Source organism: Chroicocephalus ridibundus, chromosome 13 (genome assembly GCF_963924245.1).
Source record: "Chroicocephalus ridibundus chromosome 13, bChrRid1.1, whole genome shotgun sequence".
Taxonomy (NCBI): domain Eukaryota; kingdom Metazoa; phylum Chordata; class Aves; order Charadriiformes; family Laridae; genus Chroicocephalus; species Chroicocephalus ridibundus.
In genome coordinates, this window is record NC_086296.1 from 15,039,750 (window position 1) to 15,108,387 (window position 68,638).

At 56.0% G+C, this 68,638-nt stretch overlaps 2 protein-coding genes across 9 annotated transcripts in view; both read left to right on the top strand.

Moving 5' to 3' along the window:
* The first annotated feature begins 2,122 nt into the window (after nt 1–2,122).
* NF2 (NF2, moesin-ezrin-radixin like (MERLIN) tumor suppressor) lies at nt 2,123–55,207 on the top strand. Of its 8 annotated transcripts, none has more exons than XM_063351250.1 (17): nt 2,123–2,336; nt 14,386–14,511; nt 15,547–15,669; nt 17,976–18,059; nt 23,313–23,381; nt 24,188–24,270; nt 24,958–25,033; nt 25,313–25,447; nt 27,727–27,801; nt 29,712–29,825; nt 32,230–32,352; nt 32,729–32,946; nt 34,302–34,407; nt 39,809–39,939; nt 41,762–41,921; nt 43,712–43,756; nt 53,746–53,884. In XM_063351250.1, exons 1-16 carry the CDS (start codon nt 2,223–2,225, stop codon nt 43,745–43,747), a joined length of 1,773 nt encoding a protein of 590 aa, XP_063207320.1. In that variant the 5' UTR covers nt 2,123–2,222; the 3' UTR covers nt 43,748–43,756; nt 53,746–53,884. The 8 variants fall into 8 exon arrangements, with proteins under 8 accessions (XP_063207320.1, XP_063207322.1, XP_063207321.1 ...); XM_063351252.1 differs by having other exon boundaries at nt 39,812–39,939; XM_063351251.1 differs by having other exon boundaries at nt 43,712–43,771; nt 53,746–53,874.
* Nucleotides 55,208–66,791: 11,584 nt separating this feature from the next.
* CABP7 (calcium binding protein 7) overlaps nt 66,792–68,638 on the top strand; it is an 8,819-nt gene continuing 6,972 nt past the window's right edge. The window contains exon 1 of the mRNA XM_063351020.1: nt 66,792–67,564. Within this exon, the coding sequence (XP_063207090.1) occupies nt 67,456–67,564 (109 nt within the window). The 5' untranslated portion in view covers nt 66,792–67,455. The remainder of the gene's footprint in view (nt 67,565–68,638) is intronic.

Genomic DNA, 68,638 nt, shown 5'->3' on the forward strand with positions numbered 1-68,638 from the left:
TCCTCACCTGGGTGCCGGCGGGGGCGGAGGCCCGGCGGGGGGGCTCGTTGCCGTCTGCCATGGGGGTCCTGCGGGGAGCGGGGGGGGGCTGTCAATGTCGCCATTGTCCCCGCGGGGACAGAGGCCCCGTTCTTCCCGCTGCGGGGGCGCCCGGGCTCCTGGGGCCGGCGGGGGCGGGGGCTGCTCCCCGGGCGCCTGGGTCCCCCCTGGCGGGGGACAAGGGGCCCACTGGGGGGGGTCCGGGGGGGCTTCTCGCCTCCCACTGGTCCTGCGGGGGGTCAAGTCTGTCCCCTCAGCCCGTGCTGGTCCCAGTTCCCGTCCCAGTAACCCTGAGCTGGTCCCAGCTCCTGTCCCGTTATTCCAATGCGGGTCTCAGTTCCCATCCCGTTATCCCAGTGTTGGTCCCAGTCCCACCATGTTATCCCTGTGCTGGTCCCAGTACGCATCCCATTCTCCCAGTGCTGGTCCTAGTCCCTCTCCCGTTATCGCAGCGTGGGTCTCAGTTCCCATCCCGTTATCCCTGTCCTGGTCCCAGTCCCATCCTGCTACCCCTGTGCTTGTCCTAGTCCCTGTCCTATTATCCCTGTGCCTGTCCCCATTCCCTAGTCCCAGTTCCCCTATGGCAGCGCTGGTTCTGCTCCCAGTCCCATCCCATCATCCCAGTGCTAGTCCCAGTTCCAATCCCAGTCCCATACCGCTATCCCAGTGCTGGTCCTGCCCGGCCTGGTCCCAGTCCTGTTATCCCGGTACTGGTCCCGGTCCCGTTATCCCAGTCCTGGTCCTGTCCCGTTATCCCGGTACTGGTCCTGTCCTGTTATCCTGGTACTGGTCCCCGTCCCGTTATCCCAGTGCCAGTCCCAGTGCCATTATCCCAGTAAGGGTCCCAGTCCCGTTATCCCAGTACTGTTCCTGTCCCGTTGTCCCGGTCCCGGTCCCGTTATCCCAGTGCTGTTCCTGTCCCGTTGTCCCGGTACTGTCCCAGTCCCGTTATCCCAGCGCTGGTCCCAGTCTCTTCCCCGCCCGCGCCCGGGGCCGAACTGGGCAGCGCCCGTCGGGGGCGGGAGGAGCCCGGATGCCTGGCCCCCCCCCGGGAACGCCTGGGTCCCCCCGCCCGGGCACCCCCCTCCCCCGGCACGGCCACGCGGGACCCGGGGCGGGCACCCACCGCGGTCCCCGCGTCACCCAGGACAGCCCGTCCTGCGGGGTGGCTCACGGCAGCGGGGACACCCCACGGGAGGGGGGACATCCCACGGGAGGGGGACACCCCACGGCAGCGGGGACACCCCACGGGAAGGGGGACATCCCACGGGAGGGGGGACATCCCACGGGAGGGGGGATACCCCACGGGAGGGGGACACCGACGGCAGGGGGGACACTATCGGCACCGGGGACACCTACGGGAGGGGGACACCCCACGGGAGGGGGGATACCTCCCGGCAGCGGGGGGCACCCCACGGGAGGGGGGACACCCCCCGGCAGGTTGCGTGTCCCCAAGCCACGGGGACGCTCTCGGGCAGCACGGCCACCGGCAGCATCACGGGGAGGTCCCGCAGTGTCACAGCCATCCCCCGGGTCACAGACACCCCTCGGGTCACGGCCGCGTCCCCAGGGATCATGGCCACCGCCGGGTCACGGCCACCCCCGGGCCATGGCCACCCCCCCGGTCACGGACACTCCCGGATCACGGGCACCCCCCTGGATCACGGATACGTCCCCACGGCTCAGGACAACCCCCCGGGCCACGGCCATCCCCCGGGTCACAGACCCCCACCGGGTCACGACCACCCCCGGGTCACGGTCCCCGCGGCACCGTGGGGCAGCCCGGGGCGCTCGGCCGCCGCCGGGTCCTAGTGCCCATCCCCGCCCCGCCCGCCCCTCTCACGCATGCGCCTGGCAGGAGCCCGCTCCGCCCGCCGCCAGGGGGCGCCACCACCCCTGCCCCGCTCCTCGCCCCCTCCCTCTGAGAGGCGTTCCCGCCCCGCCCCTTCTGTTGAGCGACGTCTACTTTCCCCAGTCACAGACGCCTTCCCTCCCTTTCCTCCCTCGCGGCCCTCACGGTTGGCTGCGGCGCATGGTGGGGGCGGGCTGCAGCCCGCGGCGGGACCAATGGGGAGGCGGCGGGGGCGGGCGCAGCTCGGCGCGGCCCGCAGCGGCGGGGGCCCGGGCCCTCCCCGCCGCCATGGCGCTGCCGCCGCGCTGAGCCGCCTGTGTCCCCCCCCGCCATGGCCGGGGCCATCGCGTCCCGCATGAGCTTCAGCTCGCTGAAGAGGAAGCAGCCCAAGACCTTCACCGTGCGCATCGCCACCATGGACGCCGAGATGGAGTTCAGCTGCGAGGTGAGGAGGGCCGGGCCGGGGTCCCCCCCTGAGGTGGGCCGCGCCCCCACCGGCTTCCGCGGCTTCTCCCGCCCGGACAGCGGCTTCCCCGCGGTCGGCAGCGGGCCCGAGGCCCGGTGTGGGATCGGGCCGCCGGCGGGAGCAGGGGGGGTGCGGCCCGGAGCCGGCGGGGAAGGCGGGAGAGGGCCGTGGGGGGGAGTCGGGCCTGCGCTCGGGGGGGTCCCCGCTGCCCCGGGGGGTCACGGAGCGGGCCTGGGGGGTGCACGGGAGGGACAGCGGGGCGTCTGCTATCCCACTTTGCCCTGGGCTGAAATCCCGCTTTACTCTCGGCTTAAGATCCCGCTTTACTCTCGGCTTAAGATCCCGTTTTAGCCTGGGCTAAAGATCCCACTTTACCCTGAGTTAAAATCGCGCTTTATTTTCTATAAAATCCCACTTTATTTTCTTTATAATTCCGCTTTATCCTTCCGCCACAGCTATTGCGCCCGTCGCGCAGCAGCTCTCAGGAGGCCGGGGGTATCCCCAGCTCGAATCCACCAGCGTCCGACTGGAAGTGCTTGGCAAACGCACGTGGATGAAATTTTCCCGTTTTCGTGGTTTATCGGCTCAGTCCTGCGGACGAGGGGTGCTCCTGGGGGGCTGCGTCCCAGTGCCCGCTCCCGCCGTGCCTGGTTTTCCACTGATGTTTTCCTTTTTTGGGCCCGTGGTAATTCTTAACCGTTCTCCCCCGGGCGGTTGCTGTCAGGCCTCAGGGGTCTGGTTTGTTGTTGCTGCGTTTTCAGCCAATCTGGAGGGGTTGGACACGCAAACATGGAAAACTATCTCTACCCAGTTTAACTTCTTTATTTAATAGCTTATATTTCATTATTCTGATCCAAATCTTGATGGAATTCCAGGGCGCGTAAGCCGAGGGGTGTTTGTCGTCGTAAATTTTCTTGCTCTTGAAATCTGCTGTCAGCTCTGCAGAACTTTCCGCCTTTCCCAGGGATTAAGGATTTATTTTAGACAGTAGTCGTGCGAGCTTCCCACCGGTACGCTGCCAGGAGAGTTTAAGTGTCCTGGCTCCGTTCTTGCATGCTTTTCCGAGGCTGCCAGTAATAACCTATGATGAAAAGTAAATAATTTTCTTTTTTTTTTTTTTTTAATGGTGCAGCCGCTTGTTGTTTCATGTTGGGATTAGGCTGTTTGTGCAGCGGTAAGGCAACGCTCTCAGGTGGGATTTGACTGTGCAACTTGTGCATCTCCAGATGACTTTTTGGGGAGGTTCCTGCCAAAAGAGCTTGTCGCTGCAGATAGACTTGTCCAGCCCTTCTGGAAGCACAGGAAGAAGCTCACGAGCTGCGTGTATGGTCCTGCTCGGGTCTCCTGGGTCTTGACAGAGCCGGTGCGCGAGGGAATTCAGGTGGCGTCCTTCAGCACAGAGCGCTTAAGCAGAGGGAAGGGAAATAGTTGGGTGCAGGTGGATGATGGGGCTGTTTCACACCATGCCTAGCTGTTATGGTTTGAGGAACCCACAACAGTTCATTGTCGTTTAGACAATTATTCTCTCACCCGATGACCCCTCCCCACCCAGGAAGAGGAATCGGGGAAAAAATAAGGAACCCCAAGGGTTGAAATATAAACAGATTTAACAGAATAAGACTAGGCAATTAACAGTAACAACACTAAAGAACCAGTATGGATCCCGATACCAGTATAAAATACACAAGGACTCTGCCCAGCCCGTTCCATCAGCAGAAGCCGTGCGCTCCCCGCAGGGACAGCCAATGTGGGACCCTGCGAGCGCTGCGGCTTCGGGAGGAAGGGAAGGGCTCAGGGCTCCGGCACCGGGGCAAGGAGTTCTTGGGATCGCAGCCATCAAAGGAGAGAGAGAGAAAGAGAGAGAGAACTCCTCAGCAAACTTCCTAATTTCTACTGAATGTGACATTCCTGGTATGAAATAACCCTGTTGGCAGCTTGGGTCAAGTGTCCGGGTCTCGCTCCTCCTCGTCCCTGCACCTGGAAAGGCTTGAAAACACTGAGACCTTGAATCCCACGTACCGCAGTTGGCTATAAAGTACATATTTTCATGAATTCAGACACTAGAGTCTTCTAAAAGTGCAGTTTTCCCAAGCATTAGAAGAGAAATTAGCCCTGTGTTGCTCAAACCAGGACGCCAGAGCAGGTGAGGTGTGAATTTTCTTCAAGCTTTATTCAAGGAGTCCAGCTCCGGGTCTCTGCCCCCGTCTTTGTCGCGTGGTTGTAGGGCTCTGGGGAAGGCTCCTTGGCTTGCTGACTCCGCAGAAACGCGCCAAGCCCAACTCCTGACGCTGCAGACGGATCGGGCACACCCTGCGGCTTCAAGTCGCTGGGGCTGAGCAGAGGGAGGGGATGGGACAGTGGCCCAAAGACCTGGAGCCAGGAGCAGAGCTTGCGCCTGTGGTGGTCTTGGTTACCCCGTCTGAAAGTCAAAGGGATGGGAGAATTGAAGGTCTGGGGAGGACCACGCTCCTCCCTGAAGGGATCCAGCCCCTCTCCGAAGGTTTGCTGGGCTGGGCAAGATGGGAGAGGAGGGAGCAGCGCTGTTTTTGCCCGAGTATCTCTGCGTGCATCGATGCGGTGGGCTTCTTCAGGCGGACTGCTGACCTGCGCAGGAGGGTGCGGAGGGTGAAACCTCTGCTGCCACACACTCTTTAGAGGATCAGTGGAAGGAGGTGCAGCGGGAGTCTTGCTGTCGTGCTCTTTTGGGGGGGCTCTTGAGATGTGTTTTTGCGGCCCATGAATGGTACCTCGTGCGGTGGGAGACGGAGAGCTGATGGCATGTTGGAGGTCTCTTTGGTAGCCTGTTCCCGGTGGCACGCTGCTCCCTGCCGAGCCTGGCAGGGGCAACTGCCGCTGCCTCTTGGCTTCTTCTGCCTGGGCTCATCCCTTCCATTTCTGCCGTTGCTGCTCTCCTGGCTCCAACAAGGGAATGAGCTGGGGGCTCAGCAATTCCTCTCCGAGGCTGGTAGTCCTGGGATTGTACCTTTGGTTGGGTTTTGTTGCGTACCAGGTGTGCTGGACCCTGCTCCCTGCCTTGGGCTTCAAACCCCACGATAAATAGCAGCCGAGAAGGCGGAGGAAGGACTGCAGGAGTGTTTTCCTGCCTAATCCATGCTGACACCTCAGAAGGTCCAAACTGCCTTCCTAGGGAGCCCATCCTGCTCGGCGGGCGTCCCGGGGAGCGTCGTTTGCTTGAGCCTCGGGAGCTGTTGGGGTGGGTGTTCAGGGCAGGATGGGGCAGTGCTCCCCAGAAGGGAGCAATTCCTGCTCCCTTCTGCTCTTCCCTGTGTCGGGGCTGGAGGTCCCTGGGGAGGAGAGGCTGCGGTTCGGGCAGAGCAGGCTGATTTCTGCCATCCTGCCGTGCCATCTTGTCACACCCTCAGTCCCGTCCATTCCAGAAGCCCCTCTTCTCCCTCCACCCTGTTGCAAATCACCACCCCTCGTCTCTATGCCCTTCCTCTGTGCTCCCAGCCTTGCTCCGAGCACTGCGGTGTTGTTTTTTTCCCCGCTTTTCCTTCTCCAGGAGCTGGATGCCTGGCCGGTGAGTGGTCGGGGTTGTGCATTGCTGTTCTGGGGAGGCTGATGCTACGTGTGCTGGTCTTTAATGTGGCTTAACCGGTGGCTTTGCTGGCGAACACGTTTGAACGATCAGTGCTTTGCTGTAGCAGCTTTTCTGTGTGGGATTAATATAACTGATATTTTTTCTTTAAACTCTGTTCCAGAGCTCTTGAGATGTGCTCCCATCCCAGCAGTCCCTCCCCTTCTGACCCCTCCAACACCACCGTAACTGGGGGGAAAACTCAGTTTTCTGCGCTAATTTTTCAAGCTGCCCCGTAGAAATTCCCAGCTGTGTATTTTTAAGAGATTAAACCTGCTTTGCATCTGTTTGCTCTGCAAATGGTGTCTCTAAATTGAGCCTAAATCTAAAATAATTCATAGAAATGAAACCTTAATCTTTCTAACGCATCGATGAAGCTTAATAATGACAGCTGGGGTTTCACTTTAAAGATGTATAATTTGTTTGGGGAAATCTTGAAGGCCCAAAGTAAGTGTCTTCCTTTTTGTTACTTCCATCGCGGCTGTTTGAGCCTGGTACCTAATTAATTGATAGCATCTTGAGGAAGGCTAGATATTTGCATATCTCTTAAAATCCCCGTGTTAAATCAATCCCTCGCTGCCTCACCTTCCTGAGAACGCCCTCCAATAGCCCGTGCGGTCCCTTGGCTTTCTGTGCTTGGAGAGCGGCGCAAGAGAAACCTTGTTGAAAGACATTTAATGTTGATGTTCTCCTGCAATTAAGACCGTGATAGGTGGTACGCTGCTTAAGTAATGATTCGGGAAGCTATTTTAAGCAGCAGTAGCGTAAAGCAGAGCTTGCCAGGGTGTGGGACTTGCAGTAATGGCCTGATGTCAGCGCAGAGCACAGTGCCAGGATGCTGCTGTGGCTGATGGTTTCTTCTGCCATTGCCACCCCTGATGGTGAAACTTGCTGACGGTGGCCCCGAAACAAATTAAAGTAGTCGACGTGGCAAAGGTAATGTGATTTTGGTGGTGCCTCTCCAGATGAGGTAGTCAGTTATCCATTATCTCTGGCATAACATCTTAAAACCCCGTAGTATTTTTGAGTCCATGTCTTCCAAGTCATCGTTCATCCTGTCCCTCCGGCAGGATGGTGGTGCCGTAGTGTGGCTGCTCTCGGGTTGGGCTCACGCACTCCCACGTGCAGGTTTTTTTCCCTCCAGGAACCAAGTTCCCTGGTTGATGGGAGAACCCATCAATCTTTTCGTCTTGTGCGTGGCTTTGCCTGTTTCTTCCTCTTGCAGTGGTCAGTCGGGTTAGCGGCTCTCCATCTCCGGAGCCACAGCACCTTTTCTGAAGGGTGTTTTTTGCTTTAGCCCTTTCCTTTGCGCCCGCGATCTTGGGTCTGACGCTCCTGCAGGGTGGTTACTCCACCGAGGTGCAGCCAGTCACCCAGCTGCTCCCTGGCCTTAATCCTTTGACCGCAGCAGCTTCTGTGGGTCTCCAGTTAAAAATGAAGAGAAAAGCTTTACAACCAACCTAGAAAAGCAGCTTAAACATTCAACGGCAAGAAGAGGAGGCACGTTCGGACTGATGTATTTGCTGGTCTAAACGCGCATCCTGTTACTGCGTCAGTGCTTAAGCTGTTCCTCTCTGTCCAGAGAATAATCTTGGTTGGAAGGGATCCTTTTAGCCCAGTGCCCCTCTCGGTGTGGGGCCAGTTGGATGAGCTTGGTTGTAAAGCTTTTCTGTTCGCTTGTAAGTAGAGGAGACCCAATTTTCAGCAGCATGTGGCCAAGCGTTAGTCTCTTTGTTAATGGAGGTAGGGAGTTAACGTAGCTGAGCTGCGGAAGCTCATCCTCTGAAACAGGGGCAGGGGAGGATTTGGCAGTGAAAACCTGTGTGTGGTCAAGTAAGTTTTAGAGTAAGAGCTGGCACAGTAAATCGGGGTTGAGGTTTGAGTTCTGTCTGGTCACCGCACCAAAAGAAAAAGGCAAGAGAAGGAAAGCAGGGAGCAGAGTGCCCACAGCTTCCTTCTGCGGCGCCAAATACTTGGAAAGGGTTTTATAAAGGTCCTTTCATCCCCTGTTAAACGTTTAGCAGCAGCTCGGTGATGCTAGTAGGGGCGGGCGGTGACCTCTCTCGGTGCTGCTAAGCTTCTGCAAGCAGGCAGAAAGTTAACTGGAAAAGACCAATCTGTGGGCAGTAACAGCTATTTTAAAAAGCTGCGAGAAATAATCCTCCTCAGCTACGAAATGATCTTCGGTAAATTGTTGGGATACCAGCTGTCAAGTCAATGTTCTGGTGCCTTAGCGCCCATCTGCCCCGATCCTGCGTCGGCCCTCTGCGAGCGCTCAGAAGTTCGTGCTGTTTGCTCGCTGCTGGTTTCTCTTTGAATGTGAGACTTCGTGTCTTAGAGGGCTTTATGCCGAAAACAGTCAGAAATTCTGCTGATTCGCAACAGTATCATTTGGGAATTCGTTTTTCTGAGATGGCTTGCTTGGTGCGGTTCGATTCTGCCTTCCCTTAAGCTGCGTGCAGGTCACATGAGACTTATTATGAACACGGATCCTCCTTGGCTTCTCGCTGCCTGCACCCAGACCACTCTCTGGATCCCCTGTGTCTTGCTGCAGCCTCTTCTAAGCTGGTGATGAAACTCCGTGTTATCCCATTCCCTCCAAACGTCGTTCAAAACCGCTGTCAGTCCTGTCTCTGTGGTTAATCCAGAGGAGGTGTGTTGATGTGGAGGGGAAAGCAGTTGGGGCAGAAAATCTTGCTCTTTTGGTGTGTGTACTTCCAGTTTGGATGCCGTTTAATACCTCTTTTTTTTTTTTCCCTTTGTACAGGCAGCGGCTTTCAAGTAGGTGGTTTTTGAAATGAAAAGTACTTGAACAGGGAAGCAGCCCTGGAAACGATCTACTTGAAGCTGGGAGGCAGCACTTTGTTAGGAAATCGCCCAGCCCTTGAGATTGGAAGAGAGGCATTTCACAGCGTACGTGGTTTAGCCTCGCTTCATTCGGAGGTAAACTCACCGTTGCCGGGGCAAGGCCACCCCTCTCTCCCTAAGGCTGACAACGCTGGCTTGTTAAAGCCTAGCGTGGCTTCCCCTGGGCTAAGCTGTCTGCAGCGTGCCAGAGATCGTCAGAGCAGGTCAGGCTTGTGAAATACCCGGTGTCCATCAGCAAAGCCGGCTCCCGCACAGAGGGAAGGCTGGGCTCCGGAATCGCTGCCCTGCGGGGCCCTTCCCGGGGCGAGGAGGAGTGTGCTGTACTGCAGAGCGTGCGACAGCAGCATGGGGACGGCTTCCTCTGACATTATATGTCTATGCATATGTCCTGGTTTGAGCCACACAGGACTAATTTCTAATGGTTAAGAAAACGGCACTTTTAGAAGACCCTCGTGTCTGAATTGGTGAAAATATTTACTTTACAGCCAGCCCTGGGGTGTGGGTTTCAAGGTCTTGGTGTTTTCCAGCTCGCCAGGTGCAGGGACGAGGAGGAGCGAGACCCGGGCACTCGACCGAAGCTGCCAACGGGGTTATTCCATACCATGAACGGCACATTCAATAGAAATTAGGAAGTTTGCTGAGGAGTTCTCTCTCTCTTTCTCTCTCTCTCCCTTGATGGCTGCGATCCCGAGAACTCCTTGCCCCGGTGCCGGAGCCCTGAGCCCTTCCCTTCCTCCCGAAGCCGCAGCGCTCGCAGGGTCCCACGTTGGCTGTCCCTGCGGGGAGTGCACGGCTTCTGCTGATGAAACGGGCTGAGTATAATCCTTGTCTATTTTATATTGATATCAGGATCAATAGTGGTTCTCCTGGGTGAGGCTGGGTCATCGGGTGAGAGAATAATTGTCTATACGACAATAAGTTGTTGTGGGTTTCTCAAACCACAACAGCATCCTTGGCACGGGAAGGACAGAGGTCCCTGCAGGAACAAGATCCTTCTCTCAGCCTCTTGGAGCTTCTTCCCCTGCATCGGGCTCCTGCTTGACCCTTTAACTCTTAAATTGCGCATCCCCAGCTTATGGGGTGAGGTGAGGCTTAAGGATATCATCGGTTGTTGTCGCCTCCGCCTCTCCCACTCCCGTTGGTGCCGGCTGGCTGGAGCCGCAGCAGCGTGTTCTCTCGTGTACCCGGCTCTGTCTCGGGCTTGGGCAGACACCGCGGAATGTGCTCGGCTGCACCATCTGTGTTGTTACGCCTGGACGCGTTTTTGGCCTCCTTGGTGGTTAACAGAAATAGATTTTAATTAAAAGCTCATTATCGAGTTGTCGTGTAGCATTAGTAAATAAAAATAACTTTTACAGCCCTGTCTTGTGGCTCAGTAAGTGGCAATTGAAAGTATTTGACATCGTTTTATTTTTAAAAAAATGGAAGAATATTGCATATTTGATTCCCCGTTTGCTCCAAATGGGCTTTAAATCCAAATAAATGGTTGTCTGTGGCACTGCTGTTATCATTCAAGTCCAGAAGGAGAAATAAATGCGGCTGATGGTCTCAAAATTCTCTCCGTTTCAGTTGTAAGCTGTTGTGGGTGGGTGGTTTGGGCATCTCCTGGTGGGGTGAGGAACACGTGGAGCCTGCCCAATTATAGTTTCCCCGGTGGTTAGCGGGGGGATGCTCTGCGCAGCCCCTGCCCTCTCCCTTCTGCCAGCTCCCTCCTTTCAGTCCAGAGGTGTCACATCCTCTGGCTGAAGCTTTCTTCTAAATGGAAGTAACATCGCACGGTGGAAGCTGAGCCCCTGAGTCTTTTAGACCTTCTCTGTGTGGTCTTTCAGACTGGCGTGTCATCGCGGCAGGGGCTCTGCGCTCTCTTCTCATCCCTAGCACAGAACTAACGCTTAATAAAATGATCTGCTAAGGTGAAAAGCCATTTTCTGCATTATTTAAGGATAAATGGCTGCAGTGATATATTCTACAGATGTTAGTCGTTTCTTCAAGGCCGTGCGGTTGCGTCGCGTGGGGCGCGGAGGGACCGTTGCGATGGGTTTGTGTGCCAGGGCTGAGCCGGTGAGCGCTGCCTTCATCTCCTCCGCTCCCTTGTTTGTGCCCTTATTCCCCAGCCTGACCCCAGGGATGGCTGAAGCTCCGGTGGCTTGCGTTTGTGACGATAAGAAGGCGAGATCTCCGTCCACCGTCCCCGGACACAGCCGGGTCCCGTGCCCTGGAGTTCGGGCATCTCCCTGTTGTCCAAGGAGAGCTTCTTGCCTGAGGAACCTTAATCTTAACTGGTTAAAAAATTACCCCTTTTTTTTTTTTTCCCCCTTTTTCCACGTAGCTGGCGTAAATTCGATTTGACCTCATTGGAAGAAAAGCGTCACCCGATGCCAGCGGGTTTGGGGAATCGCTTTTCTCGGTAGACCCCCTGCTCAAGCCTCTCCGCGTTGGAAGCTTGCACCCTTTGTGCCCATTTTTCGTAGCGCTTGGCCTCCTTCCTCATCACCCCATGATGAGGGGATCTCATAACCCTTCGGCTCAGTTTGGCGGCCGGTTTATTGACTCGTTAGCTGAGGAGCGGTTGTGAAACTTGACAGGAAGGTTCTGCACCAAAATAAATTGTCCAGTTGCCTGCTAGTTGGAAATGACTCTTGGTGCAGGTTAATAAATAATGCAAACCCTGTTAATAGATGCCAAATGCGATGTCTCCGCTGGAGAAAAAGATGATGCCAATAACCCGTACTGGAAGCGCTCTCTTCTAGCCACTGGCTGCTGAGTTTTAAGTGTTCAGTGCTGTTTGCTTAAAATGCTCTGCTGATAAATCGTAAGCGCTCTGTACTTAGTAAAGAACGTAAATTCCAGCTCCGCAGAATAACAGCCGTGCAGCGCTTCCCCGGTTTGGAAAGCGGCTCGTCTCCACGTCTTCCTTCAGCCCCTCGCCGACGAGGCCTCGCAGCCCGCGTCGCGGTCGCGCTCCTGGGAGAACGCGGAGCCGCAGACGTAAAGAGGATGGAGGGCGCTGAGGTGACGCAGCCCCCTCCGTCGCATTGAGGTTATCGCGATGTAGCTTTTTAGTGGGAGACCGAGCTTTATTACAGCGTCGCGCCAGCTGCTCTGGTGTATGGCTGAGAGGGGATTTTTATTTTTTCCCCCCCCCTGCTCGAAGCCACTTTGTTTTTGTTTTCAGGACCTCGTAACGGCTTGCAGAATGCTCTTTGTGCTTCAGGCGTCGCTTCAGTGCAGAGCAGGGAACGGCATTACGGGCAGAGGACGGGATGGGGAGCTGCCGGCCCCCCTCCGGCTCTCTGCCCAGCCTCGGACGGCAGCTCTCCCCATCTCGCCGTGCATGAGGGGGGCTTTTTTTGTGTTTTATGGCCAGGAAATGTAGCAGTTAATGATATGAGGCCTATCAAGGAAGGATAAGGAGGGCTGAGGTCCTGAACGTCCGTAAAACAGTTGGAGTTCAGCTGTCAAAAGCTGCCACTTGAATGCAGATCGTTATTTTAAGTACCGAGGTGTGGAATGGAATCATGTATGTTGAAATAAAAGCGGCTGCCGTTCCATTTATACGTTTAATGAAGGTAATTCAGCACAGTCAGGGAGGATGTCTGTGCGATGTTATGGTTGGAGACTTTAGCACCGTGCAGGCAGGAATGTTAAATATATATATTACTGCCATGACGTCCGCGTGCAATGAGAGAGCGGCGGTGTAAAATCTAGAGGCAGAAGCAATTGCTTAAAATATTCCCGTCGCCACATTAAAATTGCGGGGGGGGGGGGGGGGTTTATGTGTGGAAAAACCACACAAAGCTCTTGCTTTAGCGCTCGTTGCTGGAGCGGGAGCCTGTCCTGGGAAAGGTTTGGTGCAGGGCTGTGTGCGGGCGGGTGCCCGTCGCTCCTCCGAAGCGATAGGCTGAAATGGGATCTTTGCAGAAAGAAAGAAAAAAAGAAAAAAAAAAAAAAAAAAAGAAGCTGATAATGCTTTACGCAAAGCAGTTTAATTCTAGGTAGGAAATAGCCCTTTGATGGCAGGCTGTTTTTATGTGCCTACAGAAATGGTACAAAATAGCTGTTTAAATGTGTCTCGCTCTGTTTTGTCTGAACCCTCGAATTAACCTCCCTCTTAAAATAATAGTCAGGAAAAAGATCTTCCGCAATCTGAGCCATCCTGCGCCGAGCTGGAGCTCGTCATGGGGACTGGAGGCTAGCTAAATGTGTGAAATTAGGGTTGTATAATTACAACGCTGCAAAACTTGCTCCTCCTGGTGTTTTTGACCTCGAGGTGTTGACGGCGCTTGATATGAATTGCGGAGAGGCTGCGGCGAGCCGTCCGGGGGTGGTGTGTTTTGGAGGCTAGCGTCGGCTTTCTTCTATTCTGGGACTGTCAGCATGTGTGTGCGCGCCCTGGGAGCGGGGAGGGGGGGGTAGAAAATAGCCATATAGTCATTTAATCACAGCCAGCGGAATGGCAATAAGCTTGTCCTCGGCGGCTTTGCCCACAAGGCGGCAGTGGGTGACAGCGGGAGCGGCGCGGCGCCCGCGCCAGCCCTCCCGGCCCTGCCTGAGCATTAATATTGATGCTGTCCAGGTGGCACCAAGATTGAGTTGTAGTGACAAGAGAATGCGCCGAGATCCTTTTGCCCTAGGGCTTTAGAGTAATGGCCATATGTCTCGGTCCAGCAATTGTTTCCACCGTGCAGATGGAAGACCGAAGTGGCTTTGGCATATTAGATTCATCTGCTTTATGTCCCTCTTCACCTTTCTGCCTCCCAACACCTTCTGTTTTTATGAGCAAACTTCGATAACAACATAGATGCAGCTGCGAGATTGCTCAAAAGACACAGTCTTTGAGCGGGACCAATTTTCTCCGCTCCTGAGCTGCTTTTGTCACCAACATTTTCAGCGGAAAATGCAATTTGACTCTATCAAAATGTGCTAGGAGAGAACCGCTGACTTCAGGGATAATTTTTATTTTTTTTTTTTTTTCCCCTGAGCTCTTTTTTCCTCTTTTTCCCGTGCAAGGCCGGTAGCTGTGGACAAACCCACTTCGTACATAGATTGTTTTCCTTTGTGATTTTCGGAAGCGCATTGTGCCCTTGTCTGTGAAACCCTGTGGATGATACCGGAGTTTGTGCAGGGCTTCCTGGGGCTGTAGGTAGAGACATTAAAGCCACTGAGGGGCAGTTAAGAGCGGTTTTTATTTCTTGCTGGAAGCAGGTTGCTCGTAGCAGCGCGTGGCTGAAAAGGAACCTCAAAAGGACCTTCAGGTCCTCCGTTGAACGTCGGTGGGTTGCCAGAGGAAGAAGCAGGGCGGCTTTATTTACATCGCTGTTTGCAGGGGCGGAAAAAAAATCGCATCTCAGTTTCCTAGTGAGGGAAGAGTCGCTGATCGGCAGATGAGATCAAATGGAAGGCTATAATGTATGCTTCGGTAGGATGTTTCCTTCTCTGTACCAGATGCCTTCTCCACACTCTCAAAGGCATCGTGCGTTGAAAAAAAGGAAGGATTCGGTCGAACGGAGATGAAGTTCTGAAATCCATCTTTATAACTGCTTCCTCTTTGCTCTCCTGCAGGTAAAGTGGAAGGGGAAGGACCTGTTCGATCTCGTGTGCAGGACACTAGGACTCCGAGAAACCTGGTTCTTCGGGCTTCAGTACACTATCAAGGATACGGTGGCTTGGCTCAAAATGGACAAGAAGGTTGGAACCAAATTCCCCTTGAGAGGTTGTGTGGGATGACAAAGGAGAACCTGCTTTTTTTTCCCCCTCTTTCTTTGCTTCCCCGAGGTTGCGTTATGTGTGGTATCAAAGTGAATTGGGTGAAGTGTATTTAAATCTCATCCCCACGGCATCTGTAAGTCATACGGGAAGAGTTGGCAGGGATACCCCATCCCAGCTCCTTCTGAGCTGTCAATGCTCAGGCCTTGCACACTGAATCCCCTCTTTTGGAGACAGCCGTACTGGGATGCTGGACATTGGGGTGACTGTAATGTAAATGAAACCTGAAAGTCTCTTTTCTGTGCCCCTGAATGGCAAAATTTAGCGGAAAAGTGAAGTTGCATCTTGGCTTCTGATGCACAAAGAGCTAGGGAGGAGGAAAACCAGAGGAATGAAGGGGAGATGGAGGTAAGGGAGGAAACGCTTCCCGAATATGGGAGCCTGCAGGCTGCTGAGGGGTGGGTTAGAGGAGAGATAGGTGTCATTCTGTTTGCATCCAAAGGATGTTAGGCTAAAACCGGATGGTAATCGAGACTGGGAGGGGAGGGCTGGGTGTCTCGCGTGGCGTGCCAAGGTTTTAAACTAGCATGAATCTGAACTGGACGGTGCCAGCACAACAGAAAGGTAGCACAGAACAACACTGAAATCCGAGAGGAGGTAGTGCAAGGGAAACGACGAGAAAGTCGGATGGTGGCGTAGCAGGATATAGCATCGCTCTGCGAGGTTCGGGAGAGGCAACATGTGTGCAGCAGATCAGGATCAACCTTCGCTGTCTCATTTCGCATGCTGTTTGTTTGGGCCTTGTTTGTTTTCTTGCATCGTTAGGAGTGTCAGAAATGTTTGTTTGTTTTCTTTTTTTAACTACGGTTGCTGAGCTACTTAGGTTGGTTCGTCAGTTCTAGATGTCTGAAGCGCTTGATGTGCTGATCTGAACAGAAGGGAGCTGCGTCTTGGTTCCAAGAGATGGAGCACTGAAGAAGCTGGAAAGGGTAGCTGAATGGCTCTTGTATCCTACAGGTTCTGGATCATGATGTTCCAACAGAGGAGCCCGTCACCTTTCACTTCCTGGCCAAATTTTATCCTGAGAACGCGGAGGAGGAGCTGGTGCAGGAAATCACACAGCACTTGTTCTTCCTGCAGGTAGGAGCCCTGTTTTCCAGGCACTGTTTTTCAGCCCGAGGGAGAAGGAGCCAGGATGAGCAGAAGTGCGAGAAGGTTCCAGGGTCAGAAAGTTGGTCAGCAGAGTGTGCCTCCTCATCGTTATGTTCCCACCTCTCCGAAGGGAGTTGTCTTCAACGACAAAAACTTCTTAAAATAGGTCAAAGCTGGTTTGTCTGGATGAAGCAGTCCCAGATGCCAGACTCGCAGACCTTGTAAGCTGGCTGTCAGGAATGATTAGGTGATTTGTAATATTAGTGTGTGGTGGCTAAGGGAAATGAATCTGTCAGTTGTGGGCTTGAACGACACACGCAGCCTTGGCGTCCACCTGCCTCTCCGCAGGGTGTGGATATCAGTTGTGCTGAGGGATGGCAGTCGCCTTTGTACACGATAGCGTCGTTATGGGGAGCAGGGGAATTTCATCCTCAAGAACAGAACGCAGCCAACCTGTTTCGTGTTCGGGCTGTACAGCAAGGTTCACCTCTTCGCCAAACAGCCTCCAAATAACTGGAGCAGAAGGAAATCCCAGAAGCACAGCTCCATCAGACACTGATGGCAAAAGCAGAGGAGAAAGGGAAACCTAATGGTCTCACCTGCCCCAGTAACTCCTGTCCTTATGTTAAGCATTTGGAAACTGTGGTTGAATGCATCTTCAGGCTTTTTTCTTTTTTTTTTTTTTTTATTTAAAGTACGCTACGCAACTTTGTGTCCTGAGAAATCAGCTCAGCTGATGTTGTAGCAGCGCTGCGTGGCTGGGAAGGAAGAGCTTCTATCGCAGGAGCTCGCTTTCCGACAAGATCGATTTTCTGAAACTATGTCCTGTAAAGGGTTGTGTCGGCTGTGGTTACAGGGAGCGGAATAGTCCCAGTCAGACCCCTAGGTACTTATTGGGATGTTTCAGCTGCTCTGTGGCTGTTAATTTGAAGTTTTTAAAATAAATAAGTTCTAAAAATAAAATAAAAAAACCCAAAACACACTCATTCTTACGTTTGTTACACCAAAGTAGAGGCAACCTGCATTTGGATGCTCGTGGAAATACCGCTGTGGACTGCAGCGTGCCCTGCCCTTTCAGATGGGCATCAAAGCGATCTCACCGGCTTCGCAGCGCTCCGTGCTCTTCCAAAGTTCGTCTTTGGTCTTCAGAGCTAAAGGGCTTCTAAATGCAAAGTGTTGCCGCTAATTTCCAAGGTCTGTCTGTGCACTCGTGTCTCTGTAGGGCTATTTTTAAATGTCCGATTTGCCATGGGCTTTATCCTTGATGAGGAAAAACGCTGTTGGCATCTTTGAAAAGGAAAATCGGAGAGGAAAAGCAGTTAAAGCTGCATTTTATAAATGCAGACGGTGACTTTTCTACTAGGATTTCTGATGATGAGAGGAGCCTGGGCTCCTGTAATACGTTTGGGAAACGGGAGCACACATAAGCTGGCAGACTCTCCTGTTTTTATCTTAATGCAGGAGAATATCTTCTGTGATTATGTTGTAACCAACTTTGAGGACTCAAAGCATGTTCTAAATTCAAATTGATGTTACTGCATCTCTGTGACAATCCATTTAAGTCTCCCGGGAAATAGTATGCTTTTTTTTTTTTTTCCCTATCTTTATTCAGGAAAATTAAGTGTGCAAAAACCAAAAAAAAAAATCGAACATGACAGGTTTAATTTTTTAATGCACAGAAGCCAGCAAACGTGAAGCTGTGGCTTTTGGGAGCTGCAGGTCGGGTCTCCTGGGAGCGTGCCGCGGGGCTTTGCCCGCTGCTAAAAGCACTGCCGGGAAGGGGAACCGCGGCTCTCCCGCTGGGATCGGAGGGAATTAGCCTCCAGCGCGGGTGAGGACTGACTCATAATGAAGCCTGAATATCCCAGAGCAAAACCCTTGTGCGCTCAGAGACTGGGCTGCAAACTTCTGGTTTTAATTTAGTGCTGTGTATAGATGCCGTATCAATCCATAGCTTATGCCTTCACAGGTTTTATCCCCGTGTTTACAGGCAAGACTTTCCCCCCCCGCCTTGCCTTGCCTTTAGCCGTGGGGTACAGGTTCTGTCGTTTTCCACGTATAAATTTAGCTCTTCTCGCAAACCTGCCTGGAAAAGGTGGCCCATGAAAGCCTGAGCCCTTCCCTTCTGAGCCACCAGAGACTTCCTGGGCCTGAATTGTAATTAGTGTCAGGAAAATTGTTAACTCTGTGGTTGACGGCTCGAGTTAAAACAAACTGCAACCATCTGCTGCGGCAGTCGTGCTTTGCGCTGCTCCACTAAATGTGTGTTACGTGTCCTTTACCGCCACGTGCAGGTGAAGAAGCAGATTTTGGATGAGAAGATCTACTGTCCTCCTGAAGCTTCTGTCCTGCTGGCCTCTTACGCCGTCCAAGCCAAGGTAGGCACAGGGGGAGTCTCCAAGGGCCTGCTGACGTTGGTGATGGGTTGGCGTTGCTCCCGGGAAGTGAAGTGCTTTGCAATGGACCCGCATCCCGAGGAAGGGGCAGGCAGGGAAAGTTGTTAAAACTCAGGAAGCGAGGGGACTACACGAGCGCTGTTGCCTTCTCCGCATGGCTGGTTCCTGGCTGCCTTCAGACGTTGGACAGATTTTTCCTTGCTCTTTCCAGGACTCTTTAGCAAGAGCTCAGTTTATGGGCTGTGGTGCCTGCTCAAGTGTGGCTCAGTCCTGGAGCAGGTGAATTCCCCGAGCCTGTGCTTTTTTGGATCTCCTCCTTGCTCTTGCCGTTGTAGCCAGAGGCAAGCCAGCCATGGGACTTGCAGCTCTGCTGCTTCCCCAGAATACTTGTCATCATGATAAGTACTTTATTTTGAGTGCTGCAGCTTGCCACATGAAATGTTATTGCGGTGTTAAAGGGCTCTTCCTGGCTTCTCCTTTGATCTTGGGTGTTTGGTTTTCCTCGACAGAGGAAGAAGTCAACGGTCACCAAGTTCTCCTCATTCCTCGGCTGAATTCTGCTCTGGACCCAGAGTCAGTGTGTTTTGTTGAGGATTTATTTCAGAGAACGCTGTTTTCCAGTCTGGAGCATGCAGCCTTGGACAGCTTGCAGCAGCCCGCAGCAGAGGGACCCCTGGTGTAGAGGGAACAGGCCAAGGTTCAGAAGTGGGGATGTTCTTGCAGGAGGGGAAGTAACTTCTCCCTGTCTATGCACAAAATGTGCTGCTTCTCAATTAAAACGACTAATCTCCAGTTTATGCGTGTAAAGATAATGTCTTCGGAGAAGAAGGGGAGGGACGGGAGTCTGATCACAACCCAGCCACGTTCCTGGCGTAACCTTGTGGTCATACTCGGTTCGGCCTCTCTGGATGTGATTCAGGGAGGCGTTTTGGCTCGCAGGACCGCAGGCAGGTGGCCATGCCCTGGCCCTTGCCTCGAGGAGCACGACTGTGTGATCTGAGAGGAGCTCCCTGGTCTGTGAGACCACCTTAGCTGGCAGGGGAGGGGATCGGGCTGTGTTGCCTGAAGTGAGGGCCTGATCCCAGCTGGTTGGAAACGGAGGCCGGTCCTCGGTGTTTCCCTGTGGCTTTTTCCGTGTTGCCGTATAATCTGCTTCATAACCCTTTAATCCATGCCTGGTTTGTCTGAATGCAGCCCCGGGTGACGTGCGGCGGTGTTCTTTGATGCTGAATGTCTGAATTTACTAGAAAAAGATGTTTTCTCCTCATAGTCAGAATATTGATGAAACCATATTTTGTTCGAGAGACTCATCAGCCAGGGAAAGGCGAGTTGCTTTTAGAAATGTTTCTATTTGTCTGAAACATTCATCACTCTTTATTAGAGTGCATGAGTAAACACTTACTTGGCTTTTTCTTCGTTGACCTGCTGAGCTGAGGATACACAGGGGATGACTTTTCCGGTTGCCAAAGTGAATCAACCGTTGGGTAAATATTGAGCCCTGTTAACTCTTGGCCGTGACGGCTTCTGCTCGCGCCGTCGGGAACAGGCTGTAGTTTGGTACAGGGCTGTTGTGCCGTCGTCCCCTTTCTCTTCTCACAGCGTGGCTGCCGACCTTGCGCTCAGTAGCACGTTTGACGTGCTCCACGCTCACTCGTCGCGAGGAGGTCAGCTGGAGTCAGAGCAGTTTTCCTGACCTTTGCACGTCTTGGTTCTGCACAGAGATTGTGTGAAGGTGGAAGAGGGATGCCTTTTCTGAGCTTTGCTAATGTGCTTTCATGTCTGCGTCACAGAATCACAGGGGTTGGAAGGGCCCTCTGGAGATCACCCAGTCCAACCCCCGGCCAGAGCAGGGTCACCCACAGCAGGTGGCACAGGAACGCATCCAGGCGGGGTTGGAATGTCTCCAGAGACGGAGACTCCCCCACCTCTCTGGGCAGCCTGTGCCAGGGCTCTGCCACCCTCACAGCAAAGAAGTTCCTCCTCATGTTGGGATGGAACTTCCCATGTTCAAGTTTGTGCCCGTTACCCCTTGTCCTGTCCCCGGGCAGCACTGAGAAGAGCCCGGCCCCATCCTCCTGACACCCACCCTGGAAGTATTTATAAGCGTTGATAAGGTCCCCCCTCAGCTGTCTTTTTTCCAGACTAAGAAGACCCAAATCCCTCAGCCTTTCTTCACAAGAGAGGTGTTCCAGTCCCCTCAGCATCTTGGTAGCCCTTTGCTGTCCCCTCTCCAGCAGTTCCCTGTCCTTCTGGAACCGGGGAGCCCAGAGCTGGACCCAGCACTCCAGGTGTGGCCTCCCCAGGGCAGAGCAGAGGGGGAGGATGACCTCCCTCCACCTGCTGGCCACGCTCTTCTTGATTGATGCCCCCCAGGATGCCATTGGCCTCCTTGGCCACCAGGGCCCATTGCTGGCTCATGGGCATCCTGTTGTCCCCCAGGACTGCCAGGTTTCTTCCCACAGAGCTGCTCTCCAGCGGGTCACCCCCAGCCTGTCCTGGTGCGGGGTTATTCCTCCCCGGGTGCAGCACCCTCCACTCGCCCTTGTTGAATTTCATAAGGTTCCTCTCCGCCCAGCTCTCTCAGGCATCGCTTTTCCTTGCTGCCCCTCCAGGCTGGATTTCCACTTCTGCTTATGTTTCTTTTTTTCAGCAAAGGAGAAAGCTGAAAGCACATCTTTGGTACGGAACTGGGAAGAAAGATGTTGCAGGTCATCTCCTTCCAGTTAAATAGGGTAATGATGTCCTCTCTGGACAAGAAAGCAGCCACTGAGCACAGTAATTTCACTAATAACGTGCTGATTTGCTTGATTAGGGGCATAATAGCCTGACATAGCGATGTGTTTGTAGCCATTTGATTGACAGCCAGGTTGGTTTGTGCTGTTGTTGCACACCTACCTGCAATAACAAAGTACGCGGGTGGGTCATAAAAATAAAAGGTTATTTATTTCTAAATGGTTGTGTTCGTTTGGGGAATTACCATGTGTTTTCCCCTCTAGCCCTGCATTCGAACCGCCCACGCTGCTTTCAGACGGTGGAGGCGGTTGAAGTTTTTAAATAGCCGGGAGAGACGTGGAATCTACTGAAAAAAATACGTCCCGGCAGAAAATGGTAACGTCCGGGAGGTTCTGCCATTTCTTGCCCCTTAAATGCAGGTGGCTGCCGTGCTGCAGCCCTCTCGGCGCTTCAAATCTTGTAGCGCTATCAAAGGGCTCTTCTGCTTTTGGGTTTGGTTATTTTTTTTTCCCACCAAACCAAAAATATTTGGTGTAAATAGTTTGAAGCTGAACATCCCTGTCTTCATCCGGGAGGTAAAAGCAACTTCCACGTGCCACCCCGAATATTCATCACATAGTTCAGTTAACAGGAGCTGAAATTCCGTGACAGTTTTGAAGTAATGATTTAATTGAAAAGGTCTTTAAAAGTGTGTTTGCCGAATCATTTGAGCCAACACATACTGCAGTTCTTAAGCCATGTGTTGATTTTTGACTTGTGAATAATTAATGTTCTCATCCAGGCTCCCTCCCGGTACAAATATTCCTTGGGGACGCGGCAATATTTTTCACCACGTGAAAATCACATAATCCATACTTAGTCTTGGATCGCCACGGTAGATCACAACAAAAAATAATCGCGCTAATCCTATTTGCTATTGTTTTCATCACCTAAAAATGATTTATTTTCTGCCTCTCCAAGGTTATTGGAGTTGTTTCCTTTGCCAGTGACACGTTTTTATTGCTGTTCCCTTTTGATGTGGGTTCAAGGGACGTGTACCTGCAATGCGCTGCTTTCTGAGGAGCTCCGAGCATCTCTAGACCTTGGAAGACAGACAATTGCCGCTGCTCAGCACCCTCCTGAATGAAATCCCTGGCGGTTTTGTTGTATTAATTGAGGTCTGAGTCAGTGTTGATTGTTGCACGCTTCCTTCGCATCTGCATTGGCTCCGGATCAATATTTGCGTCTTTAATCCCTGCTTGTCGTCTACATGAAACGTCGCTCGCCGGGCTGCGGAGAGGATGTATGTGTAGGCTTTTGATGCTGCTGAGCTCTGGTTTCAGCGTACGATGTGATGGTTCTGTCGGTAAAAGGAGGCTGAGATGGAAAGCTTCCCGACTTAACTACGTGACCACCCTGTGCGTCTTGGTCTGGCTTTAAAAACCGTCACCGTTTTGTACTTTCTGAGCTGAGGTCCTTCAAAAAGCAGGGAGGGAAGGGCCGTCTCCCTTGCAAAGGGAGTGACTTGAGCAAACGTGTCTCGTGTAATCGGGTAATGTCACTGCAGAGTCCTGTTTGCCAGGTGAATGAAAATCGCAGCATTTCACGTACGTGCCTCACAGCCGTCGGCCTCTTCTCTTGAAGTTGCTGGGTTATTTGAGGTGCCCTTTTCTGCTGGTTTCCTGCCCTCTTGAGCTGTACAGGAGGTAAATTTCATTTTCGCATGCACTGCAGGGGTGCTCGGCTTTTCAATCCGTTAATAAGCAGTTTTATTTCTCAGTCACTTTATATGCCGCTCAAAAAGAAGTAAATCTAAACAAATACTAGTAATTACTGGATGCACTTAACAAATCTGAATTGGATTCCACAGCCCAGTTGAGCAACAGACCCTGCGGCAGAAAAACCGACACCTGCCCAAGAGGAGTCTGTTGAACTCCTGTAATTTTTTTTTTTTATATTTGTTTATTAGGGTGGTGAGCAGCCACGGAGAAACCGCCATCTGCCTCCCCCGAACTACTGGTATCGATCAGTCTTTGGGGACAGGGCTTTGTCCGTATCTTGACTCCTTGTCTCGCTACCGCTGGGAGGGCAAGGGCCTCTCAGCTATAGAGTGAGTCTTTCCTTGCATCGGAGGAAATGCTTTCTGGCTGCGAGAATTAGAGTAGAATAGAATAGTTCAGTTGGAAGGGACTTACAACGATCATCTAGCCCAGCCGGTGGACAGATGGTGGGATGTCAACGGATGGTGGGACGTCAACTGATGGTGGATGTCACCTGATGGTGGGAAGTTTTGTTCTGCTGCGTGTGTAGGAGGAGGTTCTTAGTTTCTATTAGCAATCAAATGACAAAGAAAATACGGTTATTCCATTTACTGAGCAGCATACGTTGCCTGCTCTAACAGGTTGTGACGTGAAGGGTGTAAGCGGTCTGTACGTGCCGCTTCCCCGTGGGATGGATGTCTAAGGCTGAAACTTGCCAGTGTTGTTAACGTGGGGTGGGCACAATATTTGTGTTTCTTTCCAGTACGGCGATTACGATCCCAACGTCCACAAGCGAGGCTTCTTGGCGCAAGAGGAGCTGCTTCCAAAGCGGGTAAGGAGCTCAGCCGAGCACAGGAGAAGATTTCCTTCAAGCCTGGTGGTCTTTTGTGTAACTGAGCCCTTTGCAACGAGGGTCTGCGTGGCAGGGTGCCAGCGGGGTGCACCCTGCCTGGCTTTCCTTGGGCATCCTTACCAAGGCAAACAACCCAAAAAGATGTATTGAGGGAGGAGAATTCAATCTCTTTCTGACATACTTTAATAAAAACAGAAGGAAATGTTTTTTTTCTTTTCATGGTTTCATCCTGCCTGCGTAGAATCATAGAATCTCCCAGGTTGGAAGAGACCTTTAAGATCATCGAGTCCAACCACCAACCTGACACTGACAGACCCACCACTGACCCATGTCCCTCAGCGCCATGTCTGCCCGGCTTTTAAATCCCTCCAGGGATGGCGACTCCACCACTTCCCAGGGCAGCCTGTTCCAATGCTTGATCACCCTTTTGGTGTAGAAATTGTTCCTGTTTTCCTTCCTAAACCTCCCCTGGCGCGACTTGAGGCCGTTGCTTGAGGCCGGTCCTGTCGCTTTTTACTTGGGAGAAGAGACCGGCACCCAGCTGCCTGGGGATGGCCTGGGGACAGCTTGCCTGTGCCGCGTACTTGGGAGGGTTGAGGGAGTGCTGGGCTATCGTAGGGCATGGGGTTGAGCATCCCCTGCTGAGGTTTGCCTGTCTTGATGTGGGACCTGGGACTGGGGAGGAGTGGCTTGGGGGTGGGGGTGTTTCTGGCTTGCTTGCTGGCTAAGGAGACTGTGGCAAGAGCGACAGTGTGACCTGGTCTCTGTCTCCTCACGTATCTCAGGTAATAAACCTGTACCAGATGACTCCGGAGATGTGGGAGGAAAGGATAACGGCCTGGTACGCAGAGCACCGAGGCAGAGCGAGGTGAGCGCGTGCTGGAGTGGTGAGTTGGGGTCAGTCCCCTCGCCTGAAGAGTCACCAGGGTTTGGGGAGCTTGGGCAGGTGACGGATGAGCTGTGCTGACAGCAAGGTTAATCCAGCACGCCTCTGGAGCAGATTCATGAAGGCAGAGGGCTTTCTTTGCTCTAAATAAGCCCTGCTGTCCTCTGGTCACTGGAGAATTTAGGACTGATGCTCAGTATCCTGCAAAGGGGCAGGGAGGCAGGCAGCCCTGCCCGCCCAAGGGAGCCAGGGTGCCTTTGGGGCCAGGAAGAGAAGTGGGGCTTCAGACTGAGGAGGTATATCGCTGCCTCGGGCGGTAAAATGCTCCTTCTGGGGGATAAGCTTAAAGTCAGATGGATGTGAAACAGGGGCCTCCCAGCCAGGGATTTCTTATATATGCTTAAGGGATTGGGAGAGGGACAAAGCAAGGCTTGCAGTGCTGCATCTCACTGGGCAGGCATCAGCGGCCATTAAGATGCCAGCAAGCTGCGGAGTGGGATTTGCTGTTGGACTTTATTGATCCTGCCGGCAAAGAGCAGCTTGACCTGTGCGATAGAGACAGTCCGGGCTTTAAAGCCTTGTGTGTGCTTAGGATTGGAAAGAGCAGCCATCCCCCTCTCTCTGATCCTACCAACCATCGTAACACTGGCCTTTTCTTTTGTCTGACAGAGATGAAGCTGAAATGGAGTATTTGAAGATAGCTCAGGACTTGGAGATGTACGGAGTGAACTATTTTGCGATTAGGGTGAGTGTTACATTGTGGGTCATGGTTTTTCTTGCCGGCGTAGCTCTTGTGTAAGTCTTCATCTTGTGTGTTGGTGTGAGATTGGGTGAGTGGAGCCTTGGAGAGCCGGCAGACGCGGGAGAGGGCTGCGGTGCCTTGGTGGGAGTCCCTGGGAGGCAGAAGCTCTTTTAACTGCTGGTGGGTCGCTGCTCGGGGCTGGTTGATGAAGCTAACAACGGTTCATCTCACACCCTCCGAGGGGAGTAAAAGGGTTTTCTGCTCTTTCCTTTCCTCCTGTAGAATAAAAAAGGCACCGAACTACTCCTCGGAGTTGACGCCTTGGGTCTTCACATTTATGACCCAGACAACAGGTTGACCCCTAAAATCTCTTTCCCGTGGAACGAGATCCGGAATATCTCATACAGCGATAAAGAGGTATGGATATGTCTCCCCTCTTCCCTGAGAGCAGTGAGAACACAATTGCGATTTAAAGTGACTTCCCTTAGCTTCTCTGTCTGCTCTGCTTAGCTAAGGGCAGCTCAGCTTCTCCGATTGAAACCTTAATTCCAAGCCTTCCTGAAACCTTCCAGCAGTGGGCGTAGAAGAGGTCAACTGGGAGCTATTCTCCCATTTGGTTTTAGAGTACGGTCAAACCCTCTATGCGATTTTTTTTCCAAAAAACCAAAATGGCTGGTGATGTGCTCAGCCCAGATATCAAAATTCAGAAGTTGAGGTCTCTCCTGTATATATTAGAGTATATATTACTGTGGATATGTACTGGCTTATGAAATCCAGTGAGATGTATTCCTGGCGAGAAGGGCTCTTGCCATATCATTACATCATCTTGAGTTTTCAGGCTGCTGGGCTTGGCATAACCGCTGGAATCTTTTTAGGAAGTTAAGTAATTTAAGGCCGCTATTGGATAGGTATTGATTAAATCCAGAGCATAAATATGAATCTTCCGAATCGTTGGCCACCAAACCTAGTTGCGAATAGCAGGGAAATTGGCTGCGCAGGGGAAGCTGAGCTGCTCAGTTTTCAGCCTGTGAGAGATGCTCAAAGAAAACCAGCTGCCTCCACCGTAAGGGGGAAAATGAACTTCTTAATTAAAAATTGTTTTCTAATCCAAACGTGATATTGATCAGGCTAAAAGCTAAAGGTTTCTCATCAGCTGCGTTTATTGAGTGTCTTGTGAAGTTTTATAAGTAGTAAGGCCGTGCTGGAATTCCCTTCGCTTATTTTCCTCCTTAAAAATAAAAAGCTTCACAACTCTGCAGAACAGCCCGGCACTTAGTGACTTTTGACGGCGTTCCTGCCCGTGACGATTGAGTGCGGTGGAAGCTGTCTGCTCAGGCTTTGCCTCAGAAATCTGGGGACTGAAGCCTCCCTAACCAGGCCTTGACACAAGACTGTAATAGAGCTTCCTCTTGGGGGAAAGAACTGCCGCCTTCCATCGGGTCAGTCATCTGTGTAATAAGATGACCACGAGTAGACCTGACGTGATAGTAAACAGGCTTAACAGCTGGGTATGACAGCTACGCCCGCATGACAGAGGGGTTTAATGCGTCCTAACAAAGACTGGCTGTTTACGTGGCAATGAAATTCCTCTCCTGGCATATTTCTGCTGTTGCTTTCAAAGACTGGTGTGGATTCTGCTGGAGCCCGAGTCCGGGCATATTCACGCACGTCTGCCTGTGTGAAAGTCTTAAAAGATTGGCTCTTAAACTGACAAAACGAAACACTGCCAGGGCGAGTTCGGCTGAGCCCTTTGCAGGCAGTGCAATGTATTGACAAATGGCCCTGCTTTAATGGACGCAGGCTGCCTGCTTGAGCGCCGACTCTTCAGCTGGTTATTTCTGTAGCCTGTGGGGGAGTGATGGAATATATGCATGCCTTCCAAAAAATGGGGTGTTGTGGAGCACTCCATCTCTTCAAGTACCCTTTTGGTTAGTTCAGAGTCTTCCGTCTGTCTTCTGTGTTACCCAGACCCTCGCGTCTGGCGATGCCACCTAGATCCTCTTGAGAGACCTGCTGTGGGAGAGCTCTTTGAGGAGGGTAAACCCAGGCCATGGTTAGAGCTGTTCGGTGGGCACAGAGAGTCTAAATAAAAGTTAGAGCAAGGGAATAATACTTTGAGTTGCAGAGCAGTCTTGTGACATGGCTGGCTTCTGGAGAAGAAAGTGCCTGGAGAATCCCTTTGGGGACCCCGTGCGAGTGGAGGTGTCAACGGGAAGGACAGCAGCTCCTGTTTCTGTGTTCCTAATGCGACCCTCCTGCCCATCCATGAGCTGAGCTGGTTCTTCCTCCCGTCAGAAGCGTCATGAGTTTCTGCTGTACCTTCTCCCTTCTCTACAGCTGCCAGGAGAGCAGCATCTCGCCTTTCCTCAGGAGGTGCCGAGCTGTCTCTGCCCTCTGCAAGGTGCTCGGCAGAGGACAGGGGCTGTCGGGCGTCGCAGTCTGTAGGTGGATGGCACTCTCATCGCTTCTGCGTGGCACTGGCATTTTTCTCACCGGAGGAACAGTTGTCTCCTTGTTTGCTTTTGATACTAGTTCTCTGGCTTGGCTAAAAGCCATGGGGACAGCTCTCAGCCTTGTTTGTCTGACACTGCTGACCTCCTCTGAGCCAAAGCTTTCAGTAAGACTTTTATAGCTGCGTTTTTATTAAATGCACCGCTCTCTGATAACTCTCCCCCTCTTTATTTTTTCCTTTTCAGTTTACGATTAAGCCATTGGACAAAAAGATTGATGTTTTTAAATTCAATTCATCAAAGCTGCGTGTGAATAAGCTGGTAAGTCTACAGACAGAGTAATTTTTATTGCCTCCAGCAGTAGTTTCTGCCGGCAGTACGAGACAATGTTCTTTTGAGGCTTTTCCTTCGAGCAGTCGGAGGGAGCGTGCTGGCCTGTAGATGTGCTTTGGTGTAGCACTTACTACTCGGTCATAGCCTCTAGAAGAGAAGGTGGGTGATCAAGTCAAGCTCCTTCACAGAACCTCTCCCCCCCCCTCTCCTGTTTTTGTGCTCCCTTTCTGAGCTGGGGTTACATCTGACCTGCATGGTGGAAGCGCTTAGTAAGTAAAACTTTCTTGTCACCCCTGTCTTTGCTCCAGATCTCCTTTCTTCTCCTGCGGACCCATTCTGCCTTGTGACGTAGGTCTCCCTGTTTCGGGACACATTGTTATCAGTCGTAGTCCTGGCTTTTTCCTAGGCTGATCCTCGCTGAGGACAATCTCTCCATACAGGGATGAGAAGAGTTGGGGGTGTTCAACCAGGAGAGAGGGCTCTGGGGAGACCTTCGAGCCCCTTCCAGTCCCTAAAGGGGCTCCAGGAAAGCTGGGGAGGGACTCTGGATCAGAGAGGGGAGCCACAGGACGAGGGGGAAGAACGGTTTTAAACTGGAAGAGGGGAGATTGAGATGAGTTGTGAGGAAGCAATTCTTTGCTGTGAGGGTGGTGAGCCCCTGGCCCAGGTTGCCCAGAGAAGCTGTGGCTGCCCCATCCCTGGAGGGGTTCAAGGCCAGGTTGGCCGGGGCTTGGAGCAACCTGGGCTGGTGGGAGGTGTCCCTGCCCAGGGCAGGGGGCTTGGAATGAGATGACCTTTAAGGTCCCTTCCAACCCAAACCATTCTGTGATTCTATGAAGGGGGCTGTGTTGACCTGTTCAGCATCTGTGTTGGAGACCAGCCTTAGCGAGTGTTCTGGATTTGGTATCCGGAGGAGCTTTGATCCAGATTCTGTAATAGCTGTGCACCGTGTTAAGTCACATGAGAGACTTGCAGAAAGCAGAGGGGGGTATTTTTTCCATCCTTATAAGAGAGGGAGGGGAACTTTGCTGTCCTGGGTACAGGGTGTCCTGTACTTCATGTGCCGCTTCCTAACAAAGGCCTCATTCATGGCACTCATCAGGTTCTTAGTGCTGTAGCTCCTCTGACTCCAGAGAAGTCCTTTATGACTTGTGATATGGAAGACAGGTGTGTGAATCAGTCCTTTGGAAAAGAATACGAGTTTAGAAACCTGCTTTTATTGCTGAAAAGAGCTTTCACTCTCCTGTGTACCCACCCCTTTGCTAACCCTCCTCTAGTATTGCCACCTTCCTTGTCTGCCTCCTTGAGTACCAGAGGAAACCACATTGGTGCTCAAAACCCTTCAGCAAAGGTATCTGAAGGTGTCCAAGGAAGTTTTTGATAAGGCTTCTATTTGTGTGTAGTCTTGTCCAAGATGGAAAGAGGTTTTCCTTCTTTTTGTTTTTTTTTTTTTTTTTTTAATCTCAATGCTTTAAACGTGCAGTTGGGAGAAGGCGCAAGTTCATTTTGAACCTAAAGAAAGGGGACAGTGAGAACCAGGGAACCAGCCGGAGCTGTAGAAGTCTTTGTGTTGTTATATGGCCTAATGCCTTTTGGGGGCTGGTATAAAACTTGCCAGAACCGTGCTGTGCTGGCTGCACAGAAAACAGAAAATTGGTTTGTGGAAAGAGCTGCACCAGCCGGGGAGCTGGCGTTTGGTACGGGACTCGGCTCTGCCTTGGTTCCCTGCCCCTCATATGGGCACGAGAGCTCATAGGCTTTGAGATCAGTGGGTGGAAGTGCTTACAAGCACCAAACCAAAGCTGTTCTAGTGTTTTTGTGTGTCAAGAATACAAACTACCTCATCATCATCATGTGTACAGCTGTTTCTCTCCACTCTTCACCCTTGACTGGAATAGATTCTTCAGCTGTGCATCGGAAACCACGACCTCTTCATGAGGAGGAGAAAGGCAGACTCGTTGGAGGTCCAGCAGATGAAAGCGCAGGCCAGGGAGGAGAAAGCCAGGAAGCAGGTGAGAGACATCTTGTATAACTAGACCGCGAGCCAAAATCAGAAATGCAAATGAACTTGGGAAGGAACAGTCTCCCGAATGACATCAAGCACACGGAGCAGCTTTGAGGGAAGGTCCAGCTGAACATTTCTTTTTAGTAGCCCGCTTCACCTTGCCAGTCATTCTCAACTTGGCGCTGTAGGTTGATGGCAGCTTGGCAGCTGAGTCCAGCCCCCACGCAGGGACAAAATGGGGAGGACAGGAGGGAAGAGCTGATCTGGGTGTCCTGCAGGTGTGCGTGCATCTGCCTTGGTTTATGCCTGGGCTCCGTAGCTGGAAAGACGTAGTACGTTGGGGTAGTTGCTTGTAATTAAAGCAGGGGCTGTGAGGGGGAGCTGCACTTCGCCGTAGTTCTTCGCCTCATTTTCTAATTACATGGTGATGGAATGCACGCCGACATTTCGGGGTGTGCAGCCTGCATGCTAATTCGGTGCTGGCCTCCTTTATCTGCCGCAGGTCAGCCCAGGCAGCGAAAACGGCTCTTTGGAGGCAGCAGCGTGTAGCCGATGAGCATATATCAGCAAATTGGATTGTATGAATCATTGTTTTCTGCTCGTAGACCTTTTCTACTCACTGAAACCCACACAGCTAATCTGAGTACTGATGCTTAGAATATAAACGTCGCTTTCTCAATAAAGCCTCTAGAAGAACCCAAAGCAGTCACCTGCACCCAGGAGGGTCTTACGCTCAAGGGACTGCTGAGTTAATGGATTTGAGCATGTTCACAGGGGTGCCTGCGTGATGCTGGACTTGGCGTTGAGGTGCTCCGCTGACGTGGAGATGTGAGGTGGCTTGTTTTGTAGGCATCTCCTGAAGCAGTTCTCCTTCCTGTAGCTTGTGGGGTGGCAGGAGAGGACAGGACGTGAGTCACTATGAGGGTAACCAGGCCGGCTCCTCTGGGGAAGGGGGGCGTCTTGCTTCCCATGGAAATTCCTCTGGTCAGTAAGGAGTTGGCGTTAGTGGAGCAAAAGGTCCTCCTCGGAAGAGCAGTGTGGTGTCCAAGCGGTGGTGGCTCCAGGGACAGGTTTTACAGTCTTGTGAGTTCTTGATGCATTTGAATAATGCCGGCAAGACCTGAGATCCTGTGCTAGTCGGGCTGCTGGGAGAGGTGAGGGCACTGGGAGCCAGCAGGAGCTTATCGCTCCCGTGAACTCTCCAATCCAGAGCTCTTGTGCTCTGCGGGAAAGGTCAGGCTTTTGCTGGGGTTGGCTGCCCTCTCCCAAGCTGGCCACCGTGCTGCCTCGCCTGCTCTCCCCTCCCTCCCCAAGATCCGCTGTTGTTAACTGGTTCTAGATAATCCTTTTACATCGGGAATTCTTGTTAATGGAAGGCCTGAGTGGGATGCAGATTGTAATGATAATTAATGAGGGGAACCTTTAATAGAAGGAAGCAGAGCCGTTAGAGCAGTGGGCGTCCCGCTTTCACAACACAGTTGGTGTCCAAGGAGCAGAGAGATGTGCCTTGTCGCACTCACTTCCCTTATTAAACCCAGCAGGTGGCCTGTGCGATGCTGCGAGTCCGCGCCGCAGTGTGCAGATTTATAACGCACCCATCTCTGTCATACTGGAATGCTTAAACTAGGTGTGTTAATTAGCCCGATGGCTCCCTTTGGGCGCTTGGCTAGCGGAGAGGCAGTTGTTGGGCACACTCTGTCTGCACAACGCTCTCGGCGTCTTCTGGGAAGAGGTGGCAGATTCTGATGGGGTGTCTCAGCGCGGCTGGGATGTTCCCCTTCTGGAGAAGCGTTGCTGTTTCCTGCAGACCGAGCTGGAGGGAGAGAGTTTATTGTATCTTATCAACCTAGGGATTGATAGAGGTGGTTGAACTCTTTGTGGCCTCCCCTGTAAATGAGTGGAAGTGAAGGTCCCAGCGTGCTGGGTGAGATGTCTGATCAAAAGTAGCAGCTATCGACATCCTTCAAACTCCTGCCTTGCGGTGTGGCTATATTTGATGTTTTGAAGATGCCCTCGGACTGCCCTTAAGCCCGGTCTTGCTGTCTGTTCAACTTGCTGTAAGAACTAGAGTTCTAGGCATAGCTGGAGCTCTTGGGACCCTACCCTGCCCATGAGTCAGCATAAGAGGGTGCTGTCTGGGGACGTAATCACCTGCGAACAGCTTGTGTGTCAGCGCTGTGGGTAGCAGCCTAATCAGGGCATAGGCGATTGTCTCAGGAATGTCACTTTTCAAGGGAGCAGGGTGCCTCAGGTCACCTCTGTTCAGTGAAGTTCCCCATGCTGATAAGCGGAGAGGAGACAGCAGCGCAGTCCTCTGCTCTAACCCCCACGTAGCGACCCTTTCTCATCCTCTGGAAAGCCGTTCTAACGGGTGTTATTTCGCCTCGCTTTCCCCAATACCTTTTTCCTAGATGGAACGGCAGCGTTTGGCCCGAGAGAAGCAGATGAGAGAAGAGGCTGAGAGGACAAGGGACGAGCTGGAGAGAAGGTTGATGCAATTAAAGGAAGAGGCAACGATGGCCAACGAGGCTCTGGTAAGTCTCCGGGAGGTTGTTTCACGAGGCACTGCAGCTGTTCCTCACTGTTTCTATTGCTGAAGCATTTTAGAAGGCACACTGCGACTGTCCTATGGCTATTCTCAAACTGCTGCTGGTGGACGGTGATCAGGAGGCTGGATGGAGCTGATTTCATCCTGCTGTGGGAGGAGCACAAAGGAGGACGATTTGGGACAGAGCCTGGGCACATCCAGGGCTTGGCTGCAGAATGCTGCGGGCTTTCATGGGAGGGAGGGACTCTATGGGCCATGGCGGCCCTGCGGAGCGAGCAGCTCGGGATCCCGCTCCAGGGGTTGTAAGCACATTTGGGGAGACATTCAGTGCGCTTAATGGCTTAATGTGCCTTAATTCTCAGATGAGGTCTGAAGAGACAGCAGACTTGCTGGCTGAGAAGGCTCAGATCACGGAGGAGGAGGCCAAGCTCCTGGCTCAGAAAGCAGCTGAGGCTGAACAGGAGATGCAGCGAATCAAAGCCACGGCCATCCGGACGGAGGAGGAGAAACGGCTGATGGAACAGAAGGTGCTAGAGGCAGAGATGTTGGCACTGAAAATGGCGGAGGAGTCGGAGAGGAGGTCAGAGGGTACAACCTTGCAGCTGCCTCTGCTTTGCTTTCCAACCCCCTTCTGACATAGCTGAAAGAGCAGCTCACGCCTTGAGTTAGTCCATCCGGCGGTTTGCAGTGAGCCTGTGACCTGCCACGCGCGGACAACAGCAAAGGGCCCTAAGGCTCAGCTGGTTTCTCTCTTCATCTCGCTGTTTGCCACAACTGGGCTGTCCTCGGGTAGGAAATGGTGCTGGTAGAGCAGTGGTGGACCCGGTCTTCCCCTGGATTGGAGCTGGAGGCCCTTCTCTGGTCTTCTTTAGGAGAGATACGGTGGTGAGAGCGGCAGGGCAAGCTAGCAGGGGAGAAAGTACCGTGGTCCTTGGCACTCTGCCTTCACGCCTCTCGTGCCCTGACGGCAGCAGCAGAAGCCAGCTCTACTTTTGGGTGATTTCTGTAAACACCCACTGCGTTCCCCAAAGTATTTGACAACATGAATAACACTTTTTTCTTCCGTATGGTAGATCTACATTCCCTATTCTCTCTTTATTCCTCTATTTACCTCGCAGTTGTTGAGCTCTCCTTACCAGTCGTGAGGTCTCTGTTTCAGGTCAGTCTTGAGGTCTCCTTAGTTCCTGGAGTCCTCACTTCTGGTTAAAACTCCCGTTTCCGTTCTCTTGATACCAGAGCCCAGGTCCCATGGTGCATTAGGTAGTGAGCAAGTAAAAGATCCTCCTTGTTTCCTTCCGATTGATTACACCTTTCCATGTGAGAGCTTGCTTGGTGTCAGCCCTTCTGCTTGGATGAAAGCTGCCCTTGTTCATCTCTTCTTGCCTTGGTCTCTGTCTTGTGAAGTCTCCACTCAATTTTCAATCCAGCAGAGAAAGTGTCCTTCCCTCCTTTGGCTTTGTCCTTGTGGGGGGCCCTTGAGCCTCAAGGGTAAATACTAGTTCTAGAATTGCTGGGCCCTGTGAGCCCGCAAAGCTGTGCAATCTTGGGTGCTTTTTCCTTTTTGAATGTAGTAAATAATCACTAGTAGAGGCTTCCTTGTCATAAAACTGCCTCTCCTGCTGTCTGAAGTTTTGAAGTTGTTCTCCCCGTCCTGATGTCTTAGGCATGCTTCTCCAGCCCTTAGCCTTGCTCACCCGTGCTTACGCAGAGCCTGGGGCAGAACTGCCCTTCCATGGCGTGGAATTGTGTGTTAATCAAAACGTCCCACGTGTCCGAGGTTCTGGCATTTCCCTTGCTCAAATGATTTCTTAGTTTAGGTCTTGTTGCGGGACAAATCTCAACCTATTCTGCACCTACACTGTAACCCTGCTTCTCCACCTTCTCGTTCCTCTCAACATCGACCTGATATTTGCCATTTGCTGTTTTAATTTGTAGGGCGAAGGAGGCTGATCAGCTCAAGCAAGACCTTCAGGAGGCTCGCGAGTCGGAGCGGAGAGCAAAGCAGAAGCTTTTGGAGATCACCAGCAAGTCGTCCTACACAGTAAGTGCGATCTGTATGGTAGTCCCCAGTTCCCAGCCCATAAATGCGCCGCCCTCTGTAGCCTGGAGGAGTCTCGTATCTCCATCCCATCAGTGGAGGGGTATGAGCTGGTCGGAAACCCGTAGCAGTGCTTACCGTTTTCATCCCCACACCTCATCCAGCAGACCATCACTTCGCTGTTGGTTTCCCCCACTCCGGCACTTACCCTGCCTCATGCAACGAGAGGAAGGCAGCTGCTGGTGAAATTAAAGGCAGCAAATTTTAAACCAATTTAACAACCGTGTCAGAACCCTGCTTTGCTGGCACCTGTGGAGTGTACCAGCTCAGCAGTAACCTTTAAATAGGGTTAAATACTTCTGAAACGGAGGATGTCCTTATTCTTGTTAGGTGGGATAAACATTGTTCAGAACCTGTCATTTCATTCTTTGGGCATAAACTGGACACTGTGCCTCTGTGTGCTGGAAAAAAACTTCCTTGAAGGGAGATTATTCCATAATTGCCCATTAAGAGGATTTCACACCTTCCTCTGAAGCATCTGGTCCCGGTTGCTGCCGGGGACTGAAATGCCAGACTAAATGACCATCGCTCCCATCCGTCTGGCAGTTCCTTTCCTCCGCATCTCGAATTGTGCTGCGGGGCCTGCAAAACCCATCAAGTGCTCCCTTCCCCGCAGCTCACACCTGCCTCGGCTGGCGGTTCGGCTCCTCGTTGGCCTGAGGGGTGAAGGGGAAAGAGCTCGACAGCTTCGGGAACAGACTCAACAGACGAACTGTACGTGGGAGTTACCAACCCGCCTAGTACTGAGGTTTTAATTTGTACCTGCGGGCTCCTTCCCCGCTCCTCTGCAAACTTTTGAGGAGCAGGTTGAAGTAGGGCTTGAGATGAAGTCGCTTTTCATCCCCATTCTCTGGAGTTCCCTGCAAAAACGTTCAGAAGCTTTTAAAAATGGCAGCGATGGAAAATAGTTAGATGTTCTTAGCGATGGGACACTCAGTCAAGTGCTAGCTACCTCGGTGCTTGATGAAGCTCCTTATTTTACAAGTGCCTGGGATTCTGGGATTCTTTAATCCTGGGTATAACTTGTGCACAGGGTGGAGTGTCCTCATTGAAGCTCTGCCGCATGGCTACATCAGCCCAGCATTGACGTTTGGGCAGCTCTTCCGCATCCGTGTTCCCTCGTGTTGCTGTGTCCATCCCTGGTCAAACAGGCAGAACCCTTCTAGCGAATTTACGCCTTCCTGCGTAAATCCCCATGCCTGCACTGGTGAGCAGGCGCAGGGCTGTGTTCCTGCCTGCCGAGTTAAAGCCTCATTAGCGGGAATGTTGTAGGGTTGCACGCCGCTCGGCTCCACCCCTCCAGCTGCATCTGCCTGGAGGCAATCCACGCAGAACTGCCGCGTCTAGACACATGGCACTGCCTCCTCTCCCTTCCCTAAAGAGCCTTGGTCTTCCTGACACGGCCGCCGGTGCCAGGAGGGAAGGGGACGTGCTTTTTTCCTCCCCAGTTAGGTGGCAGGGTCCCCTCGTGCAGCTGCCGCTCCTCCTGCCCCTCCACGGCTGTTGTTTTCCAGGGTCAGGAGGTAGCAAGTGTGACTGTTGTGCCCTTATCCAGGTGACAACACCTTGCTGGGCTCTTCCATCCCCTGTAACGCCTGCCCCACTTCTCCCTTCCCCTGTGGGCTCCCTCGTGGCTCTGCCACCTGCATGTTTGGGGTGAGATGTGCCGAGATCCCGTTCTTGTGCACCATCCCGAAGAGCTGGACGGGGGCGAGCTTGCCTCCCCTGCCGGCACCGGGGGGGACCCGGTGGCAAGCGCAGCCCCAGGGAGGGAGCCCAGGGCAGCCTGAGGGATGAAGCTGTTCCGAAAGCTGCTGTTGGGAGGCTCATGTCCCTCGGCTGAATGGCAGCTCTGCCAAACGGTGCAGGATCCCAGCTCCTCTCTTCCCTAATGAGGGTGTATCGCTGAGCTTGTTCTTTTCTGTGGTCCCAGGGCTTGCGCTGTGTTGTCTGTCCCCTGGCACTGAGAGCCGGGGAGGACTTCTCTCTAGGGGAACAAGAGCAGGAGAGGAAGGGGGGAGCGGGTGGATATAGAATCATATAATCATTTAGGTTGGAAAAGACCCTTAAGATCATCAAGTCCAACCGTTAACTTAACTCTCTGTTGCAGAAAAGGCAAGAAACGGTTAAATATCTTTATATTTTTTTAAACTTTCCAGTCTCCAGTCCTGGTTCTTTAAAGCTTGTTTTGGTGTCTTTTTAGTCCTTGAAGCCCAGGCTGATTTTGTGATATGACTGGTAGGTGCTACATGAAAAATAAGACGTGGATCTGAGTCTCGGGCCGTCGGGACTGGGAGAGCAATTCATCCTTTACTGACTTGGTGGCGGCTCTTTGCCTCCTTCATTGCCCTTCAGGAACCACTCGTGGCACGACTAAAGGCAGTCAGCTCTTCTCTGATCCTCTTGAAGTAGGAAGTGACTGTCTTGGGCTCGCCCAGAGTCTTGAGCGAAGCAAAGGCAGTGGCAGCAACAGGAGGAGCGATCCCCGCGGGGGAGGCTTGCTCTGTGCTGCCCCTGTATCGCCTGTCTCGCTTGCTCTGTGCTCCAGAGGGATGACCACTGTCAGCCTGGTGCTTGCCTCTGTTAACTCCACGAAATTGCTTGAATGCAGTAACAGGATTATGCAGTTTGTTCCAGGTGAGGAAACACGTGAGGGAGAAGGTCTGTGTCCCCTTTGTCACCCCGTGTCCTGGTGACGCCCCCGTGGCCCCCGGATTAAAAAAATCTCTGCACCTTGTGCAAGACTTGGCCAGGGTTATTGCAAATGGCAGGGAAATGCGTTGCTCCTGTGCCTTTGAAAGCCCTCGGCGTGCTCTTTGCTCTTTCGTTACCCTTCCTCACTGCTGCTGCTCTCTGCCTTCACCAATTTTTCCACTGCTTCATGAAAGAGCGCTGCTGGGGAAAGGCAAAGAGGTGGCCGTAGGAACCCTGACAAATTGGCATCTGGACTTAATGATTGCAGCAGATAAATTCCTGCTCAACTGTTACTGCTGGTTTTTGGGTGGGGTTTTTTTTGTTTTGTTTTGTGTTTTTTTTTTTTAAAACAAAACCCAACAAGCTTGTGCTGAAAAAAATGCTGGAGGTTGTTTGAAGGCCAGCAGGCTGGTTCTGATGATCCCGACTCCCCTGCACAGCAGAGGTGGTAAAACCTCACGTGGGAAGGGCTTTGCGGACACCTGTGTGCCTTACAGGGAAGGGACTTGAATGTCAATGGGATGCAAGTATTTAAATGAGTTAAGTGCTTTGGCAGACTTGTCCCCTTTCCTTCGAGACTGGAATTTAGGTGCTCAGCTGCCCCTCTCAGCGCCTGCTCCGGAATTAATGCGGTTGTGTTGATCACAAAGAGGAGTAAGAAATAGCATTTTCTTGTCCTGTGACGCTCCAGCCAGGCCGAGCAGTGCAGTTTGTTTTGCCGCTTTGTTGATGCTTGTCCTAGGTGTTTGCCCCTGCAGGGTAGCTGAAATGTCGTGCCTCTCGGGTTTGTCCAGCCGAAGAGCGAGCGGGGGACGAGCCCTGGCTGTTTGTGCATTCCAGGCTGGCGGCAAGGAAGGAGGCAGGTTATGGTGCAGAGTAAATCTGTCACCACCCCAGCGCTAGCGGTTCTTGTAGCGGAGCGAGCTGCAAACAATCCCTGGAGTATCACAAATAGAAGAAATGAGGGGAAAGAAAGAACGAGCCAGCCGAAGCTCAAGATCTTGTTTGTTGGGGCAGGTACCTTAGAACCATCCCAGCCTGTCTCTGCAGCACCGTCTCCTGCCATCCCCCGGTCCAGGCTGGTTTGGGCACGTTGTTTTCATTACAGGGATCCCTTAAAGCAAGAAGGAGCGTCTAGCAGAGAGGTGGGTGACCTTTTGGATGCCGGGCATCGTATTTATGCTGGGATTTCGTATTTAAGATGAGGGCTAAGGATGCCGGCAGCAGCTGTGACTCAGATCCACGCGCACAGTCTGCCATCCGAAGCCGCCGTGCCACTGCTGGCGACCTCATCTACCGTATTGCAAGAGCGGAGTGATGATTTGAGTCAGGAGGCTTTTCCTCTACTGCTAGCGAGCCCATTTATTAGAGGTGTGGCAGAATTTTTGAGGGAGAGAAGGGTCATTTTTTTAGGGGAAGATCAGAATCTGAGGGCCCGGCAGTGTGTGACAGCGGAGGATATCACAGCATTTGGCAGGAGGAAGAAAAGTCCCAAATCCTTGCTCAGGTGCGATATGAGTGATTCCCTGTGTTATCTCTGCGTTTCCAGCTGAATCTAGCAGTGGTTCCTAAACACTTAGAGCTGTAAATTACTGTGAAGAGAAAAATGTATCGGTGCATGTCCCTGGACTTTCCCGAACTTGCATCTCAAGGTAACCCTTGAGGTTACGTTGTTCTTTGCTCACGCCTTGGGAAGCAGCGGAGGGCAGGACTCTGCTGTCAGGCAGGGTCTCACATTGCCCCTCTTCGCAGCTTGCACTTTTAAAATTTGATTTAATGTTAAATAGCTGGCAGATGTCTCCCAAGAGGCAGCTGCTGTCCCGCGTTGTTTTAAGTGGCACAGCAGTGATAAACCCTAGGTTTTTACGAAGTTTTGTCAATAGGTTTTGAAGGCAGGTGGTGTTTTGTCTCCTGTTTACTACTGCCAAGAGCAGGGTCCCAGAGAAGCAACAGCTCTGGATTGAAGAGCAAATTGGGAATGGAGCAAGGGGATGCTCAGGCTGATCTGGTGCTTGGGACGCTGGGCTTGTTTGCTGCTCTACCTCTGCAGCGCTTTGGAGTCCTTGCCGTCTTCTGTGTTAAAAGATCACCAGCTGAAAAAAGAACCTCATGTGATCTACTGTCCAGAAAGTTTGAGGCTGGTTCAGAAAACTGAGGTTGTGAGCAGTGTTGCATGAGGAATACGGGTGCCCCTTCTCTTTCCCCGTGCAAATGATGAGATCCTTCTGGTTCAGCGCTGCTGCAAGGTGGAATACACACAGTTCTTTGCTGTGAGGGGGGGTGAGCCCCTGGCGCAGGTTGCCCAGAGAAGCTGTGGCTGCCCCATCCCTGGAGGGGTTCAAGGGCAGGTTGGCCGGGGCTTGGAGCAACCTGGGCTGGTGGGAGGTGTCCCTGCCCAGGGCAGGGGGTGGCGCTGGGTGGGCTTTAAGGTCCCTTCCCACCCAAACCATTCCATGATTCTATGATCTCCATGAAGAGTGTGCTGTTACCTGTGTAAGTAGCAGATCAGGACCTTATTACAGCGTTGGTAATTAGCACCTTGTATTGTGTGCTTTAGGTGGTGCTCTGATTTTACCTCTGCGTTACAGAACATTTGCTCTAGGAACGCTCGTGTTGCCAAAAGTGATTAGTTTGTACTCTCTCTCCTTAGCAGTCCATGAACTCAAGTACGACAGCGCTGCCTACTGACCTGCCAAGCTTCAACCTCATCAGCGAGAGCCTGTCCTTTGACTTCAAGGATACGGACATGAAGAGGCTTTCGATGGAAATCGAGAAAGAGAAGTATGTGGCATACGTCCAGTCCGGGCTAAGGCTGGGGTTTGTGCCTCGCTTGCAGTGGAAGGAATTGCACCAGGGCTGCACGTGAATTTTACCTTCCGGATGAGCGTCGGTGTGACATGAAAGTCTTTTGGGTTCGCGTTTGCCGGGTCGTTAGTAAATGTGGAGGTGTAGCTGCTGGCTGACCATTTCCCTGCGTGGGGACCTGGTGTACAATGTCTACTGCCCGCTTAAAGGCGAGTTGAAGCATGCTGAGCCCAGCACCGTTCAGTTCCTCTCCGTATGGTTGACCCAACTCTTGCTTAGGCTTGAATTGTCCATGTCGGTAGGAAGAGTTAACAGCGGTCTGACCGCTGGCGCGCTGAGCTGCTGCAGGCTGGCGCTTGTGCGTTTGCAGTGTGTCCAGAGAACGTAAAGATAGCTGTGGGGCGGCTCTCCTTAGGTGGAACATAAAGGAGTCTGCGCTAAGGTCCCGCGTTAGGGCTTTAACCCCTTTTTCCTGGAATCTGTGTCATGTTTATATATAAAAAGTGCGCGCAAGCAAGTTTGGATGTGATGATGAGCTTTGATCTTGTGTTTTCCTGAGGGTGTAAGTGTAGCCTTCAAAATTACAAATTTAGCAGCAATCAAAGCAGATCAGATTTTTAATCTCAGTAGTAATAACGTGCTTTGTTCATCGATTGGGTAGCAGATCAAAGCCAGAAGGGCTCTGCCATAGCGCTCCGGCCAAAACTTCCTGGGAGCTGCAATGAAACGCCCCTGGATCCCAGAGGGTGGTTTATTTGGCCTCTGCTGGGAACCCTCTCCCGTGTATGAAAGAACAGACCCCTATGCTAAAGACAGAGATGAAAAACTTTTCCTAAAGCCAGAAGGAAAAAGATAGGAGCTGAAAATACCAGGATCATTCCCGGTTCTGTCCCCAGGTTGCTAACTAGGTCACCCCACTCTCCTAAGCAGGAAGAGCTTGGCTCTGCCGAATGCTGGAAGCAATAGCGTGCTTTTGCTGGCTTCTCCGGCGCTGTTTGCCTTCCTCGGGGGCCGAGATAAACCTCGCTACAAATTTTGGCACTCCGAAAAGGTTCTTGTTAGTCTGCTGGTACTTTGACCCGGGTCTCGGTGTTTTAATCACAAGTACAAGGCTGGCGCGGTGCGATGTTTCTCCAGTCGAGGCTTCAGCGCGGAAGGCAGTTAGGGCCGAGTCCTGAGAATGGCTGCGTTTGGGGTTTTTTGCTTTCATTCTTTTTTGGGGAGACCTTTCTTTCTCCCAGGGATGCCGTGTGTCTAAACGATACCTGATATTTTGGGGGAAATGCTCTGCTCCCACGCGGTTTACAAGCTAAATCCCCCTACAACGCGAGAAATCGGTACATCAGGGTCCTTCCTTCCTGGAACAATTCGTGCCTTTGAGTTTGTGAGCTGGGTTTGAGAGAGGGTGCGGTGGAATAGAGCAGTGCGGCTTAAACCGGTGTCTCGTAGACCGAAACCGTGTCACGTTAACCTATGTCATGGTGCAGCTTCGCTCAGAAATGGGGAGACTTACAAATATCAACCAGCGGCTCTAGTTTGGCTTTATTTTTTTTTTTTTAATAACGTCACTTACAGTTTGGTTCTGGGGCCAGCTGTCCGGGTCGTCTTTTTAATAACAAAACAAATCATTGCTCGAATACTTTACTGTGTGCTGTAAACTAACGGTTTCAGTTCCACACGCTAGAAATGACGAAGATAAGGTTTTTCTGTTATAATTCCGTTACCGGCTGCCACGGTATCGCGTCACCACGTGCAGCTGGCCAGGACTAACCCGGGACTTAAATTTTGTGTGTGCCAGGGTAGAGTACATGGAGAAAAGCAAGCACCTGCAGGAGCAGCTGAACGAGCTGAAGACAGAAATCGAGGCGCTGAAGCTAAAGGAGAGAGAGACAGCTCTGGATATATTGCACAACGAGAACGCCAGCCGAGGCAACAGCAAGCACAACACTATTAAAAAGGTATCGGAGGGCTCCAGTTTGTATCTCGCCTGATGAAATCCTTTAAAAACAACCAGGAGATAACCCTTCCGTTTGGTTTAGCTTTTGCACAACTTGTTATAATAAAATTGTTTGATCTAGGCTTTCTTCCCCGGCTGCTTAGCTTGGAACCGGGGTGCAGGGAATTTCAGCTTCGGTGGTGGCTCCTGGTCGGTGTTTGCCACAACCAAGCCTTGTCTTTTCAGTGCTGTGTGAAGGGATGCGAAGGTCTGGAGGTTGGAATGTCTTGCTGAACCTTAACAAAAAACTGTACGGAGATGCTGTTAGAAGGGATCTGCTACCCTGGTGACCCCAGGAAGAGGAAAAGCCCTACTTGCCTATTGCAGCCATTCCCTACAGGCACTGCAGGGAAGCAGCCTTGAGCTTTCCTGGTGAATAATAAGGGCAAAAATACTCCTGACTTACAGGCTTTTAGTAGAAAAAGCCAAAAAACTCTTCCTCTTTTTTTTTTTTTAATCTGTTCTCGACTAACCTGTAGCGCAGCTTCAAATACTGACAGCAGAATCTTTTGCTAGCAGGGTTTGTGTGAGGTGTCTGCCCCCCGTGCTGCGGCCTGCCTCTAGGGACGCGGTTGAGATGAATGACTTAGCCAAAACGTTAGGGTGGCTGGGTCTGCTAGCCCGGGAGTCACACCTGAAACGTCCCAACAAACCCCGTCCTTTATTTTTACATCCGATCTTTTTTTCCTTTCGCTTAGTAGCTCGGCTGTTGTCCCAGCTGGGCTCAGCGTAACGATGGGCTGGGGGCTCCTCCATCATCAGCGCGGTGGGATGTAGGGGTCAGCCCCGCTCGCCTGCAGAGGCTTTTACCCGGCTGGCTTTCTCTCCCTGTAAAAGAGTGGGAAATCTGTATGGCAGGGGATGCAGGTTGTGGTAACAACGCCAGGTTTTAAACTCTTTACTACTGCCTGCTGAGAGTTAACATCTGCAAGGATTTGAAAATATCGGTTCATGCCGACTTTCATGGCTGGGAGTTTACGACTGCTGAATCGGAGCAGGAAAATGAATCTAGCAGGTCTTGCTTCCCGGTTTCCCCGTGCTAGCCCTGAGCTATTCGGGTTCTGTCCCTCCAGAGCAGAGAATATAAAAAATCTTCACAGACGCTTTTGTCACTGTAGAATCTGAAGACGTTTCTGCTCCCAGTAGGTTTTGTTCGGTTTGGTCTCCGTGCTCAGAGTCCTCGGTTTAAACGGGAAATGCTAAATTTTCACTTCTGACAGCGACGAGTTCATAGAGAGCTGATGGTCCCATTTGTCTCACTTAAAGAAGGTGGCTGGGCCGTCATTTCGATGGCTGTCAGGGCTCATGGCTGTAATTGGGACTGTGCAGTCAGCCCTCCTTCCTCTGAACCTGGAGGCTTGTCCTGTTCCCCCCCCCTCCTTCAGGAGGGGACCGAGGCCACCCGGCTCCCCCGTCTCAGCCGGAGGAGCAAAGGCTTTTAAATAACAGTCTGTTAGTGGAGCACATCAGAATAAAATTACAGCCTGCTTTTGTTCGTGCCACCAGGAAGTCAGGAGGGCTTTTGTCTTTGCAGTTGTGATGGAGAGGAAAATGCAAGACGCTGGGAATGGGATAGCAGTTTAGCAACGTTTAAATAATACCAACCCTCTGCCCCACCTGGAGGCCGCTGATCCCTTCAGCGCTCCGGGCAAACTGTACAGATTGCACAAATGACATTACTCGTATCACAGAGGATTATTTTGTTATTTTTTTTTTTATTATTATTTTGTTCATTTTATTTTGCTGGTTTAGCCTCAAGCCCAGGGCAGAAGACCTATCTGCATTTGAGACTTCAAAGTAGGTTATTCCAAGGTACTCTGGCGTGGGTTGATGGGATCACCGGCTGTAATACTAACCCGTGCATGAGCTTGCCTGCGATCCGCACCGCTCTCGCCATCTCCCATTGCTGCCCTACACCCCTACATCCCTACACCGCTCCTTACGCACCCCGGCGGGCTGCGGTGCCGCTGAGACCGGGCTGGCCGTGGCGCAGCACCCTGACCATCCCCATGTCGCAAGCAGCCACCCTGCCTGGCTCCCTCTCACTCCCCCGGTAGCGTTCGCAGCCTCTCCGCATTCGTTTTTGCACCTGATCCTCCGTGCTGGGAAGCATCTTTCTTGGCAGAAGTTGAGTTGGCAACATCAGTGGGGGAGTGCAGGCGTAGATGCTTAAATAATTAAACGCGCCTGTTTTTGCTCTGCTGCCGGTGGCTGGGAATCTATTGGAGGTGCAGGGTGGCCTTTGAAGATTCCTTTAATGAAGTAAACCAGGACCTTCCCCCTTGTTTGCTGCAGAAAGAAATTCAGGATTTAAAAAGCAACCACCAAACAAACCCCATCAGCTCTTTGCTGCCAAAACTGTCTAACGGGCTAAAAATGCACACCTCCGTCTTGGAGCGGAGCGGCACGTGGACGCGTTACCAGCGTCTGCCTGTTAGAGAAGCGTGGCAGGAACGTGAAGCCGGCGGTGGAGGACACACGGGGCCTGCAGGTGGCTCTTGGGCAAGGCTGCAGCCGGGGGCGATGCAGGGAGACTGTGCTGGAGGTAACGCTGTTGGTCACCGTCGCGCCTGGGGACACCGGCTGTCAGAGCCGCTCTCCGTCCTGCCTGCGATGCCTCCGCCTGTCCCCTGCCTCCTTCAGCGCGCCGGTGACTCCTGCTGCCTTAACGCCACGTCGTTTTTTTCCGGAGCCTGCTTTCCTCCGAGGATTTGCCCTCGCCTGCGCAGGGCATCGACTCCCTCCTTCGGAAGGATGAGTTTGGGGAAGCTTTTTTGCTCTTTCCTCGACCGTGGTTCTCACACACCCCCAGGGTTTAGCGGGTTTTGAGCGGTAGCGCGAAGGGAAGAAACAGCGCGGATGCTGCGTGGCAGCGCTCGGGAAGGCGGGTGGCAAACCTGGTGGTGAGCGCCTCGGGAGAAGCCTTCGTTCAAAGTTCCTCCCAGGGCTTGCAGAGCCCTGCCTGCGTGGTGGGCACGTACAGCCGACTGTGGAGCAATTTCTCAGCACCTCCGGAGCTCTATGGCGGAGGCAGGAGGATGCTTTAGATGCAGACTTCTCCCTGGCCGGTACCCAGACGCCATCAGCACAGGTTTGTGCCGTTCTCGAATGGACCGGCCCTTTCAGGACTGCAGGCAGCGCTGTAAATCACTCAAGTTTAGGGTTTTGTGCTAAACCCTAAACCTGGACGCTCTTGGGGGAGTGTAGGTGTTCCCAAGCCGGACTGCTCTCGTTGTTAAGCATTCCTCGGGGAAGAGGGAGGACACAGGGGAATCAAGGGGTGACCCTGCAGGTCCAGGCCACCTTGGGAGAGGCGTTGGATGTCTCTCTAGGGCCGGCTGGCCGTGGTTGGAACCTCCTGTCCCGTCCCAACTGGCTTGAGAAACTGGCAGGTGAAACTGGGGCAAAATCCACTTGTGACCACAGCACGAGGAGGTGAAATGAAGCCCTGGCAGTTTGCGGAAAGGCTAATCCAGCAGCTGGGAGAGATTTGGTGCCTGGGAGGAGCCCCAATAATTAAACCAGATGCACAGCGAGTGCGGCGGTGTGACCTCTGGGTTTTGTTGCCTGCCTTTGAAGACGCCTGCTAAGTTTTTCATGTTTAATTACGTGGTTAACATGCTAATCCGTTTTTATGAGCTCTGTGGGCACAGCACAAGCACCTCATCTGGAAAGCGATTTCCCTTCTCCGTAGCGCGCTCTGCCGTGGGCTGGCGCTGCTGCCTCCAGCTGGCTCGGCGTCGGGAGGGTTTGCCACTTAGGCTGCGGTAGAAGATGAAAAAAACCCACTTCTTCCTCGCATCCTCTGGTGTAGGAAGGCTCCCAGGACAGGCTGCTGCTCTAAAACACAATCGGCTCTTTCATTCCGGTTGCTTTCTTCTCCCACAGTCACGCTTATTTACTGTGATTTAAGCCCTTTGAAGTATCCAGGCAAGGAGCAAATCTCCATGCCTCTTCCCAGACAAGCGGCTTTGTCCTTGAGCAGAGCTCTGGTTCTTCGCCGGGCTTGGCCTTTCCCCGCCAGGCTCTCAGGCAGCTCTCGGCTTTTTTCCCCGTTTCTCTGGGGCTCGAGCTGGCTCCTTGGGACCAGCACTTTTGGTGCCCGTGGGGATGGTGTGGACGGTGGCGAGCTGAGCTGTTGCTGACGATGCTCTTGCTGGCTCCTCTCCTGGCTCATCCCAGTTGCGGCGTGGCGTTGCCTTCAACTCGGCTAATGTCGGATTTTTTCTCTTATTGAGGCCCTTGGGGTTTGGGTAGGCTGCTGCAAATCTGCTTATTTATCCCCAGTAAACTAGTTGGAGCTTCTTGTATCGTCGGGCCATGAATGGTATGTCCTACCACGTTCCTACAGACGCAGCGTCGTCCCTTTCGGGTTTAGGCAGCTCCTGGCTGCCAAGCACAGAGGGGCGAGCGAGGCAGAGCAAAACAGACCTCTGCGAGTTTGTCTCCTCTCCTCTAACCTTCGAGATCTGCTGTGGTCTGTCCTCTGCAGCGCTGTAAGGACACTGGTGAGTTAGTGATGGGCACTGCCATCCGCGTCTCTCGTGATGCGGGTACGAAGCTGCTGTGCCATCACCAAATGTCACAAGGCTGCTCAATCATCTGGACAGGTTGAAGGTTTTCGGGAGGCTGTCGCTGGGGCAGATGCCTTCTCTGCCTGTTTTCCAGCTGTGCTGGCTAACATCTTGCTAGGGATCATTGAAACGTGTCCCTTGGGGACTTCAACAAATCTTTAGGGGTTTCTTTGTCATCTCCTGGGGACTCCCTTCCTCACCTCTCCCCTTCTGGGACTTGCAGGCTCCCCTGTGTGAAATGGGTCCGCTTTGCTCCAGTGGTTTGCTGGGGAGATGGAGGACCACTGCCATTCTAGGGAAGGAGAACGTTATTGTCCCGCTGGAGCTTCATCCTGCAGAGGGAGGGGACCAGCACAAGAAATACTTCTGCTCTGGGAAGGGCAAAAGGAGGGAGCCTGGCGGGTACAGAGCCGGCTGAGCTGGATGCAGGTGGGTCCATCCTTTCCTGTGGTTCCTGTGACAGCCCGGACACGGATGAGACGCTCTCTAGTCTCCTGCAGAACTGCAGCATTGCCGTGGCATCGCTCTGTAATCTGCTCCCACCAGGAGAGGAGAAGGTTGCGTGCTGCAGAACGGGCACACCACCAGCGAGGGACTTCCCGGGAGAAGCAGCACCGGCGTTTCCCATCCCCTCGGGAGCTGTGAGGGTAGAGAGGAGAGATGCGCGAGGATGCTGGCTTCTCGCCCTGCCTGGCACCCGGCTGGGATGCAGGCGAGAGCCGGGAGATACCCGGTGAGCAGAGCAGCTCTAGACGCCTCCGGGCACACATTTTCCGAGTGCAGGAGGAGACCCACATGGGTCTTGCCCACACATACCCACGTGTGCGAGGCCGTGTCCCTGCTGGGTTCATTTTCTTTTTGCCCTGCTTCTCCTCGGAGCCGGGAAGTGAAACTCCCTGGCAGCTAAACTGGGACACGGCAGCCTCTTTTCCTTGTTTACAAGGAGCGAAAGGAAACTAGGAAACGTCAGGCCTATCAGCTATTTTTGTGGCAGCCTTTGAAAAGCGTTTCCTTCAAATGGAGCGTCATCTTCTCTCTTTTAAACGCGCTCATCAAAGCATCGGAGGCCGGGGGAAAGTTGTGCTTGGGAGACAATAAACGGCAGCGTGGGAGTAAGACAGAAACGGCGAGGGGTGGGGTAGGGGGGGAAATAGGAAGGTTTTGGTTTGAAAAGTAAATGTGGGAATTGAAAGGTCCACCTGGCCAGTGGGGACTGGGGATTGGGCAGGGATGGAGAAGGACATTCAGGGGAATAGGAGGGGAATAAAGAGGATTTACTGTGTGCAGCGCTGGGTGGCGATTTAGCAGGGACCGTAGATCTCCCGCCCAGCAGCAGGAGGATGTCCCCGGCATGGCGTGGGGTGAGGTGATGCCGCTGGGGGTGGCACGGATCGCCCTCATCTCCAGCCTGGCCAGGCTGCAGGATAAACAAGGGAATGGCAAAGAAATGAGAGATTTTGAACCTCTCCCCGTTCCTCGGGAGGGTGGGGGAAGGTTGATGGGATTTGCAGCCCCCTTCTCCTGCCTGTGCCCATCTCCGGTGCGTGGGGAGGGCACCGGCTCCGGTGGGCTCGCTGGGAGCCCGGCCGGCTTCTCTCTATTTGGTTTGCCCGGCCAGCGGAAGTTTTATGTGCCTGCAGTTATTGGGTTAGCCGCTCTAAACCCCGTTCGGCTAGGAGGGACTTATTGGGTTGCTTTTGTTTGTTTTTCTGAAATCAAATCAGTCCAGCAGCCCTGGGTAAAAGCAGAGCCCAGAGGATCCCCAGCGTGGGAATGCAGGGAGCAGGACTCTTCCCTTTCTCCTATCTTGATTCATTTGAGCTCTGGACGCTTAATTGCGCTCCCTCCCTGCCTTTCTCTCTCTCTCTCTCTCTCTCTCTCTAAATTTTCTTTGATGACTCTGGTAGTGCATTGTGGAGCCCACCCTCCCTCCTGCAGGAAGGAGATTATCATAATACTGCTTGTAAATCAATTTTTTTTTTTTTTTCCCCTTTCTCCGCACTGACGAGAATGTAACTCGCTCTTAATCACTCTCCCTCGCTCGCACAATGTTACGGTACGGGCATGTATATTTATTTCTCCTTGCCTGGCCGGGCAAAGGGGAGGCAGAGGGTGTGGAGAGTTTGAGGAGGTGGTAGAGGCTCCTTCGGGTTTTCCCCCCCACAGGTGGTGGAGAGGCGCGAGCGGGGCTGTGCTCACCTCCTCGCCTTCATGGCCCGGTGCAGAAAAGAAAAGGGCAAAACCAGTTGCTCCCTGCGTGAAGGGAGTGGGATTTCCCTGCAAAGAGCTGTTTGGGGCTTGTGCTTTGGGAGCCGAAAGGCGACTGGAGGGGAGCTTGGCTGCGGGGCTCCCTGCACCCACCAGCTTACGCAGCACCTCCGTGTGCCCCCGCAGCGCTGGGTGGGATGAGTCCGGCTGCCCCGAGGAGCATCCCTTGGCTCTGCCCCTCTGCGTCCAGCACATCCCTGGGGTTTTTGTCCCTCGGCTCTGCCTCCAGCACATCCCTGGGGTTTTTGTCCCTCTGCCTCCAGCGCATCCCTGGGGTTTTTGTCCCTCTGCCCCTCTGCCTCCAGCACGTCCCTGGGGTTTTTGTCCCTCGGCTCTGCCTCCAGCACATCCCTGGGGTTTTTGTCCCTCTGCCCCTCTGCCTCCAGCACGTCCCTGGGGTTTTTGTCCCTCGGCTCTGCCTCCAGCACGTCCCTGGGGTTTTTGTCCCTCGGCTCTGCCTCCAGCGCATCCCTGGGGTTTTTGTCCCTCGGCTCTGCCTCCAGCGCATCCCTGGGGTTTTTGTCCCTCGGCTCTGCCTCCAGCACATCCCTGGGGTTTTTGTCCCTTGGCTCTGCCCCTCTGCCTCCAGCGCATCCCTGGGGTTTTTGTCCCTTGGCTCTGCCCCTCTGCCTCCAGCGCATCCCTGGGGTTTTGTCCCTCGTCTCTGCCTCCAGCGCATCCCTGGGGTTTTTGTCCCTTGGCTCTGCCCCTCTGCCTCCAGCGCATCCCTGGGGTTTTTGTCCCTCGGCTCTGCCTCCAGCGCATCCCTGGGGTTTTGTCCCTCGGCTCTGCCTCCAGCGCATCCCTGGGGTTTTGCCGTGCTGCAGCCCTGCGGCGCTCGCTGTCGAGGCCACAGCACCGGCCAGTGGCAGAGCTCTCCTGCCGCGCTTCACCTGCGCTGGGAGCGAGGGTCACCCTGCCTGCAATTGCTCAACAGGAAGAAAAACAAGAACAAAAGAAAGAAAAAAGGAGAGGGAGGGGAGAGTTTTTTCCCTCCAGGCACGGCGGAGCATCGGTGGTGGAGAGCAATCCTGATTTCCTCTCTGTTAATTCCCGTGCGGGGCTGTAATGGGGTGTGAGGAAGCAGCTCCTGAGAGCTGCGGGGCAGTCCCCATTCCCGGCGCTGGAGGTGCCGCCGGGGGCTGCCGGAGGTGCCTTCGCCCCAGGGATGGTGGAGGCAGAGCAGCCTGAAGTTGCTGGCCCCTTCTTCTGCCCGAGCCACCGCTGAGGTCTTAGCTATAACCTGGCTCCTGCTAATGGGGAATGGGGCAACTGTGCCCGTATCCCCCTCGTGTGATGCCCTTCTAACGCCCACCAGGTTCCTGGGGAGAAGGAGAGCCGGAGGCTTCTCCTCGGGGAGACGAAATGGGAAGAAACCCCCCCCTGCCCCGGCGGCAGCTCTGCACAAGCCTCCTGGCTTTCTCAGAAGCAGCCAGAGCCTACCGTGGGGGTGGTGAGAGGTGGGGGGTGCCTCCGCAGGACAGGAGCGGGGGTCCTTGCTCTGTCGCCATTGGAATCCCTCTGCTCTTTGCCATTCAGGTGGCAAAATCTGGCCGGGGTCGAGTGCCACCGAGCAGCAGGGCATGGCCCTCGTGGAAATTCAGTGCTCGCACCGCTCTGCGGGACCTCATCTCATCAAGACCCATCTTTGCTCCCGCTCCCTCTATGCTGGCAGCTGGGCTGCTCTTCCCGTGCCTCAGTTTCCCCATATGGGTAAAAAAAGCAACACTGAGGAGCTCAGGGGAGCCTTTGAAGGTCACGGATGAAAGCCCCTGGTGAAGGAACAGGGCTGCATCTCTTCTTTCTCCTCGTGCCCATGCTGGATGCCCTCGGAGCGCTGCCTCCACGTGCTTCACACGGTGCTGCAGCAACATTTGTTAAGCTTTGGGCACAGAAGCCGTGCTTTGAGGTACCCCAGGACTGCGAAAGCGCGCGGGGGATTAATGGGGAGCTGCGTGTAGCTTAAAGCAGAGAGCAGACTCCAAACAGTCAAACCTCCCTTACAAGCCTGGGGGAAAACATCTTCCCTCTCTGCTTCATCAGCGGTTGTAGCCGGCTCCTTTCATTTCTCTGGCGGAGCACGGAGTTTGCTGGGGGGGACCTGGGGGGCATCTCCCCTTGCTGTGCTTTAATGGAGTGGCACGGCGAGCCGCCGTGGGCTGGGGAGGTGGTGGGATGCTTTGATGCGCCACCGATGATTCAGTGGCAGCGTATTAGCTGGCAGCAGGTAGCTGGCAGGTAAACATTCCTCCTTGGGGGTGTCCACCCTCTCGGGGGTCTCCCCAGGTGAAACGGGAAAGGGGAGCTGCCCCATTTCGGGCTGTGGTGGGCAGACGGGCTCCGGTGTGAGCCCCGGCACTCGTGCAAACATGGGGGTCTGCTCATCCTCACCCACCCCCATGAGGACCCTCCTCTGACGGGCGACCGTAGTCCCCGTCCTTCACGTCACTGCGGCGGGAGGCGGCAGCGGCCCTGCTGGAAGGGGAAGGACCATGCTGCACGCCGCGATGTCCGCTCGGGTTTTATACACCTAATTCCTTCCCACCCAGGCGTCTGCTTTGGGATCGCAGGCGGGATTTCTGCTGGAAGAGCCGAAACGAAGCCATCAGTGGGGCTGGCAGCAGGCTGGGGCTGCCCACTCCTTTTATTCCTCCCTTCTCCAGCCTTGAGAGAGAGAGAAATGAGCTGCCCATAGCACGCAGACCCCCTGTCCCATCGCATCCAGCCTCCATCCAGCTCTGGAGGGGATGCTGAGGAGGAGGAGGAGGAGGAGGAGGAGAGCCAGCCCTGGCCCAGGAGATGCTGCCAGCAAAGGGCATTAAGCCCCTGCAGAAATTTCCTCCGCAGTACAGATATTTTTTTTTTCCGAATGGCATTAGAGCTGTGAAGGAATTACCGAGGAAAGGCCGTGGGGGGGAAGCGGGGAGGGGGAAGCGCTTGGCAGCTCCCTCGCGGGGGCTTAACTCACTGTAACGTGATCCTAGGATCCCTGTTTCAGCAAAACCGGCGGCCCCGGCGGAAGGCTCCGCTGCTTAATCCAGCTGAAAAGAAGCCTTTGCAATTAGCCGGCTGGTTTGGCAAACTCTTGCGGTGATTCAGCAGCTGGTTGGAAGGTGGCACTTCTCCCACCGCGCTCCTTTGGGTGGTTATCTGTAAATACTGTGATTTCTTCCTCGCCGCTGAGGATGTTTCTTTCATCTCTCGTTCGGCCCGTTTGGCTCGCGGCTCCTCTGGCGGGTTTATTTCTTGGATAGCGCCGCGGAAAGCTTTTTTGGGCTGGGTTTCCGAGTCCTGCAGAGCCTTTGCTCCAAGGACACAGTCCTGCAAGCGAGGCCTCTCCAGCTCCATCCTCCTGCGGGATGGAGGGAGCGGGTTCGGGGTGAGGCCCCTGGGCAGGGGAAGGTGACAGCCCCACGCAGGTGCCGGGACGGTGGTGGCGAGCCACGTTGTGGCTGCTTTGGACCACCACGGGGCAAGCTGGGCACGCGTGGTCATCCCACTGCAGGTTGTGGCTTGGGGTTGGACACAACCACGGGACAGAGGATGGTCCCTAACTGAGGGTGACAGAGGGTGACACGTACCTGGCTGGCCCAGAGCCCTTGGAGGAGCTATAGGTTTAGTGATGAGCCTGGTTCTCCCTCTGTCCTCGGCTGGTGGAGGTTGTTTCTCCTCCAGCCTCGCAGGAGCCCCATCAGTTCAGCCTCGCAGTTCCTCCATCAGCAGGGCAAGGAAAGGAGGAGCACGCTGGACCCCAAGGGTTTTATTGTGCCGTGATGAGGCGCAGCGGGACCGGCGCCTTCCGTCAGGGCTTCTCTGCATTTCCCAAATGCAGCCTGAAAGCTGCGGCCACGCTAATCGCGTTGATTGAATCTGTGGCCCCTCAGTGGCCTTTGCTCGGGGGGAAGGTGGTGTCGGCAGCAGAGAGCAGTCGTGGTCCCATGCCCAAACCCAGGCTGGGCGGAGGGTGGCTGGAGAGCAGCCCCGAGGAGAAGGACCTGGGGGTGTTGGTGGATGAGAAGCTCCACACGCCCCGGCAACGTGCGCTGGCAGCCCAGAAACCCCCCGCAGCCCGGGCTGCATCCCCAGCAGCGTGGGCAGCAGGGCGAGGGGGGGATTCTGCCCCTCTGCTCCGCTCGGGGGAGACCCCCCTGCAGTGCTGCCTCCAGCGCTGGGGCACTAACAGCAGAAGGACACGGAGCTGTTGGAGCGGGGCCAGAGGAGGCCCCGGAGCTGCTGGGAGGGCTGGAGCCCCTCTGCTGTGGGGACAGGCTGAGAGAGCTGGGGGGGTTCAGCCTGGAGAAGAGAAGGCTCCGGGGAGACCTTGGAGCCCCTTCCAGTCCCTAAAGGGGCTCCAGGAAAGCTGGGGAGGGACTCTGGAGCAGGGAGGGGAGCCATGGGACCAAGAGGGAATGGTTTTACACTGGAAGAGGGGAGATTGAGATGAGATGTGAGGCAGCAATTCTTTGCTGTGAGGGGGGTGAGCCCCTGGCCCAGGTTGCCCAGAGAAGCTGTGGCTGCCCCATCCCTGGAGGGGTTCAAGGGCAGGTTGGCCGGGGCTTGGAGCAACCTGGGCTGGTGGGAGGTGTCCCTGCCCAGGGCAGGGGGTGGCACTGGGTGGGCTTTAAGGTCCCTTCCAACCCAAACCATTCCATGATTCTGTCCCCCAGCCCAACCTGCCCCCCCCTTGCCCTGCGCTTTGCCTTCGGGCCGTGCTTGTTGGAGCTGGGGATCGGTGGAGGTCCCTGGGCTGGGGCTGCTGAGGCCGTGCACGAACATCCCTGCTTCTGCCTTCCCTGGTGTTTCGGGAGGGACAGGGGCTGGGCCAGGAGGGGATGGATGGAGGCAGCAGCTCCCTCCTGCCCAGCCCGGTGCCCCCCCCGCCGGGGGATGAAGCTGGGGCCGGGTGCCTGTCCCCCTTCAGCCGCCCCCTCTGCTCTCTTGCAGCTCACCCTACAGAGCACCAAGTCCCGCGTGGCCTTCTTCGAGGAGCTCTAGGATGCGACCAGCCGCTCCGCACCACTGCTGCCCGCTGAACGGAGCATCCCCCCCCCACCCCTACAGCATCGGCGTGCCCCAAACGGGGCCGGGGGAGCCGGGCATTGCCCCCCGGTGTCCTGCCCCCCCCGCCGCGGGGTGCTGCCAGCCTCTGCACGCCGACGGACTCGGGTGCCCACGGACTGTGTGACGTTCTCTAGCTTAGCGTCCCTTCACCCTCCTCCCTGGCCCTCTTTTTTTTTTTTTTTTTTGGTTTTCCCAGCCTTTTTCTGTGATTTTTTTCTAGCCTAGTTTTTTTAGCCTTGGCCTTCCCCTTGGTGCCGGGGTGGGGGCTGTGACAGTGCCTCCCCCCCTCAACCCAAGCCTGGCAGCCAACGGGGCAGCGTGCGGAAGGGTGTCCCTCGGCGGGGATGCCGTCCCTCCGGGCTGCCTTCTCCTGCCGGTGCCGGAGCCTTCTCCGGTGATGCCCGGAGCTCCATTAGGAAGGCAGAGCATGTCCTAGTGGAGTGCTGTAAATCAGGGGCCGGCGCGCCGGCGCTCGGCAGAGGTGGGAGGCAGGAGGCAGGCGGGCAGGGAGCGGGATGGCAGCGGGGACCCCGGGCTGCGGGGATTAGGGCAGGAGGTGGGGAGGAAGGCCCCCTCCTCCTCCTCCTCCTCCTCTCCGCAAGGGATAAGGAGCAGGAGAACAGCTAGTGCCAACCAAATGAAACCTTTTTTTATTATTATTATTTTTTAATTTTTTTTCCTGCAAACTGTGACAAACCTGTGCAGCTTGAGGCCAAGGGGGGGCCCTGGGGGCTGAGGGCTGGGCTCCTGCTGGGTGCCCCGGTCTGGCAGCCCCCCCACACGATGTGGCCCCCCCCCCCCCCCCCCCCAGCTCCTCCGAGCCCCTCCCTGGGCTGCCTGCTCCTGCCTGTCCTTAAGCGGGTGCCTTTGCTCACAGCTCTTACCCCCCCGGCGGCGGCCGCGGGGGGGGAACGGGGATGCCTTGACTTTTCCTTCGTGTCTCCATCCCAAATCCCGCCCTCTGCTCGGGACTGGGGGGTGGGGGGGGGGGTGGGTGGTGGAAAACCTCCCTTCCAGCTGCGATTTACCCTTTGAGGGAGCCGGTGCTGCCCTGAGCATCCCCCGCATCCCCTGGGGACCCCCAATTCCTCCCTCCCACAACCTCACCTGACCCACAGCCACTCCGGAGGGTCAGCCCCTGGGGCTCAGCACCTCGTAAATCGCGTCCTGAACCCTTTTTTTATTTAAAACCGCTCTGCCTCGGATCGACTCCCCGCACGTGGCTGCGATTCGGCTGCCCGTGGCCTGGCACAGCCGCTTTCCCGTTCCCCTGGACTCTTGTACTGGGAAGAAATAACCGTTTTCTCATTTGTTTTAATAAAAATTCAAAGCACTAGGAGGGGGAGCTGGGACTTGTTCGGTCTTTTTTCTTGGGGAAAAACCTCCCAAAGCCCTTCGCTGCGGCAGTTAAAAGCAGGGGGGGGAGGTTTTAATGGGGAGGTTTTAATGGGAAGCACGTCTGGGGCCGTGGGATCCCTCCGGGAGCTTTCTGCGGAGCTGGGGTGGCATCCCGCTCCCCGTCGCTCCGGGGGTCCCGCTGTCCCCACTCCCGTGGGCTCCTCTGTCCCTGCTTGCTCCCCGTTTCCCTCCCGGGATTCAGGGTGCCCGGCGGGGGGCTGAGCCCCATGTTTGCCATCCCCAGGGCTCTGCCCGTGGCTGCCTGCACTCAACATGCCTGGAATAAATAACCGATACGCTGCATTGACCTCCATTTTTTAATTAATCACCGATAAAACCCCTTTGGGGACCCGGCTGAGCTGCCAGCCCTGAGCTGGGGCTGCCGGTGGGGCTGCACCGAAGCACCGTCTGTGCCAAACCTCACCACGGCCGGGCAAGACCCAGCGCAGCGGGGGGTAGGGGCTGCTCCCGGTCGTCCCCCCCCCGGCCCCGCTGCGACGGGATGCGCTCAGCGATGGATGGATGCGCTTGTTTATCCGCTCACGGCAGCCAAACCCCGGGAGACGAAACGCAGCTCCTGGCGAGGGCTCGTCCTCGGGTGGGCTGGGGGCGATGAGGGTTGGTGGGTTTATTTTTTTTTCCCCTTTTTTGTTGTTTTAAGCAGGGCTGAGGGAGGCGGGATGGGGTGGGGGGGGGTGGTTTGGCACGGGGATGCTGGTGGGGGAGCAGGGGAGATTTCGGGGCTGCGGGGAGGCAGCGGGCGAGGGAAGCGGAGGGTGACCTGATTTCCCACGCGTGGGGTGGGAGCGCTGCCCGCAGCCGCCCGTGTCGATAATGCAGCTGGTGTGCTGCCTGCCCTGCCTGCCCTGCCTGCCCTGCCTGCATTGCACTGCCTGCGCTGCTTGTTCTGCCTGCGCTGCCTGCATTGCACTGCCTGCCCTGCCTGTCCTGCCTGCGCTGGCTGCCCTGCCTGCATTGCACTGCCTGTGCTGCCTGTGCTGCCTGCCCTGCCTGCATTGCGCTGCCTGCGCTGCCTGCATTGCACTGCCTGTGCTGCCTGCCCTGCCTGTGCTGCCTGCGCTGCCTGCATTGCGCTGCCTGCCCTGCCTGTCCTGCCTGCGCTGGCTGCCCTGCCTGCATTGCACTGCCTGCACTGCCTGCGCTGCCTGCATTGCACTGCCTGTGCTGCCTGTCCCGCCTGCGCTGCCTGCCCTGCCTGCGCTGCCTGCATTGCACTGCCTGCACTGCCTGCACTGCCTGCGCTGCCTGAATTGCACTGCCTGTGCTGCTTGTGCTGCCTGCATTGCCTGCATTGCCCTGCCTGCGCTGCCTGCTGCCTGCCCTGCCTTCCCTGCCTGCACTACCTGCAGGGAGCGGGCAGAGCTGGGGATTTGGCCCCAAAGCGAAGCCGAAAAGGCCTTTCCCAGCCCGGGCCGTGGCAGCGGGGCCGGGGCGGCAGCGCTGGGGGATGCAGCGCCTGCGACGGGGGCCGGGACCAGCGCAGGAGGGTCCCCGATCCCTCAGAGGGGCCGCGCGCAGTGGGACCCCGCACGCTCACAGCACTGCGCGCTTGCGGCACCCTGCAGCCGCAGCACTGCACGCACCCGCAGCATTGCACGCACCCGCAGCATTGCACGCTCACAGCACCCCGCACCCACAGCGTTGCGCACTCACGGCATTGCACGCTCGCAGCCTTGTGTGCGTGTAGAGTTGCGCACTTCCAGCCTTGCGCACTCCCAGCGCTGCGTGCTTACAGCGTTGCACACTCGCAATCCCAGGTGCTCACAGCACCGCACGCTTGCGACCACGCACGCTCACAGCACCGCGCACTCGCAGCACCGTGTGCCTGCACCATTGCACACTGATGGCACTGCACGCTCGCAGCACCCTGCGCCCACAGCGTTGCACGCTCCCGGCACTGCACGCTCGCAGCCTTGTGTGCATACAGGATTGCACACTGGCAGCATTGCACGCTTGCAGCACTGCACGCTCACAGCACCCCGCACGTACAGCGTTGCACGCTCCCGGCACTGCACGCTCGCAGCCTGGTGTGCGTGTGGGGTTGCGCACTTCCAACCTCGCACACTCCCAGCACTGCACACTCGCAGCGTTGTGTGCCTGCACCATTGCACACTGGCAGCGTTGCACACTCACAGCACTACACACTCACGGCACCCTGCACCCACAGCGTTACACGCTCACAGCATTGCACGCTCGCAGCCTTGTGTGCGTGTAGGGTCGCGCACTTCCAACCTCGCACACTCCCGGCACGGCACGCTCACGGCATTGCACACTCACAGCCTTGCGTACGTACAGGATTGCACACTGGCAGCATCGCACGCTCGCAGCACTGCACGCTCACAGCACCCCGCACCCACAGCGTTGCGCGCTCACGGCACTGCACACTTGTGGTCCCATGTGCTCACAGCACCGCTTGCTTGCAACCACGCACCCTCACAGCACCGCACACTCGCAGCACCGTGTGCCCGCACCATTGCACACTCGCAGCACTGCACACTGACAGCACTGCACGCTCGCAGCACCCTGCGCCCACAGCGTTGCACGCTCCCGGCATTGCACGCTCGCAGCCTTGTGTGCGTGTGGGGTTGCGCGTTTCCAGCCCTGCGCGCTCCCAGCGCCGCCATGAGCACTTGCAGTCCCGCATGCTCCCAGCGTCGCACGCTTGCAGCACCCTGCGCCCGCAGCATTGCGTGGCATCGCGCGCTCGCGGCCTTGTGTGTGGGCAGGGTTGCACGCTCGCAGCCTGGCACGCTCACAGCATCCCATGCCTCCCGCCCTGCACGTTTGCAGCCTGGCACACTGGCAGCACCCCCCCCGCCCCCCCGGCTCCCCGTTTGCACACTCACAGCCTGGCACACTCGCAACCTGGCCCAGGTACTGGCTCCCTGCCCACCCTCCCGCGGCACCACCGGGGCCGTTCCTCCGCTTTCAGAGGAAATCTCATTCTCTTTTTTTTTTTTTTTTTCCCCTTTGAGCAGAATTAAACCCACCAGAGCGGCGGCGGCGGCAGCAAGGTGGTGGTGGTGGTGTGGGGGGGGTTGCCTTGCAATGACTTTGCCCAACGAAAAAAAACCCATCCCCAGTACCCCAATCACCCACTTGGGTGATTCCCAAGTACCTCTCCCGACGCCCTCCTCCTGCCACGGATTCTTTAGGAAGGAAATCGTGATTTTTTTTGCTAAGCCCAGGCAGTAACTGAGCGTTTCGGCAGCGGTTCTCCGTGCGCTGGGGGTGGCTTTGTCACTGGCTTGGGGACAGGTTTGTGCCCAGCGCTCGGGTAAGGGCGATTTGTTGGTTCCATGAGTGTCCCTGTTCCCAAAGCCTCCTCGACTCACGGGTTTTTCCCTTTCAAACCATTAAATACTCTCAAAAAATAGAATGAAACGCTGAGAAGCCGGGGATGGCACCCATGGATGTGGGGGCCACTGGGGTGGAGGGGCCGCAGGGTGGCCCGGGGGTGTCCAGGCCAGGACCAGGAGCCTGGGGGGGGGGTCAGGGTGCTGGTTTGGTGCCCACCCAAAATGTGCACGGCTTTGGCTGGCAAAACCTGGCCGGAAAGGGCCTTTTGGGGGGGGAAAGACGGGATGGATGGGGAAACTGAGGCAGGGATGGCTCTAGTGTGGCCTCCCCACACCCAAAACTCCAACTCCACACCCCCGGCCACCCCCCTGCACCACGGGGTGCTGCGCTGGCGCTGGGTGCACCAACAGCAGAAGGACACGGAGCTGTTGGAGCGGGGCCAGAGGAGGCCCCGGAGCTGCTGGGAGGGCTGGAGCCCCTCTGCTGGGAGGACAGGCTGAGAGAGCTGGGGGGGTTCAGCCTGGAGAAGAGAAGGCTCCGGGGAGACCTTGGAGCCCCTTCCAGTCCCTAAAGGGGCTCTGGGAAAGCTGGGGAGGGACTCTGGAGCAGGGAGGGGAGCCACAGGATGAGGGGGGACGGTTTTACACTGAGAAAGGTCAGATTTAGATGAGATCTGAGGAAGAAATTCTTCATTTTGAGAGTGGTGAGCCCCTGGCCCAGGTTGCCCAGAGAAGCTGTGGCTGCCCCATCCCTGGAGGGGTTCAAGGCCAGGTTGGCCGGGGCTTGGAGCAACCTGGGCTGGTGGGAGGTGTCCCTGCCCAGGGCAGGGGGTGGCACTGGGTGGGCTTTAAGGTCCCTTCCAACCCAAACCAGTCTGCGGTTTCCGCAGGGGAAGTGTGTCTGCACGGGGCTGGGGGTGCCTGGGGAGGTGCGTTTGCACGGGGAGGTGAAGCAGGGAAGTGCAGTCCCGCACCCCAGCCATGTCGGGGGGCAGCGGGCGCCCTGGCACGCAGGACGGGTGCTCAGAGCCGGCACATGGGCGTTAGTCAGCACGGGGCCGGCTCTGACTCATGGCTTCATGGATTCAGGCTGACACGCCATGGCACGGCACAGCATGGCACGGCAGGCACCTGGCCACAGGCCACCATGGGCACAGGCTGGAGCTGGGGCGGGGGGCCGGGGCACCCAACAGCTATGGGTGGCTCTTGCGGGGTCGCCCTCTACCCACCAGCAACAGGAGCCAGCACAGGGTGGGAATTAGGGGAGCAGCCCATGGGACACCCCATCGCTGGTCTTGGGCACCCTGGGGAGCTCGGGGCACCCATGGGTGCTCAGCCCCCAGGTGGTTCGGGTCTGGGTTGCAGGATGACAACGTAAAATGCTGCTCCCCAGGGGCAAAGCCAGGCAGGGTCCTGCTCTCCAGGGACAGCGTCTTGGGGACATGGGGACCTTATTGCTCCCTTTGCCAGCAGCTGCCAGCGTCGTGGCATCCCCGCTGTCCTCATCCATCCTCATCCATCCTCATCCATCCTCATCCATCCCCGCCGGCACGGGCTGATGGCCGGCACAGCGCTGCCGTCTGCGTCCCTCCACCTTTGCCTCTTCCCAGCCCTTTGTCTTCCAGGGAGAAAAAAGGGAAAGAAAATGAGATGAGGAGGGAGAGGAGAGGGGAGAGGCAGCCTCGCCGGGGGGGTGGCCCCCAGGGCCGCCCTGCTCTGCGCAGAGACCCGGCCAGCTCAGTGCATCTCCCCCTGCCCCGACACCTCCCCCGGGGCAGCTGCCGCAAAGCTGTAATTAAAAGCCCGACGACGTGTGTCTTGTCGGCTTAATTAGGGGCTTAACAGGCTAAGAGGGAGGATTGACGGTGGGGAAGCTGCAACTCCGGAGCCGAAACCTCCAGCTGGTACCAGCGGTGCCCCCTCAGCCACCGCGGCAGAGCACCGGGGAGGGGATGATATACGGATGCTATAAAATAAAAAGCACATGGAGGTGCTCCAGCCACCGCAATTTCCCCGCGGGCAGAGGATGAATCGCCGGAGGCTGCTGGGGCCGAGCGGGGGGATGCTGGGCGAGGGGTGATGGGGTGCAGGACCATGCCGTGGGGTGCAGGACCATGCCGTGGGGTGCGAGGCCATGCGATGGGGTGCAGGACCGCGCCATGGGGTGTGGGACGGCATGGTGGGATGCAGGACCATGTGCCGGGTTGCAGGATCATGCCACGGGTTGCAAGACGACGTGGTGGGGTGCGGGATCATGCGATGGGGTGCCTGACCTTGTAGTGGGGTGCAGGACCGCACAGGGGTGCAGGATGCTGTGATTTGGTACAGGACCATGCAGCAGGGTGTGCAAACATGCAGCGGGGTGCAGGACCACGTGGTGGGGCACAGGACCACACGGTGGGATGCAGGACAATGCCGTGGGGTGCAAGACCACACAGTTCGGTGTAGGCCCATACAACACACCTGGGACCAGCCATTGTCCAAGAGAGCTCGGGAGCTGCTGCCCTGAGAGCACAAGGGCCAATATTTTCCCAGGCACGGAAGAGACTGAGCCGGCGCTGCCGACCAGCACGTGGCCCTGATGGGGACATGGCCCTGGGGAAGGAGACACCACCTCAGCCAGGATCCCACCAGCCAGGATCCCTTCACCCTCGTCATTAACTTTCCCTCCCCTAATAATCACCTCAGGCAGCATCATCCCTCCTGGCCTCCTCAGGCATCTGCTGCCTCCACTGCTCGGGGAGCCCCAGGGCCGGATCCGGACCAGGAATGCTGGAATCCTGCTCCCATCACCTCCTCCCACCCGGACACGGTATCACCTGCTGTGGGGACATTGGGCATCATCAGGATCCTGCTGGGATGCTGCCTGCAGCTGGCCTGGGCATCGTGGTGCTGGGTACCACCAGGTCCTGGCATCATGGCATTGGGTACCGCCGGGTCCTGGCATCATGGCACTGGGTATCAGCAGCTCCTGGCATCGTGGCACTGGGCACTGCTGGGTCCTGGCATCACGGCACCGGGTACCACCAGACCCTGGCATCATTGTGCCAGGCCACCCCGGGGCCAGCAGCGGCTCGCAGCATCCTGGAGAGACGGAGCGAATGTCGCTACCTGATGGCGCGGCTGATGGCGGGAGTCTCCTGGCGAGCACGGCCTGCGTGCCGACGGCAGGATGGGAGCGGGGCCTGGCCCAGCACAGCTGTGTCCTGAAGGCACGTCTTCTTGGAAAGAGGGTTGTTGGGGCCGTTTCTCAACAGTCTTAATGCTCGGCCAAGGGGTTTGCTTTGGGGTCTGACTTCAGCCTTGGCTGTAGCAAAGAAAAGCCGCTCGGTGACCTGCCGGGTACCAGCATCCACCCGTGTCACCGACGCACAGGCGCCGTAATGCGGATTTTGCTGCATTTATTCCTCTTCCTGGGGCTGTCGCTGAGGGCAGGGGCTGAAGGTCAGCCTCGCGTGGTGCCTCTGGGGCTGAGCACGGCTCTGCCATTGCTTTCGCTCCCCTCTTGTGTGCTGCTCTCGAAAATCCAGATCCTTCCCGGGCAGGCTGTGCTTCCCGGGGATCTTTTATTTTTTATTGCAGTTAAAGAGTTTAAGAAGGTCCTTGACTGGGAGTTGTGTCCCCACTCGGTCTCTTGGCAGGAGCAAGCGGAGTCGCCGCCACCCTTAGCATGCCGGGCTGCATCCGCTGGAGGGATGCTAAGAACAGGCTCATTTCAATTTTTCCCAGTTTTCATAAGGAAAAACTAACCCTAAGCAGAAGTCTAGCCTCGTCCCATGGAGGGGCTATTTTGCCTCCTGAGAACCCAACTTAAACGGGGCTCTCCAAGCCTTTCCCTTTCTCCCTTCCCTCCCCACCTGCGTCATCTGCCCAGAGCTTTTCCCGCTGTTTCCCTCATCGCGGGAGTGGTTTGCTCCAAAATACATCCCAGAGTCATGCCGGGTAGCGGCTCCGAAACCTCCCCGGTGGGTTATCGCGGCCGCCCTCCCCGGGTTTAATATCAGGCGCTGGGAGCTGGCAGCCGGCGCGGCAGCGGGGATAACCTTGCGGCTCGGTACGTTGCAGCCATCCCTCTTCTTCCATCAAGCGTTCATTTAAGAAACATTTCACTAAATACCCAGCTGACAGCGAGGGCCCCGGGAGATTGATGCCTCCGGCGTCTCCGAGGGCTCGGTGCCAGTCGGTGACTTTAAAATGACACAACGGCCACCCCGGGCCGCTCACGTCCCCTCCCTGTGCTCAGGGTGAGCAGTGTTACGTCCCGGAGGACACCGTGGTGCTGCCCCCACCCCAGGATACTCAGGCTGCGCCGGAGTGAGTTATCCGTGGGGTTGTCCTGCGGGACTTGAGGGCACCCAGACCACGTTTGCACCATCCCACCCCCATCTCTGCCAGGGGTACCCATCCCATCCCCATCCCATCTCCAACCCCGTCCCCATCCCATCTCCAACCCCATTCCTGTCTCATCCCCATGCCATCCCCATCCTATCCCCATCCCCACCCCCGTGAGGGATCCCCATTCCATCCCCATCCCCATACTCATCCCGTCCTGTCCTGTCTCCAAGCCTGTCCCCATCCCATCCTCATCCCTATCTCATCCCCTCCCATCCCCATCTCGTCCCATCCCATCCCCATCCCCATCCTCATCCCCATCTCATCCCATCCCCTCCCATCCCCATCCCCATCCTCATCCTCATCCCCATCTCATCCCATCCCATCCTCATCCCCATCCCATCCCATCCTCATCCTCATCCCCATCTCATCCCATCCCATCCTCATCCCCATCCCATCCCATCCTCATCCTCATCCCCATCTCATCCCATCCCATTCCGTCTCCAACCCAATCCCCATCCCATCTTCAACCCCATTCCCGTCCCTATCCCATCCTCATCCCCATCTAATCCTATCCCATCCCCAATCCCCATCCCATCCCTGCCAGGTTCCTTCTCTCCTCAGCAAGGACAATTGGGAATTTCAACTGGGGGACGTGGCAGAACCCAGACTTGCAAACGCCCGGACAAATGGAGTTGGCAGGACATGCTCCGGGCAGGGAGAGGATCCAGCACCGGAGTCTCTGCCGGGCAGGGGGATGGCGGGAAGGGAGAAGGGCACTTCGGCCCTGCCAGGGGAGGCTCAGTAACAAATGGGACAAGAAGATTAAATTAAAGATAAACCAGCGCCATCCCTGTGCCAGCACGGCTTTATTCCTTTTAATCCCCCCCCCCTTCCCGTCTTCCTGAGAGAAATAAAGATGATGATGTTGGGATGCGAACCCGGGAGCAAGCGCTCTTGAGAGCGAGATCCTCGCAAAGCTGCGAATAAGATGCAAAACACCAGGCCTGGATTGCGCTTCTCCTGCCTCGTTAGCGGGATCGGCTAATTAGGGTACCGCCCGCGGGTGTCGGGGAAGGTGCTGCTGCCACGGGAGGGACAAAGGGATGGAGGGAGAGGTGGCATTGACCTGCTGGCCCCAGCCCCCAGGGGAAAAAAGGGAGAAGGGTGAAGAGGAACCGCCGATAAAACAATGGAGGAATTACGAAGAGGAACATCTGCAACACCCAAGCGGTGCGGGAAACGCGTGGATCACCCGGCTGCGGCTGGGATTTTAAGCTGAAATCCCAGGGGTTTGGGGACGCCGCTGCCTCCATCCCATCACCTCGGCGCGCGGTGATGGACCGAGAGCTGAGGAAACCGATTCAGAGCTTCTCAACCCAAAATAAGTGAGGAAATGGAAGCCAAGGGGCTGCAGGGCGCAGCTCGTACCGGGGCAAGGTCCCAGCCTTCATCCCGTGAGGAAGAGGACGGTGCGGCCGAGCGGGAAGGGGGGCTCTGGCGGGGCTCAGGGGAAACACCGAGACCGCTCTGCCGATGAGCCCTAACGAGCGAAAAACCAGTCACGACTTCAAATGCCATTAAGCCGTTGTTTAATTCTTATTTTTCCCCCCGCTCCGTCCCCAGGGATGGAGCAGCGGGAGCCGGGCCGGAGCGGCTGCCTCCCGCCTCCGTGGGGAAGGATGCGCCGACAGGTCCCCCGATGCTGCCGAGAGCGGAGATCTGGGGGGATTCGTGGGGAAAAGCCCAGCAATTTGCGGTATTATTCCTGCCGGGTTTTGGGCGGTGAGAAATTAATGAGTTTCCGCCCTGGGGCCTCCGGTGGGCAAATGGAGAATTAATTGGGAGGGCGACTTCGTTAACATCGTGGAGCAAATTGATCCGCTAAGAAAAAAGGAGGAGATTTTCAATTAGGCTGGTTTGCCTTTTCGGGCTTCTTTCTCCCCAAAAAGTCGCTTATTATTGTCAGCACCCTCCCCCTCAGGGCCGCGCTGTGAGCACAACCGCAGTATTAGACACCGGAGACTCCCCATGTGCCCCCAGCGCCATCCCGAGCCCCGGGGGAGGATGAAAAAGCCACCCCCGAGCCGTGACATCCCGGGAGGAAGGATCCTGCCCTGGGAGGGAACCGACACCTCGCAGCACCGGGGATTGGATCATCCCTGAAATTCCCCAGCTCGGGAGCACGGCCGAGGGTTGGTTTTCCGCTGCCGGAGAAGGAAATTTCTCCCAGCGAAAAAATAGCTTAAAGGGGACCCCAACTGGTTAAAACCAACGGCGGCTGCACGGGCGGCACTGCCAGGAGGCGGCTGGGGAAGGCGAAGGGTTTTGGGGAGCCCCGGGGGCGGGGGGGGGGGTGTCCCGGCCGGCGGGGGAGGGTTGGAACCTCCATCTGCCCCCGAATTCTCGGCAGCGTTGGACTGGACGAGGCAACGGCTGAGCCTGAGCGCGTGGCCGGGGGGTGCCGGGGCGGGGGGGATTTTAATGAAGGGGTTGGAACGGCAGGAACCCCATTCCAAAATGTTGGGGATTCTCCTGACAGTCCCAAGGCGAGAAGCACGTGTGGAGCCCGGCCGGCTGTGCCTCAGTTTCCCCATCGCTCTCGCGCATCCTCGCTATTCAGAGGAGGACCTGAGAGGTGCCGACCGTCCCCTTTTCTCTTTCCCACCCCCTTATGGCTCTGGGGACGTTTTCCCTCTTGTCCCCAACCCCTTCCCCCCCACCACAGCCCCTCCAAAGCAGCCTCCGGCCGGGACCAGGGGCTTTGGCAGCCTCCCCGTGCCACCATGCCTGGCCAGAGAGATGCCACCAAGGTACAGGGGACACTGTGACCCCCCCATCTCCCAACGGGCCGGGGTCTGGCACGGCCATGCCCACCCAGGGGGACGAGCCATACCAGGTGGGTGGTGGGACGTGGCAGGAGAGAGGTCCCAGGTCCCGGGCAGCATCCCTGCCGTGGGGACACAGATGCCACTGGGACGTGGCACAGCGGGGACCTGCCCTGGTGTACGAGCCCAGCTGTGATTAATCAGTGACAAAGCGAGAAATGAGGCAAAAAAATGTGATCAGGGCCTGGGGGGAAGCGGGGGGTGACTGGAAATGGGGACGGAGGGCTTCGCTCGCGGCCCCGCTTCGATCCTCTTCCACGGCTCGTCTTTGCCCTGGTGCGGGAGCAGGAGGTCCCTGGTGTCCCTGCCACCCCCGCAGCACCCTGGGGACCTCAGGGTGACCAGTGCCCTGCCCCAGGGTGCTGCGTGCAGGGACATCGGGGTGGTGATGGCCTGGGGTGCTGCCTGTGGGGACCTCGGGGTGACGGCAGCCTGGGGTACCCAGTACGGGGACCCTGGGCTGACGACTGCCCGGGCACGGGGTGCCACGCGCAGGGACCTGGGGGTGGTGGCAGTGTGGGGTGCTGCGCGGGGTCCCCGGGCTGACGGCTGCCCGAGGAGCGGGGTGCCACGCGCGGGGACCGCGGGGTGATGGCTGCGCCGGTCCCGGGTGCTGCGTGCAGGGACTTGGGGGTGATGACAGCCTTGGGGTGCCGTGTGTGGGAACCTCGGGGTGACAACTGCCCGGACAGGGGGTGCCACAAGGACCCACCATCCGTTCTCCACCACCCAGTGTCCCCCCCCGCGGCCGGGTGCCCCCCAGCAGCAGCGGGGCAGGATCCGGCCCGGGACGCTGACGGGTGGCTGTGACACCCTCTTTGTCGCAACTCCCCCCCCCCCCCCCCCATCCCTCCCTCCCCCGAGGGGAAGGCACCACCCCCCGCCCCCAGCCCCATTTGCCAGGCGGGACCGTTCAAAACCCGCCCGGCCCCGCCGCTTCTCCCCGGATTCCGCCGCCTCTTCTCCGGGGCCGCGGCCGAGGATGCTCCGTCTGCCGGCGGCGGCGCGGGGGGAGCGTGTGCGCGGCGCCGGGGGCTGAGCCAGCGGCGGGGAGCCGAGCCCCGGGACACTTCGCGGGGAGGAGGAAGAAGAAGAAGAGGAGGAGGAGGAGGGAAGAGGAAGAAGAAGAGGCCGCCCTCGGCCTCGGCCCCGCCATGCCGGGCCCCGCCGGGGAACGTGGCCCGGTGGCAGCGGCCCCCCGGGGGCTGTGAGCGGCCCGGGGCTGGCGGAGGGGGGGCCCCGGAGCGGCATGGCCAGCCCCGTCCCCCCCGCCGCCGCCGCCGCCGCCGGGATTTAGCCGGTGCCTGGATGCTTTCACCTCCCGTTTCCACTTCGGGCGGGCATGTGCGCGGGGGAACCGGGCCGCCCCCAGCCTCCTCCGGCGCGGAGCCCCCCCGCGCCCTGACTCCCCGGTGAGGGGCTCCGCCGCCAGCCCCGTCCCGCCGCCGCCGGCCCCCGGAGGACGGGGAGCGCCCTCCCGCCCTGGGCCCCCCCCGGCCGGTGGGTGCCGGGCGGGGGGCGGCGGGCACCGGTAACTTGGGTTTTTTTTAGCGTCCCCGTTTCCCCCCCCCCCTTCCTCCCCCCGCCGCCCCGGTACCGGCTCCCCCCTCCGAGGAGATTTGGGTTTAAACTTTGGCTTTTGGGGAGCCCCGAAGATGCCTTTCCACCCGGTGACGGCGGCTTTGATGTACCGGGGGATCTACACCATCCCCAACATCCTCGCCGAGCAGCACCCCGTGGAGATCCCCGAGGACGAGCTGGAGGGTGAGCGGGATGGAGGGGGGGGGATCCGGGGTGGGGTGGGGGGGACACATCCCATGGGGAGGGGTGCGGGCTGCGACGGGGGGGGGGGGGGTCGGGGTGCGCGGTCCCGTCCCCCCCTCCCCGGGCGCCGTGGGGAGGCTGAAGGCGAGCGGGATGCGGATGGATGGAGGAGGAGGAGGAGGAGGGGAGGGGGGGGGGGGGAGGAAGGAACGCGTGGGAGAGAGCCGGGCAGAGGGAGAGGGTGGCGGGGGGTGTGTGTGGGGGGGGGTGTCCCGGCCCCGGTGTCGCCGTTGTGACAATATGACACAGCAGGGACCGGCGGTGGCGGAGCGGGGATGGACCACCCCCCCCACACACACACCCCCCCCCCAACCCCGGCGTGGCGGGGCCACCCTCCCCGCTGTCATAATATGACAGTGGCTGGCGGAGCGGGGGGCCCCGGGGGCGGCTGTCACCCGTGTCACCCCACCCGCGTCACGGCAGCCCCCACGCAGCCCCGGTGCCACCGGGCTCCGGCCGGGAGGAGTGGGCGGCGGGGCTCTGCCCACCCGTGCCATGAGCGGGGCCGGGCTCAGCTTGCTATCGTCAGAAAGGCTTTTTCCACCCCAAAAGTTTGCCGGGACGGGTGCTACCGGTGCCCTCAGGCTCGGGGTGTCCCTGGAGAGCCCCCCCCGCCTCTGCCGGGCACGGGGGGAAAGGGGCTGCAGCACCCCCGGCCCCCATCGCTGCCCCCAGCATGGGCACCGCAGGGGAAACTGAGGCACGGGTGGCCCCCACACATGGCCCTGCTGCGCCTTCGGGAGAGGGTGATGGGGGGTGTCCCCTGGGGACTCCCCCTGGGGAAACTGAGGCACGGAGCCCCAAGGTTGGGGAGTGGGGGGGCTCCGGCCCCGAATCCCGGCCAGGACCCCCGAGCAGGCAGGGACGTGGGCTCACGCTGGGTGTGCAAGAGGACGCACGCGCGCGCGTGTGTGCGTGTGTGTGTGTGTGTTCACAGCTCTGCGGGTTGTGTTGGCATGCAGTTCTGTGCCCATTTACAGCCTCACTGCAGGGGTTGTGTGTGTGTGTGTGTGT

What these genes read in the sequence shown, in the direction of transcription:
- NF2 (XM_063351253.1), top strand. Translation starts at nt 2,223, where the DNA reads ATGGCCGGGGCCATCGCGTCCCGCATGAGCTTCAGCTCGCTGAAGAGG. An exon ending in AGATGGAGTTCAGCTGCGAG is followed by an intron (nt 2,337 to 14,385) that starts GTGAGGAGGGCC and finishes GCTCTCCTGCAG; the next exon opens with GTAAAGTGGAAGGGGAAGGA. An exon ending in TCTCATACAGCGATAAAGAG is followed by an intron (nt 25,448 to 27,726) that starts GTATGGATATGT and finishes TTTCCTTTTCAG; the next exon opens with TTTACGATTAAGCCATTGGA.